The sequence below is a fragment of the Eubalaena glacialis genome, chromosome 15 (assembly GCF_028564815.1).
Source record: "Eubalaena glacialis isolate mEubGla1 chromosome 15, mEubGla1.1.hap2.+ XY, whole genome shotgun sequence".
Lineage (NCBI taxonomy): Eukaryota > Metazoa > Chordata > Mammalia > Artiodactyla > Balaenidae > Eubalaena > Eubalaena glacialis.
This window is the reverse complement of record NC_083730.1, coordinates 54,535,395-54,606,991: the sequence shown is the minus strand read 5'-3', so window position 1 is coordinate 54,606,991 and position 71,597 is coordinate 54,535,395. Positions and strand designations below refer to the sequence as shown.

Sequence of the window (71,597 nt, the reverse complement as noted above, 5' to 3'; positions counted from 1 at the left end):
GATATATTGGCCTTTTGTATATCTTCTTTGAAGAAATGTCTATTCAGGTCCTTTGCCCATTTTTAAAATTAGGTCATTCATCTTTTTTTTTTTTTTTTTTGCTACTGAGTTGTATGAGATTTTGGATATTAGCCTCTTATCTGATAGATGGCTTGCATTTTTTTCCCATTCCACAGGTTTTTGTTTCACTTTGTTGATGGTTTCTTTTGCTATGCAGAAACTTTTTAGTTTGATGTAGTACCACTTATTTATTGTTTATTTTGTTGATTGTGCTTTAGGTGTCATATCAAAAAATGATTGCCAGCACCCATGTAAAGGAGCTTTATTCCTATGTTTTCTTCTAGGAATTACATGATTTGAAGTCTAACACTTAAGTCTTTAATCTATTTTGAGTTAATTTTTGTGAGTGGGGTAAGATATGGGTTCACTTTTATTTTTTTGCCTGTGAATATTCACTTATCTCAGCACAATTTATTGAAAAAAACTGTCTTCTCTCCATTGAGTATTCTTGACTCCCTTGTCAAATATTAGTTGACTGTGTATGCTTGAGTTTGTTTCTGGGCTCTTGATTCTGTTCCATTTGTCTATTTGTTTTATGTGAGTACCATACTGTTTTGATGATTATAGCTTTATAGTATAGCTTGAAATCAGGAAATGTGGTGTTTCCTGCTCTGCTCTTCTTTTTCAAGATTTCTTTGGCTATTCAGAGTCTTTCATGGTTCCATATAAACTTTAGGAGTGTTTTTTCTACCCCTGTAAAAAATGCCTTTGGAATATTGATAGGTATTGCATTGAATCTGTAAAGGGCTTTTGGTAGTATTGACACTTTAACCATATTAATTCTTCCAGTTCATGGACATGGGATACCTTTTCATTTATTTGTCTTTGATTTCTTTCATCAATTTCTTGTAGTTTTTAGAGATCTTTCATCTCCTTAGTTAAATTTATTCCAAAGTATTTTATTGTTTCTGTATGTTAATTCTAAAGTCATTATTGACATCCCCTCAGACATTCTTATGCCAGAGCCTTAGAGGAAAACTGTTTTTGTTTATTTGCTTGTTTTATTTTTTGGCTGTGCTGTGTGGCACGTGGGATCTTAGTTCCCTGCCGACCAGGGATTGAACCTGGGTGACAGCAGTGAAAGTGAGAAAGCGCCGAGTCCTAACCACTGGACTGCCAGGGAATTCCCTCAACACTTTTAGAACTAAAGTTACTCATTCCACTTCAAAATAAGTTACTTAGGAAAAGACACTTTAGCATAATGCATGAAGGGCACAGATTTTGGAAACAATGACCAGCTTCAAATTCTGGTTCTACCACTTATTGACTTCCTTATGTCTCAGTTTTCTTATGTGTAGGATAGAAATAACACTCACCAGAAAGGACCTCTGTTAGAATTCAATGAGAAAATTAAGGTAGCACTAACCGGTCCTTGGCACATAGTAAGTGCTCAATACATATCTAATACTATTATTATTAGTGCTTAGCAGATGTGAGGCTATTAGAGCTCAATAGATGATAGCTAATCATTTCACTAGGAAAGAGCTCTCAGGGAAAGTGTTTTGATTTCTCAAGTGTTCTTCTGTAGCTACTACTGACATCGACCAGAGAGCTCACTATTAGAGGAGGGAGCTATATTCGGAAGGGCTCAGGGATGTTGTGAAGGCCAGGTCACCAGGACAATGTCACCGTTTGACATTAAGTAAAAGAGAAGAGGAGGTTGAGTTTGGGGCTGAAAATTTCTAAGATGTGAGCAAAGATATACTGTGAATTCTTTTTTTTTTTTTTTGATACTGTGAATTCTTAATTTCTCAAGAGATAAACAATACAAGTGCTTGCAGTCTCTGAAGTGGAGAATCAGGGTTGTGGTAGTGGAATGGCCAGATCAAGGCTGTAGGTGACCTTGACTTACTCAGATTAGTAGGCACAGCCTGGTAGCTGAGGGCTCTGAACCTGAGAAGGTGATCCCCGAGGTGGAGACCTGTGGAGCCAGGCAAGGTGGCCACTTCCCAGGGGCGGGTCTTGCTGCACCTGTGGCAGTGTATAGAGAGGTTGGTCCTTGGGATGGAGTGGTTGGAGTTCTGCATCTCAGATTTTTGCTCCACGTACAATGTCCTTATTCAAGCCTTCCTTGGACAGACCCCAGAGTGGGGAGGGACCACTCCCCTGATGGAAGCTGGGATATTTTACTCCATAATCATGCCCCTGCCCAGTGGCTGCTGCCCATCCCTCTCCCGCCCACTCCCATGCACACTCAAAACAGACAGAACCACCTTTGAACGTTTTAGAGGCTTTTAGATCCTGGAAGGACTGCTGCTCTTTAGGAAGAACTAAATTTATCAAACTTAATGTCCTAGGCACCGTGACTCAGAAATTTAGTGACCCCCCCCCACCCCTTTGAATTCATCTTTTTTCCTCAACCTTTTTTTCTTGAAAAATTTCAAGCTTATATAAAAGTTGAAAGAACAGTACAAGGGACATCATGATATCCTTCACTTAGACTCACTGATTTGTTCTGTTGACATTTATTGAGCATCCATTGTATGCTTGGCACTCTGGTAGCCGTTGTGTAAACAAATATGAGTGAGTTCTGTTGCTTGAGCTCAAGCTGCTCATGGTGTATGGGACAAGGTAGAGCATAAGACAAAAAATCTATAATATGGCCTGATCATGGTGGTATTCCAGGGAAGTATATTTCAGGTAAAGAGAGCAGCATGGCTGAAGTCATGGGAATTTGACAAGGCCTGGAAGATTTGGGGAACTGCATCTCAGTGATGGAGTAAGTGATTCTGAGCAGAGAGAAGCCCAGGCACCAGTGTAAGATCCATCCACAGAGTAGAGCCAGCTCTGGAAGATACTGAAGCTGACCACTCTAAAAGTTTTAAGCCCAAAATGCTTTCTGAAATTAGTAAAGAGGTTGCCTCTACTTTTTTGGGAAAGAAAAAGAAAATGGTTCCCAGGGCTGGGGTCTGCCAGGAATCCTGCCTGAAGTTTCTTGGGCTTGCTCTGCTGATGAGTCAGCCCTGGTGTTGGTAATGCACAAGTTTGGGGACCCCTGGTCATAGTGAGATCTTGGGACCCCGTCCTCTAGAAACAACTTGCTTCCCATTTCCTGGAATCCATCAGAAGTGAGCCTTGTAGTATAATTACCCTGAGTTGTTACAACTAAGTTTTGAATGCAAGGGAATGAACCCTCCTTACTTATTTGAAAAGAAGTGAAGGATGACACTTGAAATGTAACAAGACTTTTAAAAGGATGCAGGACTCATTTCTCCTTCAAAGGAGAACAGCATCTCCTAGTTTTTCCAAATGACTCTTACATGATTGATGGTACAGGGTAGTCATAGCTGTGATTTCTCATCTCTAGGGAAGATTTAACTGCTTTTCTCATATTGCAATCAAGGCAACTAAGTCCTCCCATGCGTATCCCTATTTGCTTTAACTTTTTCATTTAACACTTGAGAAACACATAAGAAAACAACGCATAAGGATGAAAATTTGTGACCTCTATCACCTTTCCTCAGATATCTAAATTTTACATTGTACTGTTGCAGAGAGTGGGGCAGAGGTTGCTGGAAGAAACCTTACTCTTTCTGCTTCCGGGATTATAAAGAAATTCAGTGGCACTGGACTTACTGGATACGACCTCTTCTCTGTATCTGAAATTTGAGTGTGCCACCCAAGGGGGGGGTCCCACTTTGGCCCTCAAGCTGTATCACAGTGTTTTGCGGGCACAGCAGAGTAGATTTACTAGGCAGATGGCAGCTCCACATCCACAGGGAAAGGCTACTTAGCATGAGAATCTCTGCTGAGAGCCTGTGGTTCCTTCTTATACTGTGCGGCTCCAGGCTGGCGGGGCGACAGAGGAAGAGACGGAAAGCTTACCTAACTAAAGACATGCTAACTGATGAAAACACAGCACTCTCCCTTGTCTTTTACTCCCTAACTGAGGCACTGCAGTGCAGAAAAAGGAAGTTGTCCTTTATGTAAAAAAATGAAGGAAAAAACCCCAAAGTGCCTATTGTTTGCATACTTTCATATCTAATGTTATATTCAGACAGCACTGGATGATTCCTAACAAGTTTTGGATTGAAGAATTAAACCACTGACATTCTGGAGGGTCTGTTCTTTTTATTCTATTCTATTTTAATTTTTTTCCAGCTTTGTTGAGATTAATTTGAAATATAGCAGTGTATAAGTTTAAGGTGTTCAACGTGATGATTTGATACACATATGTATTGCGAAATAATTACTGCAATAAGGTTAGTTAACGCCATCATCTCATATAACTGCCTTTTTATGTGGCGAGAACACTTAAGATCTTCTCTCTCAGCAACTTTCAAGTATATAATACAGTATTGTTAACTCTAGTCCCCGGGCTCTACATTAGATCCCTAGAACTTACTCATTTTAATGAGGGTTGGCTGTTCAGTGGAAAATACAGGCATTTAATGATACCTTTCTCCAAACAGCTTAAAATCTTGCTAACACAAGGCACACAGAAGTTAGAAAAGATGTAGTGGGTGCTGAAGGAGATGAGAGGAAAGTCACAACACCGACGGCAGGGGAAGTCTGAGAAAGCTTCACGGCTGAGCGACGATGTGCCAGCAGACTTAAACGCAGCAAATGCTACAATATATAAAACATGTGAAAAAGGGTCTGGAAGATATACACCAAACAGGTTAGTTCTGAGGAGGATACTAGGATTAAGTATGGGAGATACTAAAGGGGATCATTGATTTTGATTGCACTCAATCAAAAATTACTTTTATTACTTGTATAATCAGTGGCGTGCTGGTAAATGTTAAAGAAGCAACTCTTTCCAAAAAAAAAAAAAGGAAAATTCCTATTGTAGTGTTGTCCTACCACAGGGTTTTCCATGGTGTAAATACTTCCACTATGGCTAATTTCAAGCAACCAAAGTAAAGTCAACTAGCTCACAAATTCTGAGAAATTTAACAATTCAAGCAATTGTTATGTGCCAGGCTCCGGGTCAAGTACGCGGAAGATGGAGAAAAGATTATGATGCAATCCTTGTCTGCCAGACAACAGACATACAGTGGCGGAGCTAAAAGAGGAACTAGAGGAAGAAGAGATTAACTTTGGCAATGTGTGGGGAAGGAGGAGAATCAGAGAAGGTTCCCTGAATGAGTTTTGAAAGATGGAATAATAGGTAACTAGCGGATGGGAAAAGGCCCCAAAGCATGGAAGCACATGATACATTCAGGGAATTGCAAATTGCTCACTTTGCACAAGATTACTGGCACAAAATGTAGGATGAGGCCAGAAACGAGGGCTGGGTCCATATTGTCAAAGATGATGAATTTCACTGTGCAGTAGTAATGTGAGCTACTGACAATTTTTGAGAAGCATCAGGCGTTAACTCTGATAGCAGAGTGGACACTAAACTGTAAGGGAGACCAGTGCAATGTTTCAAACGGGACTATACAGTAGAGATAGAAATGCGACAGATCCAAGAAGCCTTTATGAGGAAGAATGAACAGGATAATGAATTGGCTGAAGTGAGTGGAAGAGATTGGTTGCTTGAAGGTTATACCTAGGACTTTGAAAAATGATCACTGCTTCCTGTGGGAATGAATGACTTTGTCAGCAAAGAAAGGAAGCATTTTTAAGAGACTATAAAATTAGGACTTGGGAGCCCAATTGGTTATTTATCTTGTATCTTACGAGTGACGTTTGTAAGTTTGAAGGTCTGAGACTTGAGTGGCAGGCCATGAAGGTGGTTTCGTTTTATTGTATTTGGATTTATGGATCTTATTTCTGGGTAGTTATGTTATGAAAATGATGCACTTTTGACCTCCTCTGGGAGGGAGGACATCTCAAAAAATTGGGAAATAATAATTAACCCAGGAGTTTACTGGATAAATAATCATTTATCCATGGAGCTTGAAAAGAGAATAAGTAAGGGAAGGGAGGAAAGCACCCAGGTAAGCCTGTGAATCCAGTTACTCTAAAGAGTAATAAGCATAATACAGAAAGAATAAGGGAGCAGGGAGGTGCCTGGTGATTCACATGAGAAACCAGTTGGGAAGGAGGCCAGAAACAATACTCAGGGCCTTAGATGTCTATGTACAAACACACAGGGCATAGGAAACAAGCAAAGTAAACTTGAGATTGTAACACCAGGGGTAAACAAGGTGATCTCATTGGAACTTTGTAGACTCAAGACTGACATACATACTTTGCTGTACAGCAGAAATTAACACAACATTGTAAATCAACTATACTTACATAAAAAAATAAATTTAAAAAAAGATTAATTAAAAAAAGAAATGAGACAACTTGTATATCTACATAGAAGAACATGAAAACATATTAAATAAACAAAGTAAGTTACAAATAGATGTACATAATATGATCTAATTTTGGTAAAATAAAGAAATTATTACTATTTTCAAAAAAAAAAAGACTGACATACAGTGATGAAATCAAATATATGCCCATTCAAAAGAAGCATATTTATGAGGTGGGGAAGGAGATTGGTGTGTATTGTAGAGGAACTAAGTGGAAGAGCATAAAGATGAATATTTAGGAGGAGAGGATCAGAGCATTAAAGCAATTACTACGCACCATTTGGCCAGAAGGTAATAGGGAAAATATTAAATAGCAAACTTGTATAAAACATTCAGATAAAATCCTTTCAAAATTTTTAATGGAAAATCTGACCCTGATTTCTTTTATTTATTTATTTGTTTGTTTATTTATTAATTAATTTATTTATGGCTGTGTTGGGTCTTTGTTGCTGTGGGCGGGCTTTCTCTGGTTGCGGAGAGCGGGCCTCTCATTGTGGTGGCTTCTCTTGTGGAGCACGGGTTCTAGGTGTGCAGGCTTCAGTAGTTGTGGCTCGTGGGCCCTAGAGTGCAGGCTCAGTAGTTGTGGCTCGTGGGCTCAGTAGTTGTGGCTTGCGGGCTCTAGAGCGCAGGATCAATAGTTGTGGCTCACAGGCTTAGTTGCTCCATGGCATGTGGGATCTTCCCGGATCAGGGCTCAAACCCGTGTCCCCTGCATTGGCAGGCAGATTCTTAACCACTACGCCACCAGGGAAGCCGCCCTTAAAAATTAAATATTTTTATAAAGATTTAAAATTTTTAAAAATTTACAAATTTTAAAGATTTAAAAGTCTCAACACCTGAGACTATAGAAAATCAAACAGTACTTCCTTTTTTTTCATTGACAAATGTAATGTTAAAATTCATGTGACAAGACAAACAGATTCTTTACAATGGGCAGATGAAACAGGAGGGAAAGGGGCAGAGCACAACCTTTAAAAGAGTGACATAGCCCGAGGACATGACATAAACTGATTAGAACCAAATAGGTCCAAGATGGCAGACCTCGAGCCTCACTATTGCTCATTGTAACACATCAGCTAAATGACACACCCACAGGCGCCATGACAGTTCCAAGGCTGACCATAAAGGTCAAAAAGTGGGTGGTTGCCCAATTTCTGGAAATCCCCACCCCTTCCCCCAAATAGCTGGAATACTCCTCCCACTCATTAGCCTATGACATTACCCACCCCTATAAAAACTGACAACCTCATACTCTGGGGCCACTCTTGCCTTCTGAGATGGCCCATACTCTGTCTGTGGAGTGTGTTTCTCTCTAAATAAATCCACTTCTTACCATCACTTTGTCTCTCACTGAATTCTTTCTGCATCAAGAACCTGAGCTTCATTAAGAACCTGAGCTTCCTTAAGTCCTGAGACCAGGTGTGTGATCTCAATTAAAAGACTGTGGGTTCAAGTCCCAATCTGGGTTACACAGTTTCACAGATACACTTGCAGCTCACCCATGGAAAAAACCCCCTAGCCAGGTTAATAACCCCCTGTAGCCAAGGATCATGAGTCTGTTAAAAAGGGGTCTGATAAAAAATTCATTATCAGTGGGGAATTCCCTGGTGGTCCAGTGGTTAGGACTCTGAGCTTTCACTGCCAAGGGTGTGGGTTTGGTCCTTGGTTGGGGAACTAAGATCCCACAAGCCATGCAGCCAAAAAAAAAAAATCACTATCAGAGAGTATCTAGAAAGTGTCAGGCCAGAGGCATGTTGATGCTCTCAGGTGGTCTAATCTCATTTAGAGCCATAGTCCATCAGTGCCTGGGGATGTTATGCGTTGAACTGTGTCCTTCTCCCCACCCTACCTCAAGTTCTTATGCAGCAGTCCAACCCGGGGCTTCCCTGGGGGCCCAGTGGTTAAGAATCCGCCTGCCAATTCAGGGGACACGGGTTCGAGCCCTGGGCCGGGAGGATCCCACATGCCGCGGAGCAACTAAGCCCATGAGCCACAACTACTAAGCCTGTGCTCTAGAGCCCGCGAGCCACAACTACTGAAGCCCACGTGCCTAGAGCCCGTGCTCCGCAACAAGAGAAGCCACCACAATGGGAAGCCCGCACACCACAATGAAGAGTAGCCCCCGCTCGCTGCAACTAGAGGAAGCCTACGCAAAGCAACGAAGACCCAACACAGCCAAAAATAAATAAAATAAAATAAATTAAAAAAAAAAAAAAGAATGTGTTTAAAAAAAAAAAAAAGAAGTCCAACCCTCAGCACCTCAGGATGTGACCTTATTTGGAAATAAGGTCTTTGCAGATGTAATCAAGTTCAGATGAGGGCATATTGGATTAGGGTGAGCCCTAATCCGAAGACTAGTGTCTTTTTAAGAAGAGGGGAATTTGGACACAGAGAAACACGTAGAGGGAAGACAATGTGAAGGACAAAAAGAAAAGGTGGACATTTGGTGCCAGGGAGAGAGGCCTGGACCAGAGCTCTCCATCACGGCCCTCAGGAGGAACCAACCCTGCCGACACCTTGATCTTGGACTTCTGGCCTCCAGAGCTGCGAGACAACGTATTTCTGTTGTTTAAGCCACTCAGCCTGTGGTGCTTTATTACAGTAGTGCTAGCAAACCAATACACGGGACTGGAGCTCAGCTCCCAGAGGAGGAGGGGGACTGGCAAGGACCAGGCAGGATGTCAGAGTAACAGCCAAGCGGGCGAGTGAAACTTCAACCCCACGGAGGAATGAAAGTGAAAAAGGGGAACCAAGATAAAGCCTAGTGAATTTGGGGCAAACTCAGCGATGTTAAAGCTGCACTCACGGGCTTTCCCAGGACTCATCTCCTAAACATAAAAGATCTGACATCAAATCCAGGGCAGTAAGAGTTTAAGAAGGCTGGTTGCCTCCACGGGAATGGCCCAGTGTCTGGGTCAGGTTGGCATGTGTGAAAGTCCCCAGTATCTATGGCTGTGTGGGTGTAGGCAAGGCAGTCGTGTGAGAGAAGATTTAGAATTTATCATAGAGGAGGATAAATTTTGGCTCAAAGTTAGGAGAACTTTCATTTTTTCTTTTTTTAAAAATAAATTTATTTTACTTATTTATTTTTGGCTGCATTGGGTCTTTGTTGCTGCGCGCGGGCGTTCTCTAGTTGCTGCAAGAGGGGGCTACTCTTCGTTGTGGTGTTCGGGTTTCTCATTGCGGTGGCTTCTCTTGTTGCGGAACACGGGCTCTAGGCATTCGGGCTCAGTAGTTGTGGCTTGCAGGCTCTACAGTGCAGGCTCAGTAGTTGTGGCACACGGGCTTAGTTGCTCCGCAGCATGTGGGATCTTCCCGGACCAGGGCTCGAACCCATGTCCCCTGTGTTGGCAGGCAGATTCTTAACCACTGCGCCACCAGGGAAGCCCCTGATTTTTTTCTTTTTAAAAACATTTGATATTTAAAATATCAAATGGAAATTTGGAAAATAGGGAAAGAAAAAAATTCTCCCCACAATCCCACCATCTTAACCAAATTCACCATGTATTTCCTTTGCCTTTCTTCATGTATGTATACTTTAGGTATTGGATTTAGAAAGTGTGTATATAATTTGCATCCTGATTTTTAAAGGAATAAAATTTTAGTACAAACATGTTCCCATTTTGCTACATGATTTCTCATAAGGATAACTTTTAATGGCTGCGGAAGTCCATGGAGTGTGTGAAGCATAATAAATGATTCCCCTGTTGTTGGATGTTAAGGTTGTGGCTAGTTTCTTCCTTATCAATATTCTCCCTAAGGTTCCTTCCAGTACTGAGATTCTATGATTCTATGTTTGGCAAAGGGAAAAGAAAACGACTTCTCAAATTATCTTCTCCCTCTCTAATTCTTAAGAGGGGCCTTTTGAGACACCCTGACATGGTATATCAAGTCATCTTTCTTTTTTCGTTTTTTTGGCCACACCACATGGCATGCGGGATCTTAGTTCCCTGACCAAGGATGGAACCTGTGCCTCCTGCAATGGAAGCCCGGAGTCTTAACCCCTGGACCATCAGGAAAGTCCCCATCAAGTCATATTTCTGTTTATTTCCTCTGAGTATCACTTTCATAAAAACAATTTTAAGAAATTTCTATCTAGTTGCCTATCTTTGACAGTTTTTTTTTTCCAGATGTAACAAAAGAAAAAAAAGAAAAAAGAAAAAAACACCAAATTAGAACAAAGAATTCCTGTATACCTTTCATCCAGATTCCCCCAAAGTTAACATTTTACAGAATACAATGATCAAAATTGGAAAATTATCTTTGATGCATCACTCTTATCAAATCTACAGATCTGATTCAACTTTCACCATTTGTTTCTGGTCTCAGATCCAATGAGGGATCACAGGTTGCAGTAGCTATCTGCATCTCCTTCATCTCCTTTAATCCAGAACATTTTCTCAATCCTTCTTTGTTGTTCACAACTTTGACACTTTTGAAAAGTACTGGCCCACTATTTAATAGAATGACCCTCAATTTGAGTGGTCTTGTATTTCCTCATGAATTTTTGGGTACCACCAGAGTGTTGTTGGGTCCTTTTCAGAGCATCTATGTGGGGAGGCACGTGATGTAGATCTGTCTCATTACAAGAAATGATAACTTTAATTACCTAGTTAAGGTGGTCTTTGTCAGGTTTCTCCACCATAAAGTTACTGTTTTTTCCTTAGTAAATATTATAGGGATCTACTTTGAGACTATGTAAAAATCTTGTTTCTTATCATACTTTCACTAACTAATTTTAGCTTTCGGTGATGATTCATCCCTGAACCAATTATTGTGGTGTTTTCCAGATGGTGATTTTCTACTTTCATTATTCTTTCTATGAATATTAGCTGTGATTTACCTTGGGCAGGCTTTATAGATTTTTTTTCTTTTTTACCTATACAGCCCTAGATTATACTTTTGTTAAAGCAAAAAAAGAGAATATTTACCTACTGCTTATTCTGTTGTTCCTGTTACCCAAACACCTGGGGACCGCCAAAGGTGGAGGTACCCAGACAAAGGCTTGGAGATGATGGGGCATCTTCATGTATCTGCACTGACTCCTGATTTTCTGAGTTTCAGCTAATTATAGATCATTCTGCGAAGGATTCACAGGCACTTTTTACTACGTGATTTATCCTTAAATAATCACTGTAAAGTAATAAGAAAGTAGTCATTGCCACTTCCACTCTACAGATGAGAAAAATGAAACCGAAGAGCGTTGATACTCCCCCCAGGTCACACAGCGGCAGTGCCTGGAGTTTTTTAGTTCCTCTCTGGGACTGTCTAAAAATTACATTACTTCTATTTGTATTTGACAACATGATATGTCTTCAAGAAAAGATGTTGCTTTTGAACAAAATTATTATCAATAAGACTATCATTCTTTTGGCTAATTATTATGTACATTTTCACCCATTGTAATCCAATCTATTATTTGCAAGCAACAATAGTTATTTAAACAGGAGCTTCTTGCAGACATAAATTACAAAAATTATTTTTATCTCAAGCTGAATTCTTCACGATGACCTGACATTCTAAATACAGAATCTTCCGTTTATCCAGAATGGTTAAGAGGTTCTAGTTAACTAAACATTTCTATATGTAGCAGGATTCCCACTCGTCAAAGAATCCAAACACAAAGATGTAGGAAAAGTATTCTTTAAAATCAAATACACATTTTAGGCCACTCCTTAGATGTGCAGGATTAGTCAAGTTACTATAAATAAAAAGAGAATGAAATTTGGCTGGAAAAAAAATTAGACAATATCTTACATTAATATGAAAGGCAACTCTCATTGCACAGTCCCATTAAAAAGGAGGTAGGAGATGAGCGGATTTTTAAAAAATATTCACTTCCTAAGTTACCTTGTTTTCTTATCATTTATTTTTTTCTCCTAAAAAGAGCATATAGGAGAAAGAAATTTTAGATTAGGTGGACTTTCTGGTGATTGGTATCTTGGAGTTTTTTTTTTTTTTGCTTCACCATATGGCTTCTTGGGTCCTTTGCAGTGAGAGCTTGGAGTCTTAACCACTGGACTGCCAGGGAAGTCCTGGTATCTTGCATTTTAAAAAGTTACTAAGACAGCTGTTGTTACACCAGCTTCTTATCCTTAGGGTACCAGTAATTAGAGTTGACCAAGGGGACACCAAGCATCCACATTTGTTCACATAATCAAGACTCGTGAACTCCGAGTGCCTCAGCCCAGCCACTCCTGCTGATTGGCATCGTTTAATTTTATTTTTGTCATTTTTGTATCCCCAGTATTCATCCCTGTGCCTGGTACAAAGTAGGCGCTGGATAAATATTGCTCCCTGATCCACTGACCCACTGACAGCCAGACTTCACACCCAGGGTGAGGGCCCAGCCTCAGCCTTCCTGAATTCCTGGAATTTTTTTTCTTATTTCAAAAACAAGGCATGCTCATTATAGATACATGTAAAGTAGAGAAACTCACGCACGCACGAAAGAGAAAATAAAGCCTTCCCTATCTCACTAGCCACAGAGATGTCTAGGCCATAAAGATGAACATTTTCCCATTTACTAAATATTCTTCAAAAACATGTTTTTAATGGCAACAGAATGGTCCATTGTGTGGATGTGCCATGTTTAACCATTTCCTTGTTGTGGGTCATAGAAATTCTTTACAGTTTGCCACCATTGGCAAGAGTGTTGCAGTGTTGCACAATAAACTCTCTGGCTATTAAAGCTGATAATCACGTTACTTTCCAAAAGATTATGTCCATTTAAGTCCATTGGCGACTGCCCCATATATTTTAAATGCTGACAGTTGAGAAATGAGGGTTTCGAAACAGCTCCTTTCCATTTAAACAGCCTCCAGTGTGATGAGAGTGAACTAACCTTTTCCTCCAGACTTAACTCTGGGCCCCTGCGAAGGGTAAATCACAGGGGAGTGGATAATTTGGAAAACATTCTTGGAAACCGCAACCCAAATGGAGGAGAGAGAGTTCGCCCTTTTAAAAAAAGCTTGTGCAATAAAGCGAAGGGGCAATGACGCCCCAAATTGAGCGATAATAACACAAAACAACCAATATTGTTGTGCTGATTGTTGTCCTTTTATTCATGGCCCCAAATTAAAAGTGATTTTCTCTTTACAGAGGATAAAATCATGCTAGTGAAAAGGCGAAACTATTTGGGAGAGGAATCAGTCAAAAAGAGAGAATACTTTAAAAAAATTTTACTTTTACTCTGAGGAATATATTTGTTTCATTCGGAAACAAAAACCTCATTTTCAAAAATGATATATAATAAAAGCCAAATCTTTCAAAAGTTATGTGCCATTATCAGAAAGAAAATTCCATTCTGGGGTTTGTCTTTTTCTGCGACTGCATATTCCACCTCCGAGACTGCAGAGCAGGTGTCAGCTTTGCTCAGGACCTACGACAGGTATGGTCAGTTTCTAAATATAGCACGTGCCCATCTCTTTATTAAGTCAGCATTTCAAATGACCGTGAGCCATTACAAACAGCTAAATTATTATTATCGCAATACAACAGCTTAACTCTTTTCCATTTAACACTTAATGGGACAATTTATTTCCAGCCTTCCACTTCCAGTCAAGCAAAGGCTGCATTACTTGGAACTCTGGGGAAAGCTCTAGAGATACAGGCCTGGGCTCTGAGCCAGTCCTGCAGTGGGAAACCACCATTTTAGAAAGCGGGATTTTTGGAGTACGGTGGGAGTGAGATTGAAATCAATCTTTATGTGGGGCAATTTTGCTGAGAAGCCTGAGTAATTGACCCTTTCTTTATTTTACTTCTGTGTTTTCATTGATTGTCGTGAATCTAATTCCAGCCTATTTTCCAATCACAAGCCTGTTTATTACACTTTATAGCTTCATGGCTCAGGGATGAACACTGTACCCACTGTTAGTCAGAAAGAGGATACCCTGCCAAAAGTTGGGTATATGTAGTTTTATTAATATCAGGTTGAGTTGGGAAAGCAGTATTAATCCCACTTTCTTTGTACATTTCTTTAGACAGCCTCATGGTTGAACTTGCAGTTTTTAGTGAGTGATTGACTACAGACAGATGATTAAAGAGTAGATTCAAAGCCACCACAGTTTCATCTCAAAGCATGCTGGGAAGTCAGTGGGTACCAGAGCCACTTGGTCAGGGGAGAAAGCATGAGTCGAATTCCTAGGGCCCTTGAGTTTCCCTTCGACAAGGAAGTGGAATGAAGAGGGAGATGGAAGACATGTAGCCACTTTTAAATGATGCAGGAAAAGATATATTTTTCTGTTGATATTTTCCTTTTTAGTGGTGGTGGTAGGTCCTAAAGTTCTAAGGTGGAGTGAAGGTCTAGTAGCTGGGATCCAAGACAGAGTGGGGATCTATGGGGCTCCTAGAGGATGGGGGTAGAGGGTACTCGAGGATGGAGTGAAGAGAGCAGAACATTTCCATTTCCTTCCTCTGATCCCCACACTTGTGTGCCTGCCCCTGCTAATCTAGCTTCCTTAGCTCCACCATGCCATATAACACGTTCCTTCAGTGGCAGGGGCTGGGGTCAACAGGGAAAGATGGTTTAGTGGGTATTGTTGGTTATCTATCCATTTCTCCCCTTCATCCAGCTCAGTGGGCCCACATTTTCATTTTAGTTTACATCATCACCCGTGTACTTTGAGGGGAGATGATCTCAACCTTAACTCTTGATCGGCTTAACCCAATCAGCCCATTCCATTCCCAAGCTAAGGTCAGTGGTTCAGGGTTGCATATGACTTACAGGGACCAATCAAAGTGAATTTCAGGACTCCTGCTTAGAATCCTGTGACCAGGGTTTTCTTCCTCTTCTGCTGGATGCCAGAAGAAGTCCTTTTGCCACCTGAGAGAAGTGACCTAAAGATGAAGTCAACAAATGGGAGAGACACATATGGGGGCAGTGGCAGAGAGATGAGGCAGGAGCTCCTGGATTAAACTGACTCTGAACTTCAGTTACATCAACACATGACCGTTCTCACTGCTCAATCCAGTTAGAGAAGAGTTTCTGCGTCTTGGGACCTTTACAGAGGGTTGGGGGTGTCTCATATCTAGGCATCATATGGTCCATCTCCAGGGGCTGTATCTTCCTTCTGACATGTTATGAATGGCAGTCAATTGCTCATATTAACCAGGAATGTAGATTAAATGGTATATACTTGCAGTGAACAATACTAGAAAACAATGTTCACGTATACAGTACTGTATAATGATGAGGGGAGGGGTGGTATTTTGGGCTCTAACCATCACTTATCACATTATTTCTATAAGAAAATCTGCTCCAACTTCTTGGAAGCAACTTACAAATGAACTTTTGGGGATCATATGGGTCTCAGGTTTCTCACAAGGGTGAGAAAGTAAGTAAAAGTGAGTTCTTGTAACAGGGCAGCATTCTTGAGTAATATGGCATCTGCCAATTGTTCGTTTGCCATTCAGCAAGCTGTATCTTGTTTGTTTTCACAGCAGGTGAGGATTTGCCGTCATTATTTTAACCATTTTTGAAATTCTAGCATAGTGCTCACATCTTGCCTCTAAATACTTATATACCTTATTTCCTACAGCAAACTCATTTTTTGAGTTGTCAGATTTATGGAAACTTGAGAGATCCAAACAGGTTCATATTTCTAAGCAAAAGCAAATAGTAATTTTCTCCTTCTCTACCCATGGGTTAGTCAAAGCAGGGACTTTTTCTAAGAGCAGAGATATCTGTCATCTTTAGATGGTTTCAACACAAAAATGCAACCGTTCGTAATACTTTGGGCTCAACACTTAAGCTGCAGATTGAAAAACAAGTGGTCAAGTAAGCAGAGAGAGTGCCTTGAAATGAAAGGATGCATGCTTGGAATCGTGATTGGGTAAAACTTACTTCACAAATAGGTGGGGCAGGTGATGGCCTACCTGAATTAAATGTTACTAAGAGACTCGTCCCCCAAAATCTCTCCCACAAGACTGCCAAGGAGTCTGAAATTCCACCAATCACGCCTTTTAGAAACCATACTATACAAAGTCTCCGCTGAAACAAGAGTGTATCACCTCTGATGGCCTGGTTATTAGCCCATGAACTCCCAGTAGCCTTACTTAGATCAGCCTGGCGTCTACCTGTTTGGGGCGGGCTGTTGGGAAAGGGAAGAAGGGAAGGATTGAATGTGAGGTAATTGATGACAGTCCCTGTTGGCTACACAGCACTGGGTAGGGGAACGACAGACCTTTGAAAGACAATCTGACGTATTTCATAGCGTTGCCTTGGGCTTTCCCTATATATCTCGATTCAATAGATCTCATTTTCCTTCTTGAGGTTCAGAGGGTGTGGACTGGAACAGCTCTTTCCTCCACATCAGTCCCCGTTCTCTGCCCTGTTGTTGCTCATTGTTTGGTCACCTACAAAGAAGTCTCAACAGGACCCCTGTGTGTGGCCCGGCAGTTGCTCCATAGGCAAAAGAATAGCTGTTTGGATGCTGCTTTTCTTGAATGAGCTCCTTAGGTTTCTGTCCAGAACTAATACGGATGCAGTGAACCCCTGGTTTGGTACATGGAGGGAGGAAGAGAGAGACAATTCTTTTTTTGCCTCTTCCTCACGGCCAGCCCACAGTCCCTGCCTCAGTGTGAGAGATGAAGCAAATAAGAGAAAATATGATACTGATGTTTGCTCTTGATGGTTACAGAAGAAGTATAGTTGATCTGATGTGGGTCTGGGACTGTGTTATGAATCTCACTGGGGTGCTTCTAATTAGGTAGGATATCTTATGGTGACAATTCTTTAAAAAAGGATTCTGTAGGGCAGGAACTTTATCGACGGTATTCTTGTAAGGTGCTCTATATTTTGTGGTGTTGTGTGAGAATGTTTGAACTTCATGTCCTTAGCATGTCTTGCCCTGTTTCCCATGTATCTGGGTGCTTCCAGGGAGGGAGGACCGTGGTGCAGTTGATGGCTGTTTTTCTCCAGATAGGGCACCTGCTCTCACACCAGGCGAGTCCCCACAGCTGAAAAGCAATCTGCACTGCCCCGACCACACAGTGGAAAATGTAAGCGACAGGAACTTGACACTGTACTCAAATGCATCCTTCAGAAGGGACCTTGTTTCTCTCGTGCTGTTTAACTTTTTTTGGTGTGACCTTATCCTATTGTATTTTTGGTAGGTGCCAGTTATAAATCTGTTCCTTTGTTATACCTACTGGCAAAAGGCAGTTGCTCTCAAGACTGACATCTGTTCCTTAACGTTAGAATGATGGAAACAAAAGAGGACTATGTGGCCAGAACTCAAAACGGAATTTACACCTCCGCTTCGTATTCATGGTGCTGGAGATGCTGTTGACTGTTTGCCATTGATTCTTCTTTTAAAGTGCTTTTTCTAATTGGCTTAATAAATTATTGGCCAATATAGAATTCTGAACACAGACAATATAATGTTCTCAAGTGGCTGAATTAAGAGAGAAAAATGTGGAAAGTATTTTGAAGTTGGAAGTAGTAGAACGTAGTGAAATATAAAGTCCATAAAAACTGAGACAGAGTCTGGGAAGTAAAGGAACACGTCTGCTGCAATAATAGACTCACAATAGCTCCTTTAAGGACCAAGTATACAGTACTTGGGATTAGCGAATTTCCACAGGCTACAGTCAGGTTTTGTTTGTATTAGGATTATTGGATCAGAAAGTGGCTTATAAAGATATCATTTGATAATCAACACTATTCAATATAGAATCCCGCCAGAAGTCGACGTTCAAACCTTCTGGTTGAGAATTCTATTTAGGAGGATGTAGGAGAAAAGAGTGAATTTTAAAACTTCAAATAAAGAGATCATTATCTCTAGTGTAGAAAAGTCTGATATTAATAATGTTGGAACTCATGCTTTGGGCTTGGAGCGTGGTATCTTAAAACTTTCAAAATGTTCACACTCAAGAGTCTGGCTAGACTCTGCGTGTGTCCATGAGGATACAAAGATGAGCAAGACGTGATCCGAGCCCCCAGGTGTCGCAGACCAGAGGAGCACAGGGACGCAGTAAAGATGACCTACCTATGACCCACCTCATGTCCCAATGACCACAGTGCTGCCTAAGCATCAAGAAGGCAGCCAAAATTGTGAGAATGGGGTGGGGTGAGTGGAGAAAGAAGAGGGCCATTGTGTGGTGGAGAAACACGTGTTAGCCTTCGTTGGTTTTAGGATGGATCTCATGGCCATTAGAGTCATACCAGTTGTGACTGTGGACACTTGGGGAGCTCACGAGGACAGAATCGGTGCTGCAACCCCAGGGCCAAGTTCTAGCCATCATGCAGGGCTGCCTCAAGTGAGAAAAGTTACTGATGTGCCAGAGAGAACTTTTTACATGTGTTAGCTGTTAAAATATTTGCACCCTGCGAGTTTTATTGCCTCTGCAACCTTCACTTTTGCCTCTGATATAAACACGATATGCTGGGCAAGACCTTATGACTCCATTCACTGATCAAGATATTGGCACATTTGTCATTGTAAAGACAGCATGTTGGAAGGTTTTATACACAGAAAGGGTGAGTTTATGACCTTAAATAATCCCCAGTAGGAAATATCTGACATTCTTAAATGTTTCTTCTCATATCTTTTCTTTATGCCTTTGATTGCCTTCCTACTTAACTTTTTTGAGGACTTGGGGCATCCTCCCTTCCCCCCTCATCTCTCTTCCTCTAGGAAGGCAGCCTGAAATAGAAGTTTGTGTTTTTCCTTGTTTATCAAATGGTTCAAATAGTCTGCATGTTGAGCCAGACACTCTTCTAAGCATTTAATAAATATTAACTCATTGAGACTTCATCAAAACTCGTTGAGGAGGCTACTATGCTTACCACCCCTTTTTTTACAGATGAGGAAAATGACAAGTTAGAGGGATTAAGTAGCTTGCATAAGGACCCAGAGAGTGAGCTGCAGAGCTGGGATTCGAACCCAGACCCCCAGCTCTCCACCTCCACGCAGGAGCTTAATCTAGCCATAGTGCTGAGGTGTGGACGGATTCTGCTGCCGGCCCACCAGCTCAACCACTGGGTAGGCCCTTTTCTATTCACCGAGTGTTTTTCACTTCTGCCCAGAGCAAGCCCAGCTCTCTACAGAAAGGTGCCTTTGAAATGCAAAGGCTGACAGCTTTATTTGTGGATCCACACTGTGGTTTTTGGCTAGAGCTGGCTGGGCACCCGCTATGTGGTAGTCAGTCTTTTAAAAAATGGTGTAATATTCCCACTGTTTTTGTTGGATAATTGCATGTCTTTAATTTGTGGGATTATAAACAGAGTAGTCACCTAGCTCAGGAGTAGCCAGAAGAAGTTATTTGATATCCACTAAGTCAAGTTTCTATTTTTATTCACCTCTGTAGAAGTAAACATTGTTATGGTCAGGAAAAAAAGCAACACAGTAATATACTCTAATTGGTGTCTCCTGATTGGTTAAGTTAAAAATATGCCTTCTGAAGAACGTAGGCAATAATTCAGCTTCTTTCCTAACAGGTGAATACAATTTTCCTCTTAGATATGATGACAGTTTAGCTTTCTAGAATATGAAAAAAAAAAAAGGAGGGAAAAATCACACCTTTTTAATTCATGGATTTGGAACCGTGATTTAAAAAAAAAACCTGCTTAAATCTCTGCTTACCTTACTCAGAAAATTCTGATAGTTCAAGATAAATGAAAACATTAAATCATGTAAAATAATTACTTATGTCATAAATATGAAGCCCCCATATAGTCACCATATTGGAAATAAGGACATTCATGGTCACTGATTGCTTTTTGTCACTGTTCTGTGATTTAGTTGACTTATGACATATTTATAGGCAAAGAATAGATTATTTAGATAGCATCTTCCATCATAAGACATGTCAGCGGATTGAAAACTTGAGCCTAATTTAACTGATCAGTCTTTGGAGATGAATCATTCTTTTTGTTTAGCCCATTGGTATAGTATTTAGATTAACTTGTAGGTTTGTGTTTAACCTGGGAGAATCCAAACAGCCAGATCAGACAGGTGTTAGTGGTCTTACTGGGGCCCTGACAGAGCTGCACACAGGGAGGAGGACTCAAGTCATTGGTTTGTGATGAATGTCTGTAGAAAGTAATATTTCTACCATTTTATGGATGGAGCAGCTGAGGCACTGAGAGGTTAAGTGTCTTGCCCTCCATCACAAGGCTGTTTAGTAGATCCAGGAAAATAATGTAAGCTGACCAGGATTTTACATCCAATTCTCACCAACTGTAAAATTTGCAAGTTACCGTTCCTGTCCCTGCCCACAGGCAGGTTACAAACCGGAAGTTGGAACTAAAATGAGAGAATGTTGACATCACTTTTTAGGGGGAGGAAGCTACCAAGGTTCGCTTTGACTAACAGAGTTGACATTTAGGGGGATGTCGTTCTCTGGAGATCCAGCCCTCGTGGACCTGCTGGCTTTCTACTGATCCCCCATGGCTTTTGTCCATGAGGATTCAATCAGCCGGGGGACCACTGGCTGGGGTGGGGGGCAACAGGACTGTAAATCTGGGAAAGCTGCAAGTATTCAGGGTCTTGAACTTTATCAGGTTTGAATGTGTGATTGTGAAAGTAAAGAGCAGAGAAATGACAGCACTCAGTAAATCAAGTGGAGAGAAGATCACGACTGTCAGAGAAAGAGAAAAACAGGCTCTGGGCACAAACGTGGCTGGAAACCTGCACAGTGTGGGAGAATTTTATGTTCCCTCCAGACTTTGCCTCCTGAAAAACAAAGCTCTTTCCCCATCATTTTATCTAGAGAACAGTATTCTTTGTTATGTCCCATGGATTTTTTTTAAAGTTTTCGTTATTGCAGTTTAGATCTTGTTTTAGAAGATGGGATGCTATAAGAAAAAGAAAAACAGAAAGAAAGAAAATCAATTGGAAAAAGTCTGGAACAGTCTAGATTTTCCTCTATCAATATTGGGTCCCCTAGCTTCTCACAGATCTTTATTTATTTATTTTTTTATTCCTTAACAAAATGTGATTGATGTAGAATAAGTCTCCTGCATAAACAGCAATACCAAATTGAAAGGCAAAAAGCATGAGAGTAGTTAGATGACCAGGTCAATTTAATTAATTCTTTTTTCTCCCTTATACCTAACGCCAGTCCTCAAGGTTGCCCTCCTTCATGGCCCCATCTGTTAATTCACTCCTATCTCCTGCCAGAAAGAAGCTTCCAGGGAGGGGGGTGCTTCTGAGGACTGGAGTTCTTTTCTCGGAGCAGAGGACAAGCCTTAAGATTATTATCTTTGTCCTGTAGTCTGCTGCTGGCATTTGCAAGGGGAACAAGGAATTTTTCCTCTTCAAAGGAACCAAAAAAAGTAGATCTACGCTTGTCTCTCCCATCACCCTTTCCTACCATAATGCGATAAATAAAGTCCTCACTGCTGGTACATAGAAAAAGCCCAAGACCTCTGGTGAATGGCAGGTCTCAAAGTTGAATGAGTGCTCAAAGAAGTTCTTTCCTGGGAGTTAATTTAGCTCTGGGGGATAGGTGGGTCTCCCAAAAAATTGAAATCTGATGTAGTAGGTGTGAGTCTATTACAATATAGATATTGGTAAAAATGGTTCATGCTTACACAGTGCTTACGATATGCTGGGTACTCTTAGCCCTTGATACATAAGACATCTTTTAATCCTCTCAATGATCCTGTAAGGGAGGTACTTTTATCAACCCCATTTTAAACATGAGGAAACTGAAGCAGAGAGGTTAGGCAATTTGTCTTGGTCACTCAGCTAAGAAGGGGTGGGGTCATGATTCAAATCCAGGAAGGCTGGCCCAGAGTCTGGGTTCCTAGGAATTCCCTAGTGTTTGAGCTAGAACACCACCCTCCCCTTTTAATAAGCTCATTGTGAAGCCTAGAGGAAAATCCGAGCATGGGTACTTTTCTAGAGAAAGAAAAAAGACTCAGACATCTCCCTCCATCTTGAAAGTTGTCTGTGTTACTTTGCCTAACCGGCTCTACAGAACTGCAAACCTTCTAGACTGTAAACACTTCAAAACTAGTAGCTACCTCTTCTAGTTCTTCTTTGTGCAGTGCATACTCAGTACTGTCGGGCAAGTGCAGGAAACTGGAGGACTGCATGTGAGTAGACAGCCTTTTGGTCCTAATTCTCTGCATATTTGCAACACAGCTGGAGAGGTCATATTTCTGGGTGGCAAACGCAGTAAATTTTTTTTTTTTTAATTTCTTGGGCACTTTTTTTCTTTAATTGATTCAAGGAGGACATTAGTCACTAAACAAATCTCCAAAAGCCTATCATCTCATTTTTTCTGCTTCCCCAATGCCCCCTGCCCCACTAGGAAACCAGTCACAAAGGTCTCTGAGCTGAGACAGCTCTGGGGCAGTGGCATCTGCACCCTGACCCTGGAATGGGCATTGCCTAAACACCCAGTGATACCTGCAAAGCCCAGAGAAAGCCCAGGTTTTGCCTGTCTAGTGGGATGGAAATTTCTGCATCTCTCTCACCTTCTTGTGAGCATAAATGGTCCCTTTCCCTCTGATGCTCTGATTTTTCTCACCTCCAGAGGCTGGGTAAGAGGTTAGGATTAGATAAGGTGAATGATTTGAGACTTCACCTTATTTGGAGGGAGAAGTGAGAAGAAAGACATTTTTAACTTCTGGGGCCCAGCGTGAGAGGACAGACAGATGCTGAAGATACTGGATTGCCTTTTGGAATTCAGAGTCCTGTCTCTGATGTTGCCAGAGAAGAACAGATGGGAAAGGCAGAAGATGTGGGAAGAAGCCCCATAGCAGCGAAGCCAAGAGTGGTCTCATCTGTTACCCCCAGTTTCTTATCCTGCCGTATTTCAAGTGGTAGAAAAGGCTTAAGTGGGCCTGGAGTATGGAGGATGCTCCATCTACTTAAGGGGAGAAGAAGCAGCTCTGTGCAGGAAACCGAAAACGTGGCATCTGACTCCCCAAGCCCACTTCTCAGTCCTGGATCAGGAAACTGGATTATTTTTTGCTTCACCTTAGGAGCGAGGGAAGGGATTACTCCAGGGTCAGGGCCTCAGCCCAGCTGGCAGCCCGAGGCTTTATGTAGTGAAGCCCGCAGTAATTAATAGTACTAATAATAAATACCACACTTCATAACCAAACTCAACCTGAGGATGGCTGAGTATTTGGATGGCTGCCTCCAACCGGGACACTGTTATTCTGCGGGTCCACACCCTCCCCATGAGCCTCTGTATGATCCCGACGCCGAGTTCCTTCCACCCGCCACGTTCTGACTGGGGTTCAAAAGGTCTGCTTCGGACGACCAGAGATGGGGAGTAACACTGCCCCTCGCTCGGCGAACCGCGGGGAGCGGGGCGCGAGGTTAGGAGTGGTTTGGCTTTGTAGTATTGTTCAGTGTCAGAAAATAATCCAAACGGGAGGTAATTTGGGTCCCACTGAGTTCGGTTTAGTTTTTCTGCCTAGTGCAGGGGGGCTGTTTGGGGAGTTCAGCTCCGGCCTGGAGTCCCCGGCTCCCGGGACCCTAGGGCTTGGTACTCCCCACTTGGCGGCCATCCGAGATCGGGGCCACCAAGTGGGGTTCTCAGGGTGTCGGGACGCAAGCAGGCCTCGGGGAGGGAGGCCGGCGCCGGTGTGGAATGTCTTATCGGGATCCGAGAGCCACAAGCTTCTCCTTCGCTTCTTTAAGCGATCACGGAAAGACACCTTTCGATCTTTTGTCAGACATCTTGGCCCTTAATAGCTAAATTTATTTGGTTTAAAGCGGCCTTGGGAGAAGCAGGGAGGGAAAATCTTTCGTCGGTCATTGGGTGGCCTAGATAACAAGCTTTAAAAGAGAGAGGGAAGAAGAAAGTAAAAAGGTTAATGGATGAGGGGAGGGCTGGAAGGCGCCCAGCGTGGGGCTTTTACAGCGACCCTCCTCCGGCCGCCCCCTTATCGCGGCCCTAACTTACCCGCGGCGGATGAAGTACATTAAGTCACGTAAACAGCGCGCGGAGAGGAATGCCACCGCGGTGACCTTTCGCGCGCCGCCGCCGCGAGCCCACCTCCGCGCCGCGCTGGCGGCCGCCGGCGGCGCGCGGGGTCGGCGCGGGGCTGCGGGGCCGCGATCGCGGCCGCCCGGGGTCCGGCGTGGGCGCTGCGCCTTCCTGAGTCCGGGGACCAGCGGCGGGCAGGGGGCGGGGAGCCGGGGCACGCGGTTGGGGCGACCTCTAGGCTGCGCACGTCCCGCGCTTCCGCCGTCACCACCTGACATTTCTAAGGAGTATTTTGGGATTTTCGAGAATTAAAAAACAAAACAACGACAACGCCCCCCGTCCCTCCAACCACTGTCAGGGCTCTGGGCGATGGCCTGCGTCGGAGTGACAGCCACCGAGTTGAATCGGAGAACGCGCCGCCCCGACCCGGCTAGTGGGCCCGGGCGCTGGCGGGGGTGGAGGACGCCGAGGTGACCCAGTGTCCTTTGGCCAAAGCGTCCCCGGGACGGGAAGAAATATGGTACAAGCGAGAAGGCCCCATAAATCTGGTTAAAAACAACAACAACAACAAAAACCCTCTCAAGTTAAAACCTATGCTTTAAAGTCAGAAATCGTATGTATTCTTTTTCCTCCTGAAACGTCGCTGGAGCACCCAGGAGCTTGGTGAAATGGTAAGAGGATGAGCTTAAGTTTGCGGGCGTAAAGGCGGATCCTCGGAAGACGCGGGTCCTCGTCGGGGTCTCGCGGCTCTTCCGGAAGCGGCGCACAACTGGGCTCCCAAACACCCTTCCAGTTTGGCCGCCAGGCCCCCGCCCCCTGCCCTATTGGCGGCCGGGTTCGGGCTGGATTCGAGTCGCGAAGAGCGGGGTGGCGCGCGCGGCCCAAATAAATCAGCCCTGGGGACAGGCCGCGCCCGGGAGCCACCCCGCCCCCCTCCGAGGGTGAGGAGGGCCGCTCGCGGAGGCAGGCTCGCTCCGGAGGGGCCACTCCTTGGGTCTCAACAGTCCCGAGAGAAACGATTTCGTTCCAGATTAGCAAATCCACCAAAAAGAGAGAGGCGTTAGGAAAAGAAATGGAAAAAAAGAAAGGAAAGGAAACACGAAGAAAACTTCTAAGAGCATGACCGTCTACCTGAAGCACTGTGGGAGCCATCGCCAGCTCTTGGGGTGCACTTCTTCCTCTGCGCCCCCTAATCCCCCCCGGCCTTCCCGGACCAGCTGGGGTGCTCAGAGGAAGCTCAGAGCGCCGGGCCTCGGGTCCCTGGGGGGTGGCTTTGAAAATGTGCCGCTCCCCGGGGCCCCGGGGGTGTTGTCCCCAAGGCCAAAGCCGATGCGTTGGGAAAACTGCAAACTGGAACAGTCAGGCAACCTGGCATTCTGTCTGAATAAACTCCACGGGTCAAACAGTTTTGTTTTAATTCTCTGTTAACTGACAAGAGAAACAAGACCAGTCTAAAAAACCAGAAAACAACTTGTGACCCTGCAAAAGAGCAAACAATGACCTCCCTGCCCCCACCTTTGTTTTAAGCAATGTTCAAAACTGATTGGGAATCTGGAGGGTAGAATGCCTTGTCCTTTCTCGAGCCTGAGGACTCGCACGTTTTGGAGTTGGTCTGCGTCTCGCCGCTCACCTCTGTCTCAGCCGTGCCGGGGCCAGCGCACCCTCTCCCCGCTGCTGCGGATTGGCGGGAAAAGCCGGTCCGTGGGGGTCAACTATTGTCCAAGGAAATTCACACGGTCACCCACGTAATTGCAAATATAAGAAACACACACACAGCAGGAATCAGGTTCGCGCCGGGGGCTCGGTCTCCTCGGGGCTCAGGCTTGGAGGCCGTTCACAGCCCGGACTCCAACTCAGCCAAAGGATTTATTTATTTGTTAACTTGTTTTCATTAGAAATCACCTCACTGACATATGAATTTTTAAAAAGAAAACTTTGCGTTTGAGAGCAAACCTCAGAAATATTTAAGAACTGTTGGACTCAAAGGAAATCAAATGCCCACAACCTTTCTGTAACGGCTTACAAAGGAGCTTCTGCAAAACTCAAGTCTACGTAAAAATTTGATCGGAACTCACGTAAAAAACAAAAGAAAGGCATTGGAAGCCCTGGTCGCAGTTAAGTGGACGGCGGACGCCGGGTTATCTGCTTTGGTAGACGCATTCGATCGAACTCAGGTTAAATTTTAAAGCCCCTGGATCCCGCTCCAGTCGCCAGCCTCCGTTCCAGAGTTTTCTACCTTCAGTCTTTTCGGAATTGCGGCCACGCTGAAACTGGGAGCCGCCGCAGTGATTGGGGGAGGCAAAGAGGAATGTAATAAAAGTGACTAAATTGGATGAGAACGGTTTATGGACCTTTTCGGTAGCAATTTAAAATTCAAAAGTGTTTAGCAGCAATTTACTACGAAGAATGAAAAAAAAAAAAAAAAGAATTGCCGACTTCCTCGATTCCGCTCTTTCCTCCCCCGCTCTGCCAGGCCCTGTCCCCTTGTCCCCCAGGATTCACAGGTTCATAGCTCACAGTCACATAGAGAGGAAACATACATTTAGCCAGGAGGTCTCACCATCTCTCGAAACCCTATTTTACTATGGCCCTACCTACCCCGGCTCAACTCTGCTCAGGCTCCTCTCTCTTCCCCAACTGGAAACATACACACACACACACAAACACACACACACACACACACACACACACACACAGAGCCCAAACGCTTTCAGGGAGACTGACCTTTAGAAAATCATTTACTTCGATTTACCTTAAAAAAAAAAAGTGTAAAAATCCATTGCCACAAAACAACTGCTCCTGCCCTAGTTAAAATTCTCTCTCGACAGTCTTCTGGGGTCACATCTGTCGGAAGAAATCCTTTTTGTGAGAGAAAGGGAGCGAGACATATATCACGGCTCCTGCCGCGGACGAACCTGCGGCCGCGCGACTCCCCGCTGACAGATCGGCGCTGATAACCCCGCGACGTTCATTTCCAGTCCCTTTGCTGGCTAAGGACCGTATCAGTTTGTACACAGTTGTGATAACCATTTGGAGGGAGCGAAGAAGGGGTGTGTATGTGAGGATGGGGGTGGGGAAGCGGTATTTCGCGCTGGGACCAGGGAAGGTGACCCCCTCCTCTTTCCAACGACTTATCTGAGACTTACCTGAAGTTCTCCAGGGAAAGCTCAGAGCAAACGGGACACCAAAACTCGGAGAGCACCTCCGGGGGTGACCGGCGTGGAAACCCTTTTCCATTCTGCACACTTCATGGACTAAGCTTTACGTACACCATGACCCCCAAAGTTCCCGAAGGTTAGCTGGGGAGGGCTGACGTGAACCTCCCGAAACTTCCCAGGAATTTAGTACATTTCTAAAAAGCAGGGCAGGGATAGGGAGCTGGGCACTCGAGTTCTTTTTTTCCTAGATCACAGGAGACGAGACCCCCGACGGCCACCACGACCTGAGCCTCAGGGTCTCGAGAAGAGGTCGGGAAAGTTTAAGGTCGGTCACACGGAACTGCGGAGCTAAAAGCTCATTTAATGTGCAGGGAGGAGCGGGAAAGGCCAGCGGAGGAAAGCACTTTCCCCCCTTATTCTGGGGGGCGCGCTGACCAGGGAGCTGGCACGTCTCTCCCGGTGCGGTGGCTGCGTGGAGCTGTGCACGGTCAACTCCTCCAGCGCCACCGCCGCCCGCCCCCCCGCCCTCTTGAGCGCGCGTGTAACTGGGGGAGGAGGAATGGGTGTGGGTCGCCAGCCAGGTCAGGCGTTCTGCCACCTCCGCCCCTCCCCCCGGCGTCCCCGGGATCGGCGCCCCCTGGATGGACTCGCCCCTACTCCCAGGACTGTGCTCGCGGCTTAGCCCACACCCGCAGGCTGCGCGGGGCTCATTGTCTGCCCGGGCGGCGCGCTCCCCTCCCCCCGCCGCCCGCCGTCTCCTCCCCACCCTCTTTTCTCTCCTCCCCTAGCTCCCTCCTCCTCCTCTTCCTCCTCCTCTTCACCTCCAGCGCCCAGCTGCTCGCAGAGCGCAGTTCCGACCCACAGCCTGGCACCCTTCGGCGAGCGCTGTTTGTTTAGGGCTCGGTGAGTCCAATCAGGAGCGCAGGCTGCAGTTTTCCGGCAGAGCAGTAAGAGGCGCCTCCTCTCTCCTTTTTATTCACCAGCAACACCGCGCAGACCCCGGACTCGCGCTCGCCTGCCGGCGCCCTCGGCCTCTCTCAGCGCTCTGGAGCCCCCTCTGCCACGGCTGTTCTCCATGCGCAGCGCCCACCCGAGGTTCGGCTGCTTCCTCTCTTGCTCGATCTCTCCTCTTTCCTCCTCTGCACCCCCCACCCGTCGCTGGCCCGTCGGCCTCGGCTCTCCGGCCCTCTGCGGGCCGCGATCGGCTCCGAGGGTTTCTACCTTCTCCACTCCCAGCGGGCACCCAGGTTCCCGGGACACCGCGGACCGACTTCTGGTGTCTTTTCCTCTCCCCGAAGCGCTTATCTGCGCGCAGCCTTATCTCCGAGTTATCTTGGCGCAAAGGGGCGGGAGCCGGCAGTCAGGCGGGCAGAGACTTCTTTCTTGCTATCTAGTCCCGGTCTGTGTGTGGGTATTAATTTTAGTATGGTTATCTCCGATGAGCCCAGGCGATTTGGAAAAGCAGCCCCGAGTAGGCCAGTCCGGCTGTATTTCGCCTCCCTCTTCCACCCCCTCCTTGTCTCCCTGTCATTCTTCCTGCTTTCCCCTTTGGGGTGGCCTCGGCTCCGGGGCGGTCTCGCGTCCCCCTTTACATTTCCCCCTCCTTTTCTCTGCGCTCCGCTCCACCCCGCTACGTCCGATTCCGGAACGGTCTGGCCTTTCCGCGGCTGGGGATGACCGCGGGGTGGGCCGGGGTGGTCTGGCCGGCGTGGCGCGGCCGGCGTGAGCGCACGCGCTGGCGGCTGCAGAGGCGAGCCGTGTCTAAGTTGTGCGGCGCCGCGGGGACGCGGGTTGGGCAGGAGACTCCGGCCCCGCACGCACCCCGAACTGCCTATGTCCCGAATGTCCGAGACTGCGGTCTCCGCCCTGCGGCCCCACCTTCCAGGGCTGGGTTGCATTTCTCTCTGGGCTCGCGTTCTGTCTCGTCAGCGCAGTCCGGGAAGCTCTGGGAAAAGCCAGTATGGGAGAACGCGGCGGTTTCGTTTTCGGGAACAGGTTGCCTTCCCTGTGCTAATCATTTTCACGCGGGCAGTTCTCATATTGAGGCATTCCGGGCGAGCGACCCCCGTACGGAGGAATGATAAGGCAGCGTCGACATGCACGGCTACTTAAAAAGTTCCTTTGTGTGCCATCGGCTGGGAGGGAGCCACTTCGGGGCGGAAGGAAAACCTCCGCCAGCCTCGCAGTCACCCTTGGGGTCTGGCGCGCGCGCTGATGAAGGATGCTGCGGAGGGGGTGGGAGGGAGGGCGAAGGGACCCGAGCCGTGCGGCTGAGGGAGAGCTGGTATCCGGGTCCTGGGAAGATCCTGTGGCGGCTGCGCAGGCCCCATGCCCCTCTCCTTACCCACCCCTTGAGCCCGGGGCAGAAACGGGATCTCTGAGGAATCTCATTAGCTAGAGAGGGCAGTGGAGGTGAGATGTTGTGCAGCCTGCGCTTTGGATAACTCCTTTTTTATTTCTCCTCCCGACCCTGTCTCCCTCCCCATCCGGTCTCAGGAGCTAGAAGTCAGCTAGGAGCGGCGCCGGACCGTGGATGGCCTTGACTGACGGCGGCTGGTGCCTGCCGAAGCGCTTCGGGGCCGCGCCTGCGGACGCCAGCGACTCCGGAGCCTTTCCAGCGAGGGAGCCCTCTACGCCGCCTTCCCCCATCTCCTCCTCTTCTTCCTCCTGCTGCTCTCGCGGTGGGGAGCGCGGCCCCGGCGGCGCCAGCAACTGCAGGACACCGCAGCTCGACACGGAGGCGGCGGCGGGACCCACGGCCCGCTCGCTGCTGCTTAGTCCCTACGCCTCGCATCCCTTCGGGGCTCCTCACGGACCTTCGGCGCCGGGGATCTCTGGCCCCGGGGGCGCCCTGTCGAGCTGGGAGGACCTATTGCTCTTCACTGACCTCGACCAGGCCGCGACCGCCAGCAAGCTGCTGTGGTCCAGCCGCGGCGCCAAGCTGAGCCCTTTCGCCCCCGAGCAGCCCGAGGAGATGTACCAGACCCTCGCCGCCCTCTCCAGCCAGGGGCCCGCCGCTTACGACGGCGCGCCCGGCGGCTTCGTGCACTCGGCGGCCGCCGCGGCTGCGGCCGCGGCCGCGGCGAGCTCCCCAGTCTACGTTCCCACTACGCGCGTGGGCTCCATGCTGCCCGGCCTGCCGTACCTCCAGGGGGCGGGCGGCGGGCCCGCCAATCACGCGGGCGGCGCGGGCGCGCACCCCGGCTGGCCCCAGGCCTCCGCCGACAGTCCCCCGTACGGCAGCGGAGGCGGCGCGGCGGCCGGCGGGGCGGCGGGGCCCGGCAGCGCCAGCTCCGCCGCGGCGCACGTATCGGCGCGCTTCCCCTACTCGCCCAGCCCGCCCATGGCCAACGGCGCGGCTCGGGACCCGGGGGGCTACGCGGCGGCCGGCGGCGGGGGCGCGGGCGGCGTGAGCGGTGGAGGCGGCAGTCTGGCGGCCATGGGCGGCCGCGAGCACCAGTATGGCTCGCTGTCGGCCGCGCGGCCGCTGAACGGGACGTACCACCACCATCACCACCACCACCCGAGCGCCTACTCGCCCTACGTGGGTGCACCGCTGACGCCCGCCTGGCCCGCCGGACCCTTCGAGACCCCGGTGCTGCACAGCCTGCAGAGCCGCGCCGGAGCCCCGCTCCCTGTGCCGCGGGGCCCCAGCGCAGGTAAGGGTCGCGCCGCGGCATGGGAGTCGGGGCGCGACGGGGTGTGGAGTAGCTAGATGACTTGGGCCCTGTTTCCAGGGTATTCCTGTCTGGGTGCCCGGCGTCTGGCCGCGTTGTTGTGGTGCTTCTGTTTTGAACGAGAGAGACTAGGTGCGCAGATATGCCTCAGTGTCTGGGAGGAAGTCCAGGGACTTGATGGATAGTGACTGCAGTGGGCAGTTGGAAAAAATGAGCCCAGGACGGAACGGACAGGGCCTGAACTTGGTCGCAGACTCCAGTTTGCGTGGGTGGAAGCGTGAGAGTCCATTTGGAGGGTAACTTCAGGAGTGTGTTGGGCATACGATTCACCCTCTCCTCCAATACACACAGTCTCACCCAATTCAACTCTCCCAAGGTCGGGAGTTGCGTGTGTTTTCCTCAAGGAGAGTGTTTAAAGAGGTCCATGGTGGAAAAGGACCTAGTTGGCATCTCCCTGACCCTCGGTGAGAGGGAAAGAAGAGAGGTCAGCCTTGTGACTGTCCCGAGGGAAAGCTGGTGCCTGGGCCCTTTTGCTTGGCATCAGCAGGCTGGCGGGGTGTCGGGCTGCTGCTCCCGCCTGCGCCCCACAGGCTGGGACCAGGGGTCCAGGAGCACTCACACACCTATTCTTCCTCCGGGGTTCAGGCCAACAATGTTTCAGTTTAAAATCCCACTCATGCTTTCCATTCCAGTGTCTGGGGGCAGTTTGGAGTGAACTGGGAAAACACAATTGTCAAAATTCCTGCAAATGCCCCATCTTGAAGAGTGTTTGCCCTGCTCTTCAAGGACAAGGGAGGGTGTGAACTGTTGTCTGGCCTGACAGAGGCAAGTTGGCTTCTTTCCTCAGCTTCAGCGTTCTGGGTCCTTCTTCGTGCTTTCAGAGGTCTCTCTTTGTATTTAACCTGTTTGCTATAACCTGACAGTCTCCTAAGACAAAAAATGGGCTTTTTTGGCCGTTGTTTCTTTGAGGGGAGCTGTGGGAGTCAAGAAGTGGCAAAGACAAGGAGGCACATCAGCCTAAGGTACCCTACCTGGCGCTCTCAGGCCCCAGGTCTGGGCTTTGCAGGAGAGCCCTTCACTTAGGGACAGCAAGTCTTTTAGGGACCCTAATTAGTGAGGGTCAAGTGAGGCTCTGCCACCCTTTTGTTCAGAGACAGCCTGGGAATGCTAGTGGCCTGAAGGTGTGAGGGATCTTATTTGAATTGCCCTCTCTCAGTAACATTGGGCTGAAAATCCCCTCTCCTCTCCCTGCAAAGCTGGTCCTGGAGACCATCTTTATGGTCTGTGTGTAGAGTGGGGCGGTGGGGAGGGCCCTGTTGAAGTTTGGAGACTTGAGAGCACAGAGCCCTGTCACCCTTCCTGCTGCATAGGGACCCACATCTGGCTCCCGGGAGCAGAGAGACAGGGAGAAGGATCTTCAAAGGATGGAAGGGGGTGGTGGTTAGGCTGTGAGGTTTCTGTCAGTCAGGAATCCAGCAGGGAATCCGAAAGGTTGTGTGAGTTGGGTAGGGGGCAGCTCTGCCTGCTTGGCGACGCACCTTAGCGTGACCTCCGTTTCCCTTTGCCCTCTTCCAGCCACAGGACAGAGAAGCAGCCCAAAAGACATAATCGGAGTCTTTGGATGTTTAAAGTAATTGGTTTTGTGAGAAAAGTCCTTTTAGAGGTGGTAGGGTGCAATTACAGACAGGTTGTAAGTTTTTCAATTTAAACTTAGCCTATCCTTTCACTAATTTTTTTCCTTTCTGGGTAGAACACTGCAAAGTTAGAAAAATCTTGTGTAGACTCAGAGCATGTTTCAAAAAAAAAAAAGGGGGGGTTTGGGAACACCCAGCTTTTGCATAAAGAGTCTTTAAAGAAGGCAGGAAGCTGCTGAGAATAAGCCAGTCTGGGGGTGGGGGAGATGAATGACCCTAACTTTGCTTGTCCATTACAGGTGTTCCCATGCTAGAGAGACCTCGACCCCCAGCACCTCTCCTCCCGGCTTCCTAACTGATTCTCTGCTTCTCCACTTTGATTTCTTTTTTTTAAACAAACCATTTTTGGAGGCACTCTTTTTCGAGCAAATGGGCAGGGCTAAAACCTGAGCCCTGAGCTTTTTCAACCTGCACAGTGCGGGGTGGAGTAGGGGGCTGTTCTCTGGGAACCTGCTCCATTCACCTCTCCCTGGTGCTGGTGATGGTGGGGAGTTTTGGGGTGAGTTCTGTCTCCAGAGGCCAGTGCCCTCCCAAGCTGCCGCTGAATTGGGTTCCATTCTCGGTCCTGGGATGACATTCGCTGGCCTTGCCCTTCTCCCCTGAGTCTGTCACTGCCCAGGGCCACCCAAAGCAGCCAGGTTAGGAGACAGAGGATGAACTGGGGGGAAATGGTGAGAGAGCTTCCAGCACAATCAGATTTCGTGATTTATAAAAAGTAGCTTTTTCTTATTTTAGTTATAGGATTGCAGCTGCTGAATGAGGAGTGGGGAAAAGTGTGGAGGCAATGGGAGCTGTAGATTTTACTTTATTAAAAATAAGCAAACTTCCTAAATTTTATTTATCCAAAGTAGACTTGTAAGTTTTGTCTCTGGGTTTTCAGCTGACTAAAGAGATTTACCTGGGGCGTTCACACTGTCTTCTCCGGGACGTCTTTATTGTTCCCAGCCCGGGAGAAGGAGGCCAGGCGTAGGGCTGGGTTCTCCAGGGAATGCCCCAGTTCTCCATGGAGAGGGGCTCTGATAGGTAACATTTTAAAGTCAACAACAAAGACAAATACCTTGTTTAACTTCAGTGTCCTTGAAGTCCTGAGCATTTTACTGATTACCGTAGTCAATAGTGGCTTTTAGGGCAGAGAAGAATAAATCTTTGTGATGTGTTCTAAGTTGCAGTATCCCCATGACAACTTTGAACTCGAGTTATGTGGGAGGCTAGTTTCTTTTAAACTTATTTCTTGAGGAGGAAGGAGACTTGTTTTGCAGGGTAAATAATATTAATGGAATGAAAGATTTTTGTATGTCCAAATCCCGTTTAAATATCTTTACAAAAGTTGATGGTAGACACAAGCTGTAAACTGCTCGTGAATAGAAAGAGAAAGAATAGAAAGGCTTGCTAGCATACTCTTCAAATAAACTTTAAAGTGTAATGTTTATTTACTTTAAAAATTGATTCAAAAATGCTCCTTAAAGAAAGCCAAATTGTAACATTTAAATTTTCTATAATATAAATAACTCTAGACTGGAGATATTTTAAAGTCTATTTAAAAAGTGCTTGATAAGAACCTATCTCATTTTAGATAATTATTCATATTTAACTGATTCAAGGGGAAGTAATAAATGTTAAAACCATTTACTCTAAAGGCTTCTTTAGAGTAAATTAGCAGGTTTAGGTTAATTGTGAACTCCGGAAAACTAACCAAGTAGCCAAATGACAAATATAATTTAAATAGATGACATAAGTTGAAATTTTAGCGCAGGAAAATAGGAAAAAATTTATTTAGCATTGGGACAGTCCGAGTAATTTTCTGAATTGGTAAAGCATCAACCATTTGTAGACGTTTTGTAGATTGAAGCAGTAAGACCCACTTTGAAATCATAATATTTTAGTATTTGGTCCTTGTGGCATGAAAATCAAGCTTAACATTTATCTCTGTGTTTATTAATCTCTTAGTGATATCCCCACCCCCTGAGGAGACCTGAGTCATTTCTAATTAATTGGCAAAAGTGCCCAAGAACAGTATTTCTAATTTCACTTGTCTATTTTTTTACTGAGGAAAAGGAAGAGTAGTAGATACAGCAAATACCTTCAAAAAGTTAACTTGAGATAGAAGTAAAGAAGACAGCCTCACTTTGTCCGGGGATATTTGTGGGTTAGGGCAGGGGTCAGTGATCACTGTTAATATTGCAAGGCTTGCTGGGGTTTGGCAAGTGGTATATTGTAATTATGATGGATTTCAGTTTTGAAAAGCTTGGGAACAGCCGGAAAGAAGGGGTCAGAGGACCCAAACCGACCTCCCCACGGCTCAACTCTAAGGTCTTTGGAGACAGTAGGCAGATGATTCGGGCCGGGCTTCCAGCTCTGTCTCCGACTGCCCTGGGGTTTGCACTGGGCGCGCCCAGGGGTGCAGAAGTATTGGACAAAGTGTTGGTCAACAGGTCGATCGCGATGACATCAACAGCCGGCTCCCGGCCGGGCCGCCGAGTAGAAAGCACAGTGGGGAAGGCCGGCACTGGGGCTCGGGGTGCTGGGGTGTCGGGGAGGCCCGCGGAGACGGACGGACGGACGGGCGGGCGGGCGGGACCTCACCGGCTTCTCGTCCCCGCAGACCTGCTGGAGGACCTGCCTGAGAGCCGCGAGTGCGTGAACTGCGGCTCCATCCAGACGCCACTGTGGCGGCGGGACGGCACCGGCCACTACTTGTGCAACGCCTGCGGCCTCTACAGCAAGATGAACGGCCTCAGCCGGCCCCTCATCAAGCCGCAGAAGCGCGTGGTGAGTGCGAGCGCCGCCCTCCCCTGCGGCCCGGCCCCAAGCGGCGCTCTTCCCCTGGGGCCGGGGTCTCCCCGCCGGGCCCCGCCCGGCCGCACCTGTCCCCGCGGGGGCACCCGGGGCGGGCCGAGCGCCGGCCCGAGCGGTACGCCCGGTTCTCCGGTCGTTTGAGCGTCCACGAGCGCAGGTCCCGAAACCTGAGACCGGGGAACGGAGGCAGCCCTCCCCCCAAATTTACACAAGGAGAGTGACGTCCTTAACTGGAAAACAAAAAAGAAGAAGGTGTAGTGTGCTACCATCTTTTAAAAGTACCAAAACTCCCTATATTTACAAATCTCTAGATGTACTTGTAAATGCACTGAAATAGTTTTGGAAGGAGATAACAAGGAATGAGTAATGTTAGTTACCTCCAGGGAGAAAAACTGAGGCTACAGCCCCAGGTCAGGTGAAGGAAGGAGATTTTTTTTCACTGTGGACTCTTTGGTCTGGTTTGGAGTTTATTCTTGAAAAAAATCATGCTTCTTTGTAACATGCCCCCTCAAATGGATATGACAACAGCGAACCCACAGTCCCTTTCTCCCCCCAGCCTCATCCTCCTGGACCCCTTTGACTCTGTCCCTTCTACCTCTGGGCCCCTTCCACCTCTTCTCGGAGCCAGACTAGTTTTAGCTCCAAATTCCATCCGTCTTTTGGACTGTCCTTGAGTCGGGTGAAAAATTTATTTACTCTAACCTTTGTTATTTTGAAATGTGGCTGTTCAGAGAACTACATAGAACTTGAGAAGAAAATGCAGTCTGCTTGTTTTTTGCAAGTAGAGGATTTTTCACCATCCGGACGCATTTCACTATGTTTTATTAAAGTGTGGGAATTCTGATTTTCTTCAGGGATTAATCTCTTATTGTCTTGTGTGTTGTTAAGAAGGAAAGGGTATTTACTGCTGTAGTGATTGGAAAAAATACATGAAAGCTTTCACAAGCCCCACCGTTAAGGCTAACATTTGTTTAGCCAAGCACTCATACTCTAATACCTTTTAAAGTAAAATATTTTACAGTTAGATGCCAGACATCTTAAGTATCCAAGTAATTTATTTAATTGTTATACTCTAATTAGCAGGAACAAATGCTACACATGTTGTTTGTGTTAAATAGATTAGAGTGAAATTGCATCACAATGTAAGTCTGACACCTTAAAGAGAAGCAATTAGTTTTATGGTTGTTTTGTTTTTAATGCATTTAAAATAAAGTGGCCTAGGTTAATTTAATGAGTGTATGTGTCTTAAACTTGTTACAGTCTCCCACAGCTTAGACTTTTCTTCAAAGGGTATCCTTAACTTCAGTGCCTGACTCCCTGTGGTTTTCATTTTTCTTACATGCATCATATTTAAAAAGAAAAAGTACTGCCGGAAAATATTCCAAGGAAGTTCCTTGTTTTCATGTATTAGCCAATGTATGAACAATGAAACTGATTATTATTTTTTTGGAAAGGCGCATTGAGCTGAGTCCAGAAGGTAACATTTTCTCAAGATTGAGCAAAAAAACTGGCAGAATTTAGGTTCTAGTGGCATTTTAAATTTGATCTAGTAACATCCATATTTAGATGGCGGCATTAGTTTTGTGCACTTACCAGTAAAAATAACTGTTAACAGGGAAAAAAAAACAGTTTTTAACATCTCTGAATCTATTAGTTTTCCTTCTGTGTAGCAGGTGTCTTGGCAGTGACCAAGGTCAGCCAATGTGCTTTGTAAATGTGTTATAAATGATACCAATTGAAGGGTGTGTCTATCAATTAGTTCTCCTTGTGGGCTTCTTATTTATTGTTTTGCTGGATCTAGTTAGTTCTCAGAATGTTGAACCCAAGTTTGTTTAGCTAGCAGTACAGAACCAATCACTGAATTTGAACTTGTAATACATTGCAAAATAAGAGATTTATGGTGTAACTTGAATTCCTTGTCAGTGATGAATATAGCTGAGATCACTTGTTACAGGAACTTTTATAACCCACTCACCTTCATTTCACATGTTTATGGGGACTGGCTTCACTTATGATCTGCAGTTGACAGTCATAAAGTTCTTTGTTATAATGGCAAATTCTGATAACAAGTTTGCCTCACATTGGCTCCAAATTCCACTGGAAACTGTCATAAATGACCTGTTTATAAAATGAAACTTCCTGTCCCTAGTTTACTGATTTCACATTTATGAAGAGAAAGGAGTGCTCTTCTGGGAAATTATTTTCTTTTAACCATAAAGAAAAAAAAAAAAGCCCTGATGTGTAAGATTTTATGTTTTCATCATTTTAACAAGCAATTTCCCAAACAGTTCTGTCAGCCAAACATATTCATTTCAACCAAAAGTCAAATTGATTCTTTCTTAGCACCGATTTCTTAAAAAGGTGGCAGTACTAAAAGGCTTCCCAGTGTCTCTTTGGTTTTACAACTTGTCTGTAAAGAGTATGCTACAGCAATACAACAGGATGTGAGTTATAAAAGCAAAATTCAATTTTAACTTTTAAATTTGCCAATGAAGATTTTGGAACTCTCTGTCTTTTAATCTGAATATTCAGTGCATGCTCAGTCTGTGTTTTTGTTGTCCATTCTTTATAACTTCTTTTCTTAAATTAATCATCATGGCCAACTTCCCTAATTCTATATCTTTCAACTTGCTTTGGTCCCTGGATTTTCCCCATAGCTTTTTTTTTTTTTTTTTTAACTGAAATCACAGCAGGTTTTTAGTTGCCTATCTAGGTAATTTAAAAGCAAACTTAGATTTTTGTCATTCTAGGCAGGAACTTATACTAGCTTAAATAGCCCCTCTTTATAATTCACACATAATAATTTAGAGGAAATAAATTCCATATAAGGATGTTATGGGTATAAAGGGAACATAGAAATCAGAGCGACAGACTGTTTGCCTTTTCTGATAAATTTAACCCTTTGTATGAACAAAAGTTGAGTACTATATTGACAGGCTAAATAAACTATAGCAGCATCACCAATATAAGACAATGCCAGCACTAACACAATGTTGTAAAATTTGCTAATCCTTTGTAAGATGGATAATACAAAAATTCACGCAATAGGCAGTCATGATGATAATTAATGAGATGTATTAAAATATATTTCTTGCCAAAATTTTTGTACATTTTACAAAATCCATTTCTGTGAATATATATAGACCCTTCTGCAGTTTCTGGTTTATTCCTCTGCACAGATCTGAGAAATAGATTGATATCTCAGTTTTCAGGTGAAGCAGAGACTCCCCAAAGCCACTTAACATGTTGGCAGGCGGTTTGTGACTGCATTTCTTTCTTTTTTTAAAAAAAATTAATTTATTTATTTTATTTATTTATTTTTGGCTGCATTGGGTCTTTGTTGCTGCAGGCGGGCTTTCTCTAGTTTTGGTGAGCGGGGGCTACTCTTCGTTGCGGGGCGCGGGCTTCTCATTGCGGCGGCTTCTCTTGTTGCAGAGCACGTTCTCTAGGCACGCGGGCTTCAGTAGCTGTGGCACGCGGGCTCAGTAGCTGTGGTTCACGGGCTCTAGAGCGCAGGCTCAGTAGTTGTGGCGCACGGGCTTAGTTGCTCCACGGCATGTGAGATCTTGCCTGACCAGGGATTGAACCCGTGTCCCCTGCGCTGGCGGGCGGATTCTTAACCACCGTGCCACCAGGGAAGTCCCCTAGAACATCTTTTAAAAACAGAAAAAATCTAGAAGTTTCTCCTCAATGAACAGTTTCCTCATTTGGGACCAGGTCTGCCAGAGCCTCTGACAATACACACAGATAGAAAACATTTCTTGTCCAGAAAGCTTGGTTTCCCTTGTGCGAGCAGAATTCCAGAAGAGGGGGCACAGAGAAACTCATTTCTTTACTCTTGTGTCTCAGCCCTCTGACAACAGTGAGTGCAGGCATTGGCCAGCATTGTGACTGCTTTAATCTATGCTAATGGGCTGGAGCAAATCAATCTTATGTATTGGATGGAGCACACTTTGGTCCAGGAAGGTCAACCTAATTACACGTCAAGGTTTTTTTCTCAAGGGACCTCTTATTTATAATAACCAGGTACATGCTTGTTGATGGCAGGGACGTGATACATTGATGTATGTAGCATATGCGTAAAAATCACTTATATGTGTACACTTACTTTCTTGTGCTGCTTTCTAGCCTTCCTCCCGCCGGCTTGGATTGTCCTGTGCCAACTGTCACACCACAACCACCACTTTGTGGCGCAGAAACGCCGAGGGTGAACCTGTGTGCAATGCTTGTGGACTCTACATGAAACTCCATGGGGTGCGCCACCTACTCTGCTCATGTGTATACACGTTCAGTGTCTTGTTTGTACATAGTTTCAGTTAAAAAAATCAGCAAAGGAGAGGGCATAAAAGTGAAAAATCTGATTTTCTATATGTACCTCTGTGACTCGAGGGTCCTGTTAATTATAATAGGAACTTTTATCTTACTAGTAAGAAACAAAAAATACTGCCAATTAAACTGTCACACAAATCCATAGTAAGACATCCCAATTTTAGAAATACTAAAATGTGGGAAAGTGCGTTTTAGAGTTGATAAGATGGCAGTAAGCTTTAAAAAAAAAAGCTGTAAAGTCGAAGTATAGTTGATTTATAATGTTCTTGTTAGTTTCAGGTGTACAACACAGTGATTCAGTGATACATATGTGTGTGTATAATATATATATTATATACGTATAATATATATGTATTCTTTTTCAGATTCTTTTCCCTAATAGGTTATTACAAAATATTGAGTATAGTTCTCTGTGCTATACAGTAGGTCCTTGTTGGTTATCTATTTTGTATATAGTAGTGTGTATATGTTAAAAAACTGTACACTTAAAGAGAAAAAAAAGCATGGAACCAACTAGAAATTCACACTAACTAGTTTATAGCTTAAAAAAATGTGAATGCAATCAAATACATTTATACTATACAACAGAGGAATAGCTATATTTGATAGCTATAGTTAGATTCTACATTTTAAGGATAGCACAAGATATATATGTCAATTTTAAAAAGAAAATTATCCTTGGTACATGTAGGGAGAAGAATACATGATCTCTTTGAAATAAAAATATTTATTTTTATTGTATGTATTCAGTGTTTTTACACTGAATGTATTCAGTGTTTTTACTCTGTAATTGAAGTTGTTTAAAACAATAAACATTAAGTTGAAAGAGTAAGTTCTCCCTGGCAAATCATCCTCCCTATTTTTTTTTCTGGAGGAATCTCTGCATTTGATGGGGAAAGTGTAGTCTTTGTGCAGTTCGAATCTACGAAGTGTGTGTAAAAATTGGATTGACATTTATGCCAAGTTCTTTTAAATGAGGGCTTTCAGTACTGAGGTTGGGTCTTTAGTTAGTTTGGTTTTTCTTCAATATAATATTTATTAAACTCATGGCCTATGTGAACAATTTTTTAGGTGCCTCGACCGCTTGCTATGAAAAAAGAGGGAATTCAAACGAGGAAACGAAAACCTAAGAACATAAATAAGTCAAAAGCTTGCTCTGGTAAATATAACAAAATACTATTTGACTGTCAAGTATTTGCCAAACTTAGCAGAGTATATGTATATTTATGAGGTTAATTTTGACTGTTGCAGGTAATAGCAATAATTCTGTTCCCATGACTCCAACTTCCACCTCTTCTAACTCAGATGACTGCAGCAAAAATACTTCCCCTACGACACAACCGACAGCCTCAGGGGTAAGTGTTAAAACAGTATAGACTCCTTCTAGGCTAGTGGGTTGCTCTCCCGGTATATTATCTCAAATTTTATCTTATCTGGTAGTACAATAATCTAAACCAACAGTTCAGTTTTGTTAGCTGATACCTAAGAATAGTTTTTAGAGGAAATTACATTTAAATGTCAACAAAATGACAAACTTAAGTACTTTACAAACCTCTTAATTAAGATCTACATCATTTTTTTTATGGTTAAATTAACCCAAGTAAAGGCAAGAAGTTTTGGTTTGAAGTGCTTTAAATTGTTTTATTTCCAGGTTTTTATCTGAGTTTATATATGTATGTATATGTATATACATTTCTAATGTATATACGTGTATTATGTATTTCTAATGTAGATCAGGAAAAGTACCAGCTCAGTGGTTTTATATATCCCAGTGCCCATGGCATTTAAATTGCTTTTGCTTATCTTATCAACTCCAGCCTTCTTTCTTCTCTTCCTTCTTTACATTAAAAAAAAAATCATCCACCCAAAGCAAAGCTCATCACAATGAGTCATGTGATGTGCTGCTGTATTCGCTGATGTTCACCTAACAGTCCTCTGCTGGGCTGGGCAGCCTTGCCATCTTCTAATGCACCTTGATTGTACCCAGGCTTATTTCAGCCTGGTGATCAGCCTGTGAGCAGTTCAGTTTGTGCGTGATTCGTGCCTCTGAGGACAAGGGTGCCTGGGTCTTTGTGAAGATCACAGACTTCGTTTCAGTAAAGCTGTAATTGAAACTCAGTTTTTCTCAAATGAAGAGCACTTTCCCACCCTAGCGTTTCCCAAATTTACCTGGAATGCCCTTTTAAAATGACCGGGCCGCACCCTGGTCCTCAGTGATCCAGGGCCCGACCTGTGCGGCAGCATTTCACAGCCCCGGGTGAGGATTACACTGAGACTGGTTTAGGACGAAACATTAGCATTAAAATTCCTACTTAGTAATTCTTTTCTACATTTAATTTTGCTTTATTTGGGGTACTTTGAAATACTACAGATTCCTGGGCTCCACCCTGGATTTTCTGAGTCAGCGTCTCTGGGGGTGGGGCTTGGAAATTTGTGTTTTTGAACAGTCGCCACAGGTGAAATTGAAACTACTGCCCTCGAGGTGTCTTTGAACCAGGAACCACGGAGCTGGTATTTTTACTGGCTTAAACAAACAAAAATTAAACATTAAAAAAAAGTTGTTAACTGCTTAAAAGTATATTTGATATTTTTCTTTGACTCCTCCAATTCAAACTCTTTTGGACTCTTTTTCTTTAATGAACAAGAAGTTTGTTCAGAATTTCCAAAGGGAAAAAGCCTTTTTGCTGTTTTTGTTTGTTGCAGACACATGTTCTTAACGTTTGTAGCCTTTATAAAGGTGAACTCTGGTGAATGACTTTTTTTGCAGGAGGGTAAGATGTAACTTCAAGGGTCTAAAGTGGTAAATAGAAGTTGTGAGGAAATGAAAAGGTCAATATTATTTTAAAATATCCTTTATTGTGCCCTAAGTCCTCAGAAGCAATTACGCAGCTTAAATCAGGCGAAAGGATGTTCTGGTTTTCTGAAGCGTTGAGGGATCAGCTAGGGTTTCAGCCTCAGTATCTGTCTCTCCTGGCTAAAAAGTGGATTGCTGCCAGCTCCAACTCACTTTTGTTGGTGCTACAGTCCAAGCTTAGTGTGGCAAAAGCTAAATTTGAATGATAAATGGCACAGAAATAGAGATATTTGCCCAACAATGGGCTTTGGAACCTTAGTGGGCGGAGTCTGTTTTGCCCTTGTGGTTTTGTGATGTAAAATTTCAAAATTGGCTATTTGCAAGTCCAATCAATTTTGCCCTCCAGGGGAGGAACAGTGCAAAGGCAGTGACAGGGTCAGGCCCGGGCTTGTCTGGAAGAAGGACCTCGGGAGTCCAGCAGCTAGTCCCACGGCAGCTTTGGTGTCCCTGCATCTGTCTCTCACTTGGGACCCAGCATGCCAGGGGCGGCTCGTCGGCCAGTGCCGTCGGATGAAAGGCTCCGTTTTCTACTGGAGGCCAGGAGGCAAAGCAATTTTAGTATTAAAAAAAAATATTTTAAAAATTACTTTAGAGATTGGGGGAGCTGGAGAGCAGTTCCTTACAAGGTCTTTTGCTGCACGCTCCCCATCACTCCCGGAGCCCGGGCAGCCTCTGTGGGAACCAGTGGTGTGAGCTGCAGACCGGGGGGTGGGCAGTTCTCCGAGCCCAGGTGGCCTCAGAAGTGCTTCCTGACAGCTTTTCCCGAAGCTGGTGGGGTGAGGTCAGGGCTTGGCGGGGGAGGGGAGGGTGGGGGGAGAGGATTGCCCATCATCCCCTCCTCCCTTCAGGGACCCGCCCTTCCTGGCCTGGGGTGGCACTGGGCTCGTGGGTTTTCTCCGGATGGCCAGCCCATCACGGAGTCTCCCAGCATCGGTGCCTTCCTGATGTGGGTGTTGACTGCCCGGCAAAAGCCAGTAGACTGGCTGCCTTGGGAAACTGTCCCCTCCAAGGATAATTGTAGCAGACTCAGTGGTTTCCCCAGGAGTGCCAGTGTGTGTCCGTTGGTCCCTGGACACTTTTCGGACCCTCCTGGGCCGGCTGGTTCTTCGTGCGCGTGGCTAGCGTGGCAGCGGCGGTGCCGTGAAGAGCCTGCTGGAGCCGTTATCTGTGAGCAACTGGCAGAAGCATTTGTGAAAGGCGTCTGTGTTGACAAAGAAGTGACATTTTCCCATTTTGGTCCCAGTTTATCACGTTGGAGGGCAGCTGGCGTTGTGAATGACTGCTTTATAGGATTTTGTGAGCGCTGTAGGTGAGGGGGATGTTATTATGTCCACACAGCAAGGTTGGGTCCTTCTTCGGCTTGGCGTTTAAAACCTCCAGTGATGATGGGTCTGCCCCGTGGATCTCCAGCGGCCCCTGTGACTGACGGGGTGGAAATTAGTCATGCAGGGTTGTCCTCGTTTAATAGGGACAGCCAAGCTACAAAACAAAGGACAATCGTAGGCATACTCCCAGTGGAACAAGGAAACGGGCCACACGCTCAACTTAGAGACGTAAGTGGCAACACACCTGCTCCTCCACCTTTCCTTAATGACAGTGATTTAAAGCACAGAGACCGTTGCAGAGACCGTATGAGACTTGCTGTTTTAATTCCCCTCTGAGAAGTCAGCTGTAGGAGATCACCAGTAGGCATTCCTAGAGGACTTCTTTTAAGTTCTGACGTCCCTGCATGTGGGCATATTCAGTGGTGGTGCTATCGTGACCTGGCACCTGAGCAAGCCTGGCTGGAGCTGAGTATTCTGGAGCACACGGAAATCATTTTTGCACTGCTCTGAAGCCTCATTTTGTTGACTTTGTGGCATGTCTTAGCTTTCTGTACGTGTTGCTCCTTTGTGTTTTAACTAGACCTCTGTCTCATTTCTTCTGATGGTCATCAGGTTGCTGACCCTGCTCCCTTATGACTCAGTTTCTCTGTTGCAGGCTGTGCAGGTGTGGTGTGTAAGTTTTGGAGGTGGAGGGAGGGCAGTTTGTCTCCTGTATGAGAACAGGAAGACCCGTTGCTGCTGCCGGGCAGCCTGGTATTAAAATAGCCCCTGTCTTGTTCCTTTGGAATTCTTTTTTTTAAATTATTGCAATAAATGATTTATTTGCTTTCATTTATATAATATTTACTATTCATTAGACCTTATTATTTTTCATTTTTCTTTTCCTTATTTTCTCTGTATTTAAAAAATTTTTTTAATTATTTATTTTTGGGGGCCTTGCCATGTGGCATGTGGGATCTTCCCCGACCAGGGGTCGAACCTGTTACCCCCTGCGTTCAGAGCTAGGAGTCCTAACCACTCGACCACCAGGGAAGTCCTATCAGAATTTTATAATCAGTTTCTTGTATGGAATTCTTTGTGTTTGTTAAGAAATGTGTTGAACTTAATTTTTGATACAGTTGATTAATTTTGTGACTTTTGAACTTAAAGATAAATTTCCTCCAAATGTTTTTTTTTATTCAGTTTGAAATCTTCTTTATCTGTAGATTTACTGAAAAATGTTTATTTAGTTGACCTAAACAGACATCAGATTTTCTTTGGCATTTATAGTCTCTGTGGATTGTAAGAATATTTAAATTTTTCATTGAATTCCATTTATTGACTGATGTTTTATGTTTGTTGTTATTAGGAGGCAAATATGGTAACATTCTATTTCAACAATTCCCAAATAAGATTTAATAAGTAGTCTCTATATATTCTATCCCTCTTAGGACTTGTAACTAAAAATTTGTAAAACTGGGGAGGATACTTTACATATATACACACATATATAAAATACGTATGTATATTGTATATATGTATGTAACATATAATATACAAAAACTTTATAACTCATCCCCCAATTTATAAAGTTATCTCTTAATTTTCTTTGGGACAGGAAGGATTAATTTGATAAAGTGAGCAATAAGACAATGGCTGAGGATAAAAAAAATCACTGAACATATTTTGCCTGCCTAAAAGTAGTTCTGTAGATAATTATTTAACAAAAATTAAAGCCTACTTAAGTTTATATTAAAACTGCAAATATAATGTTGAAGTCATCATTAAACATATAATGTTGAAATAAATGGAGATGAACTCTATCTGACTAGCCCTTGCCTTACGGTCATTGTTCCATTTAAGAAGCATTGTGCTACGGGATGCCCTGTTTTCAGTGTAGTAAAACAAGGTCCTGGACATCAGATTGTTGGTAACGTGGTGGTCGTGGTGGGGACACATGTGTGTAGACAGATCTTCCTGCTGGTCAGATTTGAAAGTGTTTTAAATGAGCAACAAAGTTGGGAGTCGAAAGTAGGGAGCCGTGAATTCTGACCGCAGGGTTGGAAATGGCTTCTCAGAGGAGAGGAAGTTAGAATTAGTTGTGTAGGATTTTTGCGGGGGAAAAATCGGGATAGACGTTTCCAGGAAGAAGAAGAGCATGGTAACTATGATGCTTCAGGGACATAGTTTTAGGAATTCAGTGTGGCTGGAGTGTAGGGTATAAAAAGCCAAAGGCAGGAGCTGAGATGGATAAATTAGGTGGAAGGCAGATATTTAAAACTGTTTCAAGTCAATTTTAAGTCAGCCTTAAGTAGGGTCCACACTATGTTCATTTCTAAATGATGGACTTTCTCTAACACCCACTGTGGTGTTTCTGTCCAAAAATGTGTTGTTATACTCCAACAATTAAAACATCCTTAACTGGGCACATTTTGATAATTGATGTAAGCAAATGCTAGCATGCCTGTTTGTACATTTTACAAGCAGGGTTTCCTTTCACAATTAATAAGGAAAACTACCTCCTTGGAGCTGGTGATGTGTCCTGACCTGAGGGGCTCCTTGGGGCAAGATGGTTTCAGGGTGGCTGCCAGGTGACCCTTCCAAATGGAGATGTGTTAAGGATGGTGTGTCTAAGTGTAATTCGTTTCCTCACTTTGTGGTTTGTTGTTGGTGACAGACAGCTTCCACAGAGAGAGAGGCAGGCATCCTTAGACTGAGACAAGGACCACATCTCAGATTCCTCTCTGGCTGGTTCTCTGCCTTTGGTGGGCCTTGCCCATGTTTGGTCAGTTTCTCAGTGTTGAATAGGTATCTTCATTCCTGCCTCATTTATCCTTCTGGGATGCTCTATGCCTAGCGGGACCCATTTCCCTACTGCAGTCAGTCCTAGGTAATAGCTTTATTCAATGACCTTGTCAGAAGTAATACCTCTGAGCTGCATGGTGCTAAATCTCATGCTAGAAGTGGTTTGAAAGAGTTAAGTGCTTAAGTGCTCCCGTAGCTGAGGGGCAGTGATTTAGGGACTGACATTTGTTGGGATATCTGGATGTCTTTATAAGGCCTTCTGAAGAAAGGTTAGGTACTTGGCAGGTTAATATTTTATATTCTTTGTATAGATTTTATTTTATATGTTAATATTTGCATCCTGTGATGAAAATTGGAAAACATTGCTTGAGTCACGTAGCTTATTTCTTTATTAGCAAGTTTATATTCCACTGTCTTTTTCTTTGAGTAGCTGAATCACTATGGATTTACTTGACACTATGATTGGTCACAAAATAATAACTTCTATTATTATTAACTATTTCTGTAGTAGTTAAATACTTGAAAGGAACATTCATGAAGGACCTACATACAGTATGAGTTGCTTTCACGCAGGGGAACTTGAGTGTGAAGAAGAGAAGATTCAAGAGGCTGCTGGAGTGGGGACCAAAGTTCCTGCTTAACTCTTTTTTTTTTTTTTTAAATACATTTATTTCTTTACTTATTTATTTATTTTTGGCTGTATTGGGTCTTCGTTGCTGAATGCGGGTTTTCTCTAGTTGCGGCAAGGGGGGGCTACTCTTTGTTGCGGTGCGCGGGCTTCTCTTGTTGTGGAGCACGGGTTCTAGGTGCACGGGCTTCAGTAGTTGGGGCACGTGGGCTCAGTAGTTGTGGCTCACGGGCCCAGTTGCTCCGCGGCATGTGGGATCTTCCCGGACCAGGGCTCGAACCTGTGTCCCCTGCATTGGCAGGTGGATTCCTAACCACTGCGCCACCAGGGAAGTCCCTCTGCTTAACTCTTACCTTGAATGTTCCACGCTCGCCTTTAGGGTACTTGAGAGCCAGGCCTTAGTGGATTAATTACCGTATGGTTGCTTTGGGGGAGTTTCCTCTCTTTCTCGTACTTTCTCATAAGATTGTGGATGTAGGAAGGCAGGAAACTAGCTTCTGTCAAGTACCTTTTAAGTGCCAGATGTTTTATGTACCCTTTCTCTTTTATTCCCAATTATCACTGTACAAATGAAGTGTTTTTATTTACATTTTCCATTTGGGGGAGTGAGACCCAGTAATAGGCCCAAGGTTATCAGATTAAGAGGCAGGGCTTGGGTTTGGACGCAGGTCTGGCAGAGGCAGAGTCAGTGTTTTTACTCCTATGGCATACTGGATTAATATGTGATAGTATATGTGCTGCTGAAGCTTTTAGAGAAAAGAAATAACATGTTCTTAAAGAAATCTGACTAATTTTGGTTAGTAACTTCAGCATCAAGTACAGCTAGGAAAATAGCACTAGAGAAGTGATTTTCTCATGACCAAATACACAAGGCACATTGTATAAATTTTCTTGTTAAACATTATACTTATCAATAAAATGTATTATAATTCTAAGGCTTTGTTAGTTGGGTGATAGAAAAAAATAATAAGTAGTAAAATTTACTGTTGTTGATGTGCATGTGATGGTAAAAAGTCTCCCTTAAAATATGAAATACTTTAAGATCGCGGTATTAAAATCCTTCTGATGGTGTGATTTAAACCCATACACAGTGAGTGCCAAGTTAGTTGGAACTTTTAGAATGTCCAAATTGCCTTCAATTTAATTTTTACAAAATCATTAAAAAAGCATTTCTTAAGAGGCAAGTGTCCATTTTCCCCCCAGAGTTTATAGTCCAAGATACTTTTTTCTAAATGAATAAAAAGAGTTAAAAAGGCATTAATCTCCCACGAGGGTCGGCGAGAGAGTTGCACTTAGGTATTATTATTGCCTCATTTATAAACCAGGATCCGGAGTGACTCCGTAAGGTCATAAGACAAGCCCGCGTTGCAGCCGGGGCTGGAGCCGATGTCTCCCACCTCTCCCAGGGAGTTGGCAGTCATCACAGTTATTAATATCCCACTCGCCACTTGCTGCTAGCCATGAACATAAATATTTTGTTGGCATTTTATCTTCACGCTCCTTACGTGCCAGGCTCCCTTTCTTTTCTTCTTTCACAGACCCTTCTAATAACTCACTCACGTTCCTGTCTGACCACATTGGCCTTCGCCGTGAAAGTCACACGTCACCCTGGCAGGGAATGTGAAAGCATGTGGAGTTTGCATACTTTCACTTTGATCTGAAGACCTTTTCTAGACTTCCCTCTTTTTTTTTTTTTTTTCTTGTGTGCGTGTGCGCGTGCGTGTGTCATGGGGAGGATGGTGATTAGAAATACATTTACTACATTAATATGACAATGTCCCTGTATGTATATTAGGAAACAGTAAAACTGTATTGCTCTTTAAATAGTTTAAAACATATATGTCCACCCAGTTTATCACAGGACTGTGGTTTGTTTAATAACTGACTCATTATCACAATCTGAAAGCCAGAATACTAGGTAAAGAATAAGTGTGGGCTGCCTTTTCATATGGCCTCAAGTTAGAAGGCTTCATCTCAGAACACAACTTTTCTTTGCGGATTACAGATGCTTTGCAGTTTTTTTCCCCCCCCTGCCTCTATAAGAATATACAAAAATTGTCACAAAACATGAAATAATGTTACGGAACACACGGCCAAATTTAAGAAATCTGGCTTAGGATACTCTGAAATGTTATTGTTAAATGAATCTTCGAAGAAAATGAATTCCTTTACTGGAACAAAAAGTAATTTATTATGCATTTCGTGAGTGTCTGCCAAAAGAGTTACTAGCAATATGAAGATCTAATGGATATGAATTAAATACAATCTGTTAACTCTGTTTAGACCTATTTGTTAATTTTCTCTGAAACTTTAATAATTAAAAAAAGCATCTCCAAAGATAGGTGTTGACATATGTGATCATTCGTGATTCAGCTACCTATCATATCAGGGCCAGTACTCAAAAGAGTTTGTGAGCCAGAGCAAAACAATTATTTTATTGACCTCAGATTTTAAGAAAGCTTTGAACAAATAACAGGTATTGATTTCAATGTCATGTTGGAGTCTTCTGAGTGAACAATTCCAAGTCATTATCTGATGATATTTAAATGATAATTTACTTGGTGTACTGCCCCTTTTGGTAGTTGTTAGCATGGCATGGCTTCACCAGAGCTGGTGCACACGCTCCAGAATCATATTTTTATCCTATTAAACACGAAATACTTTTAATTTAAAGCTCTCGTTATGTTTAGTCGCTTGATTCATGGTGAAGCCTGAATACGGTCTGAAGTTTATCCTGGGGGTTCACGGATTAGCAGCTGGAAGGAAGCAGTCAGGCAACCAAGCGCTAGCTCCAGCTCTGTGTGTGACTATAGCAAACTGCCAAGGTTTTCCTCCTTCTACTAAAGGGGAAGAGTAATTCCTACCATCTGGTCCTTAGGAGTGTAGTGTAGCATAAGTGGGAGATGCCTGCAGACCACTTTGAAGCTCAAGAAGAATAGCACTATTTAAATATGACCTTGGAAGTTAATAGCGATGTGCTTTATTTGCATGGCATTTTTTTCATCCCAAGACATTAGACATAAATGTCATTCCCTTTCTTAATGGGGGGAATTTAGAGATGTAAAGCTATTGTGTTAACAAAGTAACCATGTTTAAATACTTTTATTTCCCTGATAGCAACAATTTTTCATTCGTTATGATTCTTAGCACTTTCATAATGCCTTCTTGTAAATGCTGCTTGGTTCTTGGACCGTGGTCTGCTTTGTCTAGTAGATATGGCCAGAGGAAGATGCTCATCTAAGCTCCTAAAAAGCCAGTCTTTAATAAGATCATAATCCACCAGGTTTTAAATCTTACCTCTGGATCTTTTACCACTGAATTTGACTAGAATAAAGCCATCCATTTTGATTCATTTCCGAAGATAAACTTTTTCTTTAGTAGGCCAATGACTTCAAGTTGTGGGACAAACCCTTCTTCTTGCAATTTATATTTGTACGTCAGTGTTTTACTGATAATCCCAGAGTACTTATAAACTTGGGGCCATGCCTTTCTTTATCACAACATGCTTGCTGTGTGTATGTACAGATGCATAAAACAGTTTGCTTCTTTGTCCAGAGTAGAGTGTGTGTAGAATAATTCTTTCCCTCCTTGAAAAGAGCAGCATCCTGGCTATAGATATAACCCTGCCAGCTCAGTTCCAGAAGGGGCACGAGGGGTCAAGGGGACAGCCAGTGAGCTCTCCTCAGTAAGGAATTTGTTTGCTAAATTACAAAAAAATAAACTATTCTGCTAAACACTGAGTTGGGTCATCGGCTGAGGTGACCGTGACTCTCCCTTCTTGAGCTTTATTGAGCCGTTGCGGGAGACTTAGAGGGTTTTGTTGTGATGGATGGTTTTCACGTGTCCTGGTGGAGACAGAACCCGTGTGTGTTTGTGTATCTTCCTAGTGTTACCTCCTCAACTATTGGGTCACTTTTGTGTCTGGTCCTGTTCCCTCCATCCAAACTGAAATGACCTTGGTTTTTAGAGTGGAAGTTAAGGTTTATCTGAAAGTGTTTCTCCTTTGTTAGGAACTTAGACTTAGTTTTTAATTTTTCTTTTGAGGAAGGATGCTATCAAACACCACAGAGTCTAACCTAGAGGTGACGAAAGCAGAGAAGAGAGCTTTGGCAGTGAGGGGCAGCTGGCTTCCCCTCACACAAGGAAGAGCTGTAACCACAACTTGCTTAGATGTGTAGGAAGGACAGACCAGAGGCCATGGAAGCTGACAGCCCGAATCCAAACTGAGGAGGCAGTGTGATCATCTTCAAAATCCTGTGCTCTGGGAATGATCACTCATCCCCCAGCCTGCCGGGGGTGCCGAGGTTTGTTTCTCCAGATTGTGAGGTGGCATTAGGAGAGATTATAGCATGGCAGGCAGACAGAGCACACCCCAGCCGACTCCTTTTTGGTTTTCTTCCTCAAAAATGAAATTCATGTTTATAATTCACAAGCCAGAGAGCCTGTGTAATTCTTCTAGAAAGGCTGTGTCCTTTAAGGGTTCCCTTTGCTCTGACGTGTCACCTTTCCAGAGCTGCTTCGTGGGTATCGTGCGAGGCTGTCTCTGGGCCTGCCTGTAATGGGATGTGACAAGTAAAAGAAAAGAAAGAACTGACATGGTTGGTGAGCCCCGTGTGAGCCAGACACTGCTGGGCATCGGCTAGAGGAGCTCATCAAGTCAGAAATCCTTGACTTCTAGATACGTGTCTGAAAATGAGCGAAGGCTTATTTTCACAGCAGAACAATCTGGGTGATCCAAAGAGCACTGTGCTGCCTCACGGGCCAGTGGAGATTTTCCACGTCCAGGTCTGCAGCCGCGACTCGTCCCTGAAGTCATTTATTCCTTTAGGAGGGGGGCGTCCGGCCAGTTGCTGTGGGTCCCCCACCTGACCCGGCCTGCTTGCAGTGCTAAGCCCGGCCTGGGTCGGTGCTGATAACACATTCTTTCAACAGGAAGTGCCTCCATTTTCAGTCGTCAGTGGGAGGGTGGAGGCCGATAAGCTGGGAGTGATAACACAGAACAGATTTCTGCCCCACCCTCGTCTTGCACTTTGATCAGAGAAAGAGCCAGGACCTCGCCTGTCGGAGCTGCCTCCCAAAGAAGGAAGGATGGCTCGGCTGTGGGCGTTCGGCGCACTCTCCTCTACTGTTGTTCAGGAACTTTCGGGGGATTAGGCTGGTTTAGGTTAGTGACAGTGCCTGCTTTGGCTGTGTTGAGATGTCTGCGATCTGATCCTTTCAGGGATTTAAGTAGACGTGGGAAAACCTTAACCAATTGGCATTTATATTGGGGTGTGTGTGTGTGTGTGTGTGTGTGTGTACTGGGTCCAGGGTCCTAATAAGCTATCTGATTTTTCTCCCCCAGATTGAACTGATTCTTGAGAGGTAGCTCTTGAATATCCCCAATGAAGGGAAGGCACTTAAGATGACAATGTGACAAGCCAGGTTTCTTAAGGAGAGTTGTGCTAATTCTAGTCGTCTTCTGCTGTTAGAATGCCAGTTTCAAGAGCTCAGGTTATACTGATTCACCCATCTGTGTACTGTGTTTGGTGTTTTCATGTACCTGGAACTGTGTTTCACACGTGCATGGCTGGCTGGGTTCCAGCCTATGCCGGGTGGCTCAGCGGTGACCTCAGGGGTGCATGGGGGCCCATCTGATCCTCCCTCCACTCTGATTCCCCCCTGTTTTTCATGCTGCGTTATGACTGTCCAGGCTGGCTCATTTCTCAAGTACCGGTGCCTCATGTTTCTGTTCCTCTCCCCCCAGAGTTAGACTGCAGTAAGCCACTCAATTAAAATATTCAAAAGGAAGGTATAGATGGCTAACTGATTGGGCCCTCTCAGGTGGTCCCCAGTCTCCCACCCCCCCCCCCACTGCGTTCTCTTGAAATACTTTTGCATGCACATGGGTAAGTTGTAATTATGACCTAGTTAGAATTTCTATCCTGCTGTTTTTCGCTTAACATTGCATTACAGGATTTTTTCCATTTTGTTACATGATCTTATTCTTTTTAATAATTGCATAATAGTTCATTAAGCAGATATCCCTTCGTTCCCAAACCATCCTCATATTATGAGACATTATATTATTTCCATGGTTTCCACTATTATAAGTAACCCTGCAATGGATGTCTTCCTGTGGGGAGCCTTTCCGTCCCTTTGAATTTTTCCCTTGTAATCCATTTCCAGAAGTGAAATTACAGAGCTAAGCAGGGTATAAAGTTCTTGATGGCTTTGCTAACTACCTTCTAAGGCGTGCGCCAGAGTATAACCCCGCCAGCCAGGGATGAGGGGGCTGGCGTTATCCATCCCATCTGATCTCATCATGATGATCTCATTAGGCATTGTGACATGAAATTTCAAGTTATTTTTTACTGAGGTATGACTGACATAGAAAAAAACGCTGTGCATTGCAGCATTCCGTGTTTAAATAGTATATCCCCACTTAAAAATAAGGTTCTCAAACCTTGGGCACAAGTACTTGTTTTATTTTTTTCTGACAAACTCGGATGTTGCTTTTGATTTCAAACGAGCTGATATTTTTTTCAGGAGCTCATCACTCACGTAATTTGGGGTTTGCCTGCCATACAGCTTAACATTTTTGTCTGAACAAAGAAGACAATAGGTATTTCAACAGTAGCTTTTGAGACTGTTGTTCAGGTGTAAGACTAATATTCAGGGTATTAAGGTTTCTTTAATGCGGCTTATTTGAAAAAGGGCCGATGAGCCTTTTTTTTTTTAATTTTTATTTATTTATTTTTATTTATTTATGGCTGTGTTGGGTCTTCGTTTCTGTGCGAGGGCTTTCTCTAGTTGTGGCAAGTGGGGGCCACTCTTCATCGCGGTGCGCGGGCCTCTCACTATCGCGGCCTCTCTTGTTGCGGAGCACGGGCTCCAGACGCGCAGGCTCAGTAGTTGTGGCTCACGGGCCTAGTTGCTCCGCGGCATGTGGGATCTTCCCAGACCAGGGCTCGAACCCGTGTCCCCTGCATTGGCAGGCAGATTCTCAACCACTGCGCCACCAGGGAAGCCCCCCGATAAGCCTTTTGAAGGGCTGCAGGAGCACCTTGCTTTCTCTCTGCGCAGAGCTGTCAATGATGATTAGAATAAGGTCACGGTTGAGGTGGTTTTCACTTAGCTCTGGCTGAGTTCGTAGGGCTGCTCCCGCCCAGTGATGGCGGCACCTTGCCTGGTGAAGGATGACGTTGGGGAGATTCAGTGAGGTCCACGCTCCTTCACTACAATAACAAAATTCTCATAGTATCAATAGCATATACGTATGTAGTCTTGCCTATTGTCAGACACTTTCACGAGGGCTTTACATACACTAATTTAATTCTTTTGCAGCAACCTTCTGACTTATGTGCCTCTTTATTTCCATTTTCTAGGTGAGGAAACTGAGGCACAGAAAGTTCTAGGTCAGACCCTCTAGTTTCTCTCTCCCACAGAATCTTTTCTGACTCATTGCTTAATATCCTTCCCTTTCAGCTGTCTTGTCTTGTGAACAGACCTCTCCACATCCTGCATGCTTCCAATTTTGAACACCCTTTCCTCACCCACAACAATAGCTTCCCTTCATGGAATGTTTAACATGGCAAGGCATTCTGACGCGCCTGCACACATTAGCTCACTTAATCATCACAAACATACTCGAGGTAGGGCCAGTTTCCCGAGGAGGAAGCTTAGGAGGTGGGTGGCTGAACCAGGGTAGAATTTGAAAGTCCAAGCTGGTCCCACCGTGCAGGCTGCCTGCGGCTGTACCCAGGCATCCTTTCCCCTCTGCGATTCCTTCTCTGACCTCTTGTTCCACCTCCCTGTCTCAGACACTCATAAACTCATGATAACTGTTGAGTGGTCTTACTTTCGAGTGCGTGCGTGTCCTAGTTGCCCACACAACCTGGGAATGACTGTCTCTCGGCCCCAGGGCCGAGGTGCCCTGCTCGTGTTTCTTGTTGCGACTTGTGGTGACAGCAGACCCCTCTGCTGTCTCAGCATTTCTGGCCATTTGAGGTGGGCTGCTTCCTGGGCCAGTCCAAGCACCCCCTCCATTTCAGAAAATAGCACTCGCTGTGGTGAAGTCAGATTTAGTCACATAAATGCAAATGTGCCTTTTTGGGGAATAGGTAGATAATACCAAGCTGGGTATGACATTAGTCATTTATAAGGGAACTCACTCTTTCTACTAGTTGCATGATAGCTCTTTTCTAAAATGAAGACTCTTTTTGTAATTGAATATCATCCTTTTGTGTATTTCCTTGGGGGTTAAATCTGGATCTATGTTGAGTTTGCTTATAGCCGAGGTTCTGAGCTAAAAGTAATCACCGTATTTGTACGTGTAACTAAATCCATAGCTTTAGTTTGTTTGACAGGATTATTTCATCTATTTCACAAGAATCTATTTTAAATTTTAGACATCTCAGTGAGTTTGTGAAATTTGCTTTTTTAGGCACCCAAAGCCCTTGGTTTACATCTTTAAGTCTGTATTATTTAAAAAGAAGTTTGGGGGCAGGGGTAGGGATTATTGTTGCTGGATTTGCACAAACCTTCGTTTTTGCTAGGAAAGGGAAGGATTTGTTACCTGTGGAGGGGCCACACTTGGTCTGTCCAGCTGGGAGGGAATTGGGATGGGCGGACAGGGAGTTCCATGGTCAGACCTCCCGAAATCCTACCTCTCAGTCCCATAGAGTTATTGTGAGGATCAGAGAGAAAACCAGATCTTCTCCGGGAGAGGGTAGGACCACACTGACGACTAGGCTCCTGAGTTGAGCCACGGAGGGTCTGGGACCCTTCCATTCAGTTCGCTCAGTGTCTGGTGCCCTGTATTTCTCTGAAGTGGATGTAACATCAACTTGGCCAGACAGATGGATGTTTTAGGATTTAATGGGATTGTGAATGTAGAAAAGGAATGCTTTGAAAAGTACAAGATGTTCTACCTGTGTTAAAAAACAAGTATCCAGTAGTTTATGGAATGGAACCCTGAAAGCTCAGAAGAAATAATGGGCTTCAGAGCTTTTAGAAGGAAAGAAAGCATGATTCACAAGTATGTGATTATGGCTAGATTTAAAAGAAAAAAAAGTCAAATGCAACTGTTTTCTCAAACCATAGTCTAAACATGATTTTAGTTATTTTGGTTCGATTTTACTAAATTATATCATGTTTGCTATTTGGCTTTTCTTATTTGGATGGAAGGAAAGAATGAAACAAGAGAAAGGTGACCTTTTGCTTCAAGAAATAATTGCCACGATCATGACAGATATAGGATGTTAGCATTTTCTTTATCACATGGTCTGCTTCAAACATGGCCTGTGCTTTTGGGAAGAATTAAATCCTGTATATGCATGGGTTAATTTTCCATGAAGTCAGTGCTCAAAAATTTCATTTATCAGGGCTTGCTGAACTGTGTATCTTTCCTTCTCAGACTTTGATAGAACTGCTAAGCCTCGTGGTTCCGCTGTGTGTGTGTGTGCGCGTGTGTGTACGCGCAGTGCTCTGCCTTTTCTCTTTTACAATGATTAGATTGTGTGGGCATCCTTAAGGCCTGTTGACCTACGTGGTATGGTTTATTTCACTGTCAGAGATCTGAGCGTTTGGCACTTTTTACAAATAGGCCACCTCCAGTTCCCCTTTCCTACCTGCGTCCAGCTGCGCATCTTGCCTGGTGGTTCCTGCCACGAGTTAATGACGTGAATAGGACGCTGTTTCTAAGAGCAGAAATTGCCAGAGTTAGGTCAATGGCACCGTACCGCCCAGTGAGCAGCTCTGCCAGCTGTGCTACCGTCTCACTTGTCCCCGAATGTTTACCTAGCAGGGACCAGCTGCCTGACAATTTATTGGTAACTGTCTCTCCCCTTCTCTCTCTCCTTCCCTCCGTCCCCCTCTTCCATCAGGCAGGCGCCTCGGTGATGTCTGGAGCAGGGGAGAGCGCTAATCCCGAGAACAGCGAGCTCAAGTACTCAGGTCAAGATGGGCTGTACATCGGCGTCAGCCTGGCCTCGCCGGCCGAAGTCACGTCGTCGGTGAGACAGGATTCCTGGTGTGCCCTGGCCCTGGCCTGAGCGGCCGCGGGGAACAAGAGGAGGACACGGCCGGGGCCCGCGGGACCGCCTTCATGATCTTCTTGGCAAGCAGTCCAAACTGGGCTGAGGATGCTGACTGGACATCTTCCTCTGACACAGGATTTCCGTGCCTTTATTTGAAAGAGATGTATCTCCCGCGAGGCTTGCTCAGCCTTTACCAGCCCGGCCCTGTCTTGAAGACCCAGGGAGAAGATGGACCGCCTCGGGGGAAGGGCCGGAGCAGCTCATGGCCTCCCCAGCCACGGCCACTTCCGGGGTCAGCCAGGGGATTTGATGTCCAGTGTGCCACTTCCAGAAACCTGGGCTAGGAACCGGGGCCTTGCCCGCTAAGGAATATTGAGAGAGATTTTTAAACAAAAGTTTTATGTGTATTGCCCCAATTCACGTGCGTCTTCTGATCGGTTTTGGTTATTCCAGAATTTCTTCATACCTTTTCCGCCCCCAGATTTCACATGCGTTCGTGGAGAAAACCATTCGTTTGGTACACGCCTCTGGAGGCTGGGTCGGTTCTTGAGGTCTCCTGTCAAAAATATCACTCGGTTTGCAGGACTGCATCGTAACTGTAACATACACTGTGACTGACGTTTCTCTAAGTTCATATTGTGTGACTGACCTGAAGTCAGTCTGAATTTGTAAACAGGGTAGCAAACAAAAGATATTTTTCTTCCATGTATACAATAATTTTTTTTTAAAAGTGCAATTTGCGTTGCAGCAATCAGTGTTAAATCATTTGCATAAGATTTAACAACATTTTTTATAATGAATGTAAACATTTTAACTTAATGGTACTTAAATAATTTAAAAGAAAAAATGTAAACTTAGACATTCTTATGCTTCTTTTACAACTACATCCCATTTCTATATTTCCAATTGTGAAAAGAGAAATATTTCAAGAACAAATCTTCTCTCAGGTAAATTGCCTTATCCATTTGTTAAGAATTTTTGTACAAGAACACCAATATCTCCCCTTTATTTTACTGTGGAATATGTGCTGGAAAAATGGCAACAAAACTTTACTACCTAACAGATAACATTTGTAAATACTCTAGGCATCTGTACACACTATGATGCGGTCTCTGTAGTGTGACTAACCCACAGGCAGGTTGGTTTACGTTAATTTTTTTAAAAATGGGATGTCATATGGAAACCTATTTCACCAGAGTTTTAAAAATAAAAAGGGTATTGTTTTGTCTTCTGTACAGTGAATTCCTTCCCTTATAGTTTCATTTTGATACTGTATGTGGCTATAGCTATTCATATAAAGAAAGTGCATGTGATGTTTGCAAATTGCCTTACGGCCTTCTTTTCAATGAATTGTCCTTTTGGAGCTGTTTTGTACCTTGGTTCATTTGAAGTTGGCACATGGAGTCAAGTTATCAACTTTCAACTTGCATTGGGGACAACTTTATAAGTGAAAAGGACCCAGTATTATAAGACATTATCTGTGATTATAAGCATTCTGTTTAGGATCAATCCTTAAAAACATTTAAAAAGGCCAGAGTTTCTTTTCCTCTGAATGAAAAATACTCTGTGGCCCAGAAACAGAATGATTTCCTTTCTAGTTCCTCCCTTTTACAAAGTGCTGTGATATCTCAAAGCTCATCTGAAGTTAAAGTCTTTACACTCAGCGGAAGATATAAAATGATTTGAACAGCCCCTTTGTTTTTTCTATGTTGCTGCATGGATTTCAGGAAATCAGGAGGCTGTTTCACAACACAAAATGATGGCATTTCATTTTGGCTCCCTAACTGTGGCGCATTTTTCATGTACTGATTACAGCGGTCTATGGCGTCCAGCCTGAATCAGGAGAAGGGAAGTCTTCCTTTGTGGTGGGGTGGTGCTGGAAGCCAGACTCAGGCCTGGGATGTGTGTGTGTGTGCGTGTGTGTCTGGGGAAGTCGGTGAAGCTCGCTTGTACCCTGATACCCTATGGTGGGCTGGGACAGTGGTTAAGAGAGCAGGGTCTGGAGTCAGACCACGAGGTTTCAAGTCCGTGCTCTCTGTGACCTTGGGCAAGTTACCCAGCTCTCATCTTCCTCATCTGTAAAATAAGGCATATAACTCATGAGATTAAGTGAGATAATCCATGTGAAGTGCCCAGCATGGTGCCTGGCACGTAGCCAGCACTAAGTGTTAACTTGACTTTGAAGGAGGGTGGCGTGAGCTCTTAGCACATGGGTGTTTGGATGTCTTACTCCATGTGGAGTATCTGAAGTTTATGGCCTGTGAGAGTCTGATGTCCCTTGGCTTGCCTGCACTTTTGAACAAAGCTGGGGAGAATGAAATGAGGGATCCCCACCAGCCCAGGTGGTGGCAGAGATGGTTGCTTCAGAGATACTAGTCTGAGTTTGGCAGATTGTTTTACAGAACAGGGATGGTCTAACAGCAGAAGGAAATTACCCCCACTGACTCATTTTTTACCCCCCTCCTCTTCTTATGGTTCTCATTACTTTGAGTGCTTTCTGGTGGGTTGGGAGATGTTAGAGTTAATATGTTTTGATTGGAAAATGAATTTTTCTTATTGGGTTTTCCAAAGGATCTTTTTTTTTTTTTTTTCTGGGGGTGGTCTCAAACAATCCTAAGATGCCATTAGGTTCTAAAGTGCCTCTTTTTTTTTTTTTTTTTTGAACACAAAGTGGAAGGAATTTGTGAAATAAATTACAAGGGGCAGAAAGAGGGGGAGAGGGCTTCTTGTGGCCTGTCCTAACACAATGAACTCCACTAACCTGGGCCTTTTCAATAATAACTTGCTTACCTGTAATTGTATAAAGCATAAGTTTGATAATTTTTTCCAAATACACAATTTCAGCACTCCTCCCCCAAAGTATAACATACAAAAAAACAAGTTATTTCTCACTAGGGAGTACATTTAAATAGAGGTCCAGTCTGGATCTTGGCATAAAGGTTCCTCAGACCCATTACTGTGCATTGCAGAATTTATGTCCTCTGTCAGCCCTGGCTGATTTTAGGTCATCTTACATAAGTGAGGGCTCTGTCTGGGGTCTCTCCTCAGGGTCACTTCGTGTTGTTTCCCGGTGCCTATGGGAGGGTCAGGAAAGCAGAGGGAACCATTCATTTTCCCCTGCAAATAAATTAAGTTCTTGCTCATGGGAAATGTTTTCCCCAGTCCTTGGAAATTTGATGTAATTTCAGATTGTAGATAAATTTTGCTGCTGGGAGGGCAATACAGCAAGTCTTTGGCTCTGCCAGATTCCAGGCTGCTTTCAATTCGAGGCAGCGTGGTGGCTTCAGTATATATACCGGCATGGCCCACGGGGTCTTCGGATCCCCGTGACTCTGAGAAGGTGTGTGGAGAGAGGGCGGGAGGGCAGAGCAGAGATCAAACATTTATTCAGAATAAGGCAGCTCAGGCTAATTAAAATGCGTTTTGTTTCTGGGTTGAAATAGCAGGTCAGTTTGGTGACAAAACTAGTTACCTTCTGTTGTTTGGAAGCTCTGATGGGCCGTCAGATATGTTTGATTATTTAAAAGGAGAAACAAATATTAATAAATTTGCTAGGCCAGATCTTTCAAAACACAGTCCATGGGCAAAAATTTGGTACCTGCAGCTCTGGCCAGTGGAGACCCCAGGATGGATTCTGTGTGGCTGAATCTTTAGCTGGGGCTGGTTCTGAGCAGACCTCTGCGGTGGCCTCTGGGGAGGGGTGTGTCAGGGACAAAAGGATGGCTGTGGGGACCTGCAGAGGAAAGGAATCATGTGGTGTTTTCAGTTGGTTCAACTGTAAGATATTAGGCTAAGAGCCTAAGTAAGTTCATAGGAACTTTGGATAAATAAATTACGGTTGGTAGTTCCAAACAGCTTCGAAATGAAAGCTAGGATGATGGAGGTGCAGCTCTGAGATTCAGGTCAGAGTGGGCAACCCTTCCAAGCACTGTATATCATCTCCCAAATCTGCCCTGGAGAACTAGGGGGACAGCTGCTACTTCACCGTTTTTCCTGCTCAGCAGCTGTTACAGGGAAGAGATGGTTCCACAGTTGAAGTCACTATTTTAACGAGATACTTATTTTACGTAGTGGGCTTTTTCTTTTTTTAAAAGAGTGAACATTTTAAGAATGGCTAAAATATGGCAATTAAAGATGAAATAATGCTTAATTAGTAGAAGGGCTTCTATTTCAGTTATCAGTGGTCCCTGTGGTAAGATAATCATCTAGGTATCACTGAACTTTGGGACAGGTCATTTCCTCTTTCTGGACCTCAGTCTCCACAGCAACCATAAAATGGAGAAATCAGGCGGTGTGGTCTCAGGGGTCCCTTCCGTCTGCATTTGCTGCCCACAGTCCCATGTGCAGATTGTATGCAATGAAGTAATGGTGGGTCTGTGGTCTGGTCTGGGCTCCCCGAGTCCATGACCAGGGAAGCTGGTGGGTTTGGGATTCCCTTTGAGCTCTTCCGGTCCCTTTACCACCTCGGGTTTTTCTGTGGAGGCAAAGCCCTTCTGTTGCCTTAGGGGACAGTGAGGGTGACAGTCCTGGTCATATTTATGAGCACAGGCGCTTGGTAAGAGGTGCTGCCACCCCCAACGCCAAACCTGCTTGGTTTGGGGCTCCTGACATAAAACTTATACAGCGATACAGACCCAGACCGGAAAATGGAAACGTCTGGCTGCCGAGCAGTCCACAGAACTAGGAAAAAACAGCTTTGCTTTGCTTGGCCCATTGCTTCAATATCTTGTAGTTGGTTTTTTATTTCTTGGAAACAACCAACTTTTCATTGTTGTTTGCCTTCTGTGTCTTCTCTTTAGCCATTACAGAGTTTTCCCTCCTGTCTCTCCACCCCTTCCCTGGGTTTACCCTTATTTTCGTGAATTCTTTTCCTTTAGTACGCCAAGACTGGTCTGAAATAATAATAGCAAATATTTATCTAGCACTTACTATGTGCCAGTTTCTATACAAAGTGCTGCACATGTATTGATTTATCTAATCCCCATACCAAGTGAGTGAGGTGGTACCATCCCCATTTTACAGATGTGTCTGCGGAGGCACAGAGAAATTAAGTAACTTGCTCAAGGTTACACAGTGGCAGAGCTGGGATTTGAGCCCAGGCATTCTAGCTCCAGAGCACATGCTCTTAATCACTCCACCATATTGTTTTTTCACCTTGATTTACAGGGGAATAAATTGAAGAACACAGAGGTGGAGCCAGAACTGTCTGAGACTTGGGGCTATGCCCTTTCTCTCTCCCCTAGCATCTCAGAAATACGCAACTGTGATTTGTAACACAGCCATGCCTAGATGGAAGAAACCTAGTAAATGTATATGTTTCTTCTAGACGTAAGTTTCTTTAGAACACAGAAGGTGGGTGCGTAGTTGTTAGCTGGAAAGTAGTGAATTTGGAAGTGTGCTGTTTTTGAACATTTCACTTATCTCTTTTTCCTGTAACTTCAAGTAAGGCTTGTTATGCTCTTACCTATTTCAAAAGATTAGGGTAAAGCATTTTGCAAAGTATAAAAAGCTAGTGAAATGATTAACAGTGGTTAAAGGCAAACACCAGAGAGAACAAGGAACACTTCGTCGTGGTGTAAACTCTTTCTATGCTAGGTTGTGCCAGAGCATTTTTTTTCAGGAAAACGTGTGCAAGATTTTGGCAGTGGTGTCTTAGGCTTTATCTTTTTAAATAGGTGTTCATTACTGCTTACATCACTGTTGCTATTATTATTTTGATAAGTTGCATTACCAGTGATGCTCTCTGTTGGGGCTTCTCAAACTTCTCTGCATGAGAATCACACACTGTGCTTGTTAGAATTGCAGCCCCTGACTCCTTCCCCAGAGAATTTGATTCTGCAGGTCCTGTGTAAGGCTGAAGAATCTGCAGTTTGTGGGCCTTTGCGTTAATTGAAATTTCTTGAATAGTACAAAATTTAATAGTTATAAATGCGAGTACGGTGAAAAACAATTGCCCTTCTCATGCCTGTTTCCTAGCTACTCAGTTCCTGTCCCAGATATAACTTCTTAGTTTTTGTACTGATTATATGCATTGACTATCCTTGCATATACAAGCATATGTAAGTAATATTCAATATTTTTTTAAAACACATGTGGTAGTGTACTGTACACATTGCTTTGCATTTTGCTTTTTTCACTTAGTATATCTGGGTAGTTCATTATTTAATCAGTGCCCTACTGAAGAACATTTGTTTCCAATCTTTTGCTATTCAAGCAATGTTGCAATTATTATCCCATATCTGTGTCATTTCACTCATATACAAATATACCTATGAGTTTTTAGAAGTGGCATTATTGAGTCAAGGGGTATCTCTACTTTTTAAATTTTGATAGAAATTGCCAAATTGCTCTTAGAGGATTTTCCTACTTGCACTCTCACGGCAATTTTGAGTGCCCTTTTTTTCCTTAGTCAAATGAGCCTGTTATCCAACATTCTGGTTTTTGTCAATTCTGTATCTCTGAGATTTGTTTTGCATTTATCTTATTGTGACTGAGATTGAACATATTTTCTTATGATAAGAGCCATGTGTAGTTCCTTTTATGTGAACTCTTTGCCCATTTCTGTTCATATTTTTACTTCCTTTTTCTATTGGGTTATTTATCTCGTTGATTTGAAAGTTCTTTGCATGAAGGAAATTAGCCCTTTGTCTGAAATATACTTTAAAGATATTTATTCCTGGTTTTTCATTTGACTTTGTTTATGTTTTTAAAAAATCATGATGATCTTTTCTTTTTTTAAAGGTAATTCAGTTTATCAATCTTTTCTTTTATGATTTTGGAATTTTGTATAATATTTGGGAAAACTTCCTCCACTGTTAAGATTATTTTTAAAAATCCCATGTTTTCTTCTAGGACTTCTGTGGTTTTGCTTTCAAGGTTTACATTTTGTTTTCACCTGGAATTTTTGTTTTTGGTTGTTTGTAATATGTAGAGTATACATATATTCAACCTTATGTTTTTCCAAATGGCAACCTGATTGTCCCAGCATCATTTCCTGAATAATCTATTTACCTCCCACTAATTCAAAATGGGAATTAAAAAAATGTAGATTCTCATATGTCTATGTATTCTTGTATAAATTCTTATGTGGATATATATTTAACATAAATTTTTATATATATTTGGGTTTATTTCTGGATTTTTCTATTCGGTATCAATAATCTGTTTATTCATGCTTCAATAACAAATTGCTTTGACTATCATACTTTGCAATATATTTAGAGGGCTAGCCCCTTCTTATTAATCTTTTTAAAAATAAGAGTTTGATCACTATTTTTGCTTATTTATTTTTCCATACAAAACTTAGAACCATCTTGTTCAGTTAAAAAAATGTCCCATTGGTATTTTTATTGGGATAATATTAAAAATTTAAATTAACTTAGGGAGAATTAATATCTTTATTTTGTTAAGTTTTCCTGTCCAAGATGAAGTGTGTGTTTTCATTTGTTCAAATATTTTTCTGTGTCCCTCATTAACATTTTAAACTTTTTTTCATGTAGATCTTGTGCATGTTTCCAGGGAAGTTTATTCCTAGGTGTTTCACACTTTTTGATGTTAGTATAACTCTTCTCATTGGTTGTTAGGTATGCTGAGTATATTAAGCTTGTTTCCCAGAATCATTCTGAATTTTGATATCTTTTTTTCAGTTGATTCTCTTGCGTTTTCTGGGGCAATATGCAGTTTCTACTTGCACGGCCGGTGTATTGGGTGTTGGTGGGAAACCCCTGCTCTTGGTGTTGCCTGATTAAGGAAATACATAAGTGCACTTGTTCACTTAAATCATGGATTCGTATACCTTTAGAGATAGAAGGGACCTTGCTGAGGTCCTGCTGAGGAAACTGAGTCTCGAGAGGTTAAGTCCTGTGTATCAGTATGGAACCTGGGTTTCCAGAGTCCTTGCTCAATGGTCTTGGCTCTGGGCTAGACTGAGAGATCACTGAGTGAAACTTGAGAACCAACCACTGTGAGCAAAAGTTTGGCCTTTGGCAGAGCCTGGCAATTTCTTACTACTCTGAGCATTGCTTCATTCATCAGTTTAGGAATGAACAAGCTACTGAGACTTGGGCCAGTCTGGTTTTTCAAAGATTGCGTACATCCCCAAACACCAGCTCTGAGTTATCTCCAGGGAGCAGCACAAATGACCATTGGTCTCCAGTGAATCATCAGGCTGCATCTGCTGGAATAAGTGAAAGCACTGTGAGAGCAGGAAATCGGGACAAACACCTACACTTGCTAACCCAAACAGCTTCCCTTTCTGAGCCCCCGGAGATCAGTTATCACCAAATGGAGAGATAGACTCTGCAAAGTTTTTGCAGGCCTCACAGTTTGTAAATAAGAGACTGCATTCTTCATTCTCCCCTCGTGTTGAATCTGGCAGAGGGGAGATCTCTGGCTCCAATCAGCTGGGCAATGACCAGTAGCTGGGCTGGCTGGGAGAGAGTGATGACTCCAGTTGAATGAACTTTGTAAACCCACTCTACTTAATTCAGAGCACCCTGTATTTTGAGAACACAAGGCATCTTTTTCATGGAAAATCATGCTGGGAGCACCTGCTGTATATTTCCTATCACTTATAAAGCCAAATACCAACTGGTCCCTGTGGAACACACTGCTTGATTACATGATATTTAACATTTCTATAACTCTCATCCTATTTACTCTCTCTTACACATTTATTATTCTTTGTACTTTTACCAGGACTTCCTTTTTAAAAAAAAAAATTCTATTCTTCCATTTACATTTTGTTAATGACTTCAGTCTACAATGAACATTTCTGACTCTTTGATACCACTAGATTCAGTGATGGACTTTCCAGTTGAGTCCTTCTAAGAGAAATTCCCAAAGGTGCCTCCCCTCATTTACAAATGGGCGAGAGATTCTTTTATTTTGGTAGGAAGCCTTTGGTTGCTGGTTATATCTTGGATCGGGGCTGTGGAAGGAGCTACTCCTGGTTCAGCCTTCCTTCCTTGACCTCTTTCAAGCATTTGACATTGTGGCCCGCTCTGTTCTTCCCGAAGCCTCCCCTTTTGACTTTCATGATGTTATAGATAAATCAGGGGCTCGATAAAATGGAGACACTGCAGACTTTGGAGCCGTGCAAACCTGGGTTAGGATCATGGCTCTACATACCAGCTCTGTGGCTTGACCTGGTTACTTAACCGCTCCAGGCTTCGGTCTCCTTACTTCAAGATGAGCAATGTTACCACCTGATGGCAAGGCTGATGGCGTCAGCCTTGAAGCCTCACTCAACTTCAGCTTTGTGAGGGGAGGAGCAACGTTTGCAACCCCAGGGATGGGGCTAGCGTGGTGCCTTCACGAGACAGACACTCATTGCTTTCTGCTCCCTGTGTGCAGCCCAGAACAACATCATTCATTCATTCATTCTCCATCTTTTAGTCAGGATTCTCCAGAGAAACAGAACCATATGTGTATGTTTATGTATATATATATATATGCATTTCTTTCTCTGTGTGTGGATATCTATCTCTTTCTTTCTCTCTTTCCTTTCTTCTTATCTAAAGATATTTACTTTAAGAAATTGGCTCACTCGATTATTGTGGGGGCTGCCGAGTCTGAAGGTTGAGTTGATGTCGGAGCCTTGAGTCTGAATTCTTGCTAGAAACTCAGGCAAGATTCCTATGTTGCATTCTTTTTTTTTTTATTAAAGTATAGTTGATTTACAGTATTGTATTAGTTTCAGGTGTACAGCAAAGTGATTTAGTTATATATATATATATATAACATACATATATACGTATATATATAACCTATATATATACTTTTTCAGATTCTTTTCCACTATAGGTTATTACAAGATATTGAGGGACTTCCCTGGCGGTCCAGTGGTTAAGATGTTGTGCTTCCAATGCAGGGGGCATGGGTTTGATCCCTGGTCGGGGAGCTAAGATCCCACATGCCACGCAGCCAAAAAAAAAAATCCTTAGGTTGTCTTGTATTTTCTTTGGTGACAATCACATTATCTGCAAATAAATGACAATTTTAAAAAGAGATACTGAATACAATTCCCTGTCCTATACAGTAGGTCCTTGTTTATTTATTTTATATATAGTAGTGTGTATCTGTTAGTCCCAAACTCCTAATCCCTCCCCTCTCTTTTCCCCTTTGGTAACGATAAGTTTGTTTTCTTTTTTTTTAAGACAATTTTTAAAAATAAATTTACTTATTTTATTTATTTATTTTGGCTGCATTAGGTCTTCGTTGCTGTGCACAGGCTTTCTCTAGTTGTGGCGAGAGGAGGCTACTCTTCGTTGCGGTGTGCAGGCTTCTCATTGCAGTGGTTTCTCTTGTTGCGGAGCATGGGCTCTAGGTGCGTGGACTTCAGTAGCTGTGGCACGCGGGCTCAGTAGTTGTGGCTCGTGGGCTCTAGAGTGCAGGCTCGGTAGTTATGGCGCATGGGCTTAGTTGCTCAGCAGCATGTGGGATCTTCCCAGACCAGGGCTCGAACCCGTGTTCCCTGCATTAGCAGGCGGATTCTTAACTACTGTGCCACCAGGGAAGTCCCAATAAGTTTGTTTTCTATGTCTGTGAGTCTGTTTCTGTTTTGTAAATAAGTTCATTTGTATCATTTTTTTTAGGTTCCACATATAAGTGATATCATGTGATATTTGTCTTTGACTTACTTCACTTAGTATGATAATCTCTAGGTCCATCCATGTTGCTGCAAAGGCATTATTTCACTCTTTTTTATGGCTGAGTAATATTCCATTGTATATATATATTACCACATCTTCTTTATCCATTCATCTGTCGATGGACACTTAGGTTGCTTCCATGTCTTGGCTATTGTAAATAGTGCTGCTGTGAACATGGGGGTGCTTGTATCTTTTCAAGTTAGAGCTTTTATCTTTTCTGGATATATGCCCAGGAGTGGGATTGCTGGATCGTATGGTGACTCTTTTTTTTTTTTTTTTTAAAGGAAACTTCATACTGTTTTCCATAGTGGCTACACCAGTTTATATTCCCACCAACAGAGTAAGTAAGAGGGTTCCCTTTTCTCCACACCCTCTCCAGCATATATTATTTGTAGACTTTTTTTTTTGAATTTCTGAATTTTATTTTATTTATTTTTTTATACAGCAGGTTCTTATTAGTCACCCATTTTATACACATCAGTGTATACATGTCAATCCCAATCTCCCAATTCATCACACCACCACCCCCCACCCCACCACTTTCCCCCCTTGGTGTCCATATGTTTGTTCTCTACATCTGTCTCTATTTCTGCCCTGCAAACCGGTTCATCTGTACCATTTTTCTAGGTTCCACATATATGCGTTAATATACGATATTTGTTTTTCTCTTTCTGACCTACTTCACTCTGTATGACAGTCTCTAGATCCATCCACGTCTCTACAAATGGCCCAATTTCGTTCCTTTCTATGGCTGAGTAATATTTGTAGACTTTTTAATGATGGCCATTCTGACTGGTGTGAGGTGATACCTCATCGTAATTTTGATTTGCATTTCTCTAATAATTAGCAATGTTGAGCATCTTTTCATGTGCCTGTTGGCCACCTATATGTCTTTGGAGGAATGTCTGTTTAGGTCTTCTGCCTCTATGTTGCATTCTTGAGGGGAATTCTTTCCCTTGTGAAACCTCAGTCTTTGCTCTTAAGGACTTCCACTGATTGGATGATGCCCAGCCACATTATAGAGGGTAATCTGCGGTACTCAGTCCAGAGACTGGTATTAGACCAAACAACTGGGTGCCATAGCCTAGCCAATTTGACACATAGAGTTAACCGTCACATTCTACAAGCTTGGACATCGAACCTTAGCAACTGGGCTTCAGTCTAAGGTTAAAGGGCTTAATTGGGTTGTCATGAAATTAAATGAAATGCTGTGTGTGAACTGCCAAGCATAACACTTGGCACAGAGTAAACTTGAAATAAAAGTGAGTTCCTTTCTCTTCCCTTGGATTTTTTCTGATGTTCTGGAACCCTGCAGTGCCACTAGTAGGTCTGAGGCAAGATGCTCACTTTCAGAGATGTCAATGTCTGCCTTCTCTTAAAAAAAAAAAAAGAACCCCACATCAGGATGTGGTCACCTTCTGAGCTTGTCAAATGTGAAAAAGGAGGGTTAAGTCATGTTGCTTTACTTTTACAACAGACGGTCTGTCTTCTAGGAATTGGCCGTTCTTCCATTCTAGGAAGAAGTGATGAATCATTACAAGAAATACTGTTTTCTTTCTCAAGTACCTTATCAATGTAAGTAATTAAAAATAGAACCTTCAGTTGAGAACAATTTTGGGAGGCATCAGAGTGGAGATTGCCATCCCAGGGTTGGAGTCAACGTCTTTGAGTTAGTTAATCCTGGCTTTTAATCCCTGTCTCTCTCTCCCCAAGGCCTCGAAAGGTTCGTATATTGAAAAAAAATTACTTAAAATACAACTTTATGGGGGAGAATGGATACATGTCTATGTACGGCTGAGTCCCTTTGCTGTGCACCTGAAATTATCACAACATTGTTAATCAGCTATGCTCCAATATAAAATAAAAAGTTAAAAAGAAAACAAAACTAATCACTGGCACACAAAAAAAATACAACTTTACATCTAAAGACGTAGAATACCATCAGTGAAAGAAATAATGGTAAATAGTGTTCTAACTAACTAACTAACTAAAAACAGGACTCTATGGGTACTGGAGAAAAGCCCCGACTTGCCTGGAAAGTGCCGTGGTGCTGGGGCACTGAGGCCAGCCCACACTGCCCTCTGGCAGGCTGAGCACAGGGCTTACAACCCTTTTTACAGCATCATTTGTGCTGGACCAGGATGGGCTCACTCTCTCTCTCCACCTGGTTTCATTCAAGCCCTAAATTATTGTTCGTTACCATTAATCACGTTCTTTCAACCTTTCTGCTCTTCAGAGAAGATAGGTTCTCAGTTATTCTTTCCTTTGATTGTGGCTGGGGGTCCCGTCACTGCATTCTAAATGTAATTGTAACGGGGACTTCCCTGGCAGTCTCGTGGTTAGGACCCCGCACTTCCACTGTAGGAGGCCTGGGTTCGATCCCTGGTTGGGGAACTAAGATCCTGCAAGCCGAGCGGCCGGACCAAAAAAAAAAAAAAAAACAAAAAAAAATCCCCAAACAAAAGTCACCTCATTAAATGTGATTGTAATGGACACTCCACAGATAGCTGCAGTAGGGACTTGGTGTCACGTGTGCCCTTAGATCCACATCTTCTTCAGGTTGGTTACTGACCAGCCACCAGTCTCAAGTCCAATTTTACGTGGAGTAAATGAAGACGTTTCCAACAGAGCTGATTGTAACCAAGGGCCAAGGGTTTGGGGTTCTTTCTCTTCTTTTCCAAAGTGGAAAGGCAAGCTCCTCCTTCACCAGACTCTGGATCTTTCCCTACAGTGGATGGCTGACATTTATATGGTGAGAAAAGAGAGAGAAAGAGCGCTAAAGAGGGCTTGAGTGGGTGTTTCTGTAGAGCCCGTGCCCCGTGTTACCCCCCATGTAGTTTGTCACCTGTCCGACAGCTTCTGGACTCTCACCTGGGTGGAGGCCACGGTAGGCGGGACCCCAGGAGGGAGTCCTTCGTTCTGCTCACCTGGTCTGCCTCTCCCTTTGGGCATGGAGGGCAGGGGTCCCGGTGGCCCAGCCTCTGTCCTGAACACACAAAGGCTGGGACTGGCCCAAGTCCTGTCATAAATTCTTGAAGGTTCACTGCTCACATCCCAGCAGGGTCAGGAAACAGGAAGCCAAACAAAGGAAAGAAGTACAGAGGGAGAGACCTAAAGACACAGAAAAGATACTCTCTCAAGTCTGGTCTAGTAATTGGCATTCAGCTAACTTCAGGTAGAGAGAACAATGGAAACAGAGAAGACTGTTTAGATGAAATTTTTTATTTTAATGAAATATACAATCAAAAGAGCATATATGTTGTGTATAATCAGTTTAAAGAATAATTATAAAAATAATGAGATACCCAGGTACCCACCACCCAGCTTAAGAAATAGAGCATTACCAGTATTTTTGAACCCCTTGTGGGGCAGAGGGGCAGTTTTCAGTTACCTGTGGCTAACTTAACCCACAGCCAGATGTCTGAATCCACCAGACATTTACATTTAAATATGTCAAATTATCACCTCTTTT

The 71,597-nt window shown here is 44.0% G+C and overlaps 1 protein-coding gene across 2 annotated transcripts; it reads left to right on the top strand.

Moving 5' to 3' along the window:
- Window positions 1–28,204: 28,204 nt before the first annotated feature.
- Window positions 28,205–58,717, top strand: GATA6 (GATA binding protein 6). 2 transcript variants are annotated; one of them, XM_061169374.1, is made up of 7 exons: window positions 28,205–28,270; window positions 29,864–31,026; window positions 35,341–35,507; window positions 39,663–39,788; window positions 40,935–41,022; window positions 41,115–41,218; window positions 57,321–58,717. In XM_061169374.1, the coding sequence occupies exons 2-7, from the start codon at window positions 29,901–29,903 to the stop codon at window positions 57,486–57,488; spliced, it is 1,779 nt and encodes a 592-aa protein (XP_061025357.1). In that variant the 5' UTR covers window positions 28,205–28,270; window positions 29,864–29,900; the 3' UTR covers window positions 57,489–58,717. The 2 variants fall into 2 exon arrangements, with proteins under 2 accessions (XP_061025357.1, XP_061025356.1); XM_061169373.1 differs by having other exon boundaries at window positions 28,232–28,462.
- Window positions 58,718–71,597: the final 12,880 nt, after the last annotated feature.

Bases quoted from the DNA above. Each gene is read 5' to 3' on its own strand.
- GATA6 (XM_061169374.1), top strand. From the start codon at position 29,901: ATGGCCTTGACTGACGGCGGCTGGTGCCTGCCGAAGCGCTTCGGGGCC. The intron at 31,027-35,340 runs GTAAGGGTCGCG...TCGTCCCCGCAG, and splicing joins GCCGCGGGGCCCCAGCGCAG to ACCTGCTGGAGGACCTGCCT. The intron at 41,219-57,320 runs GTAAGTGTTAAA...CTCTTCCATCAG, and splicing joins CACAACCGACAGCCTCAGGG to GCAGGCGCCTCGGTGATGTC.